The following is a 70614-nucleotide window of genomic DNA, read 5'->3' on the forward strand; positions in this document are numbered from 1 at the left end:
TGTTCTGTTTCTTCTTGAAATGAGGTGATGTGCAAACTTTCCCATCTCCCCAGACTCTGGCGGGACACCAATTCCACTCTCCTATGCACCCCAGCCCCATCGTGGGGGTGGGCCTGGCAGTCAGGCCGTGCCACACAATCTCACCCAGATGGACAATTTTTCCAAATGGGGCCACTTGGATTCTCTCTCGACGAAATGGAACTAGCACCATGAGACAGAGCCAGTCTTGCTGAGAGAAGGCCATGTTTGCCTGAGAACCATAAAGGTTTCCTGGGTGCTGAAAGACTGGCCTGGTGCCAAAAGACCAGTTAGTGGCTAGCAGATGGGCAGGAGGAAGGGGGCGGGCAATTCTGGCAGAAGGACAGCTACGTGGTGAAGGGTTGGATTGGACTTTCAGCGGTGAACTTAATGCAGTACAAACAGGTGTCAGTTCTCACTGACGCACACCTGAAACTTATATAATGTTATAATGCAATGCTATTTCAATTTGAAAAAAGAAACAAGATAATAAAAAAATAAAATCTATAAACTGCATCTGTCCAGAAAATTTAAATAAGAATTATTACATAATTTTTTAAAAAAAGCACAGGGCTGCTGGTTCAAACATTATTAACAATTTCAAGCTGGTGAGAGCCGAGCTGTTTACCACCTGTGGGCCCCAAGGATGCCAGGCCTGTGCCTCAGCTCCACTGGGTCCTTGTTTCCTCAAGACCTACCCTTTGATTCCTGTTCACCTTTTTCCTTGCACTCAACTGAGATGGTTTCTGTTCCTTGCAATGCATGGATCTTAATCGCTTTCTAGATCCAAGCACGGATGTCAAGGCCAATAGGGACCTCTGTGGTCACCTGTCAGTATCACCCACAGGGGTCCCTTTGCCTCCAAGTCTGCAGTAGCAGACGTAACCTTAATTCCAAAGGATGCTTGATCATCCTTTGAAACTGCCAGAAGCTGCCGTGGTGGGATCCAGCACTGCCAATGAGAAAATAAGGAAGAAAAAAAGACATAGTGAGGACAAGAGATGCCTCCTGAGGTTCCCTCACTAGAGAGCTTTGCACTGGGGCATCACCCTGGGCACCGGCACCTGCAGGGTCATTGGCCCAGGTGGGAGGGACAGGTCCACCCTGTCACGGCCTGCTAGCACCAGGTGAGAACCCAGTTTCCATGACCTTCAGGACAGTACTGTTCTGTGCAACTTCCCCCCAGTGCAGAAGACCGCCCTCTGGGGCTGAAACACCCTTGGGCTCACAAGCACCATGAACGGCAAAAATGCTGGCCACTACAAATAGCATCGGACACTTACAACCTCACAGGAGAAACCATATACTCCAGAGGCAGAAAGGAGGCCTCGATTCTTTTTTTTTTTTTTTTTTTTTTTTAATGGCAAACACATAGGGATCCAGCAATTTTTACTTTTACAAAATGCTTATAAAAGAGGGGGAGACGATAGGCGGGGATGTTTGCTGCTGCATTATTTGTAATATCCAAAGATTGGAAACTACCCACACATCCACTGACAGGGGGTAATCACTGGATGATGGCTTGAAAACACACCACCTTTAATAGCAGTATCTGTAGGCAACGGGACGGAGGAAGTAGGTGGAGAAGAAACAGCAAACATTTATTTTGTATATTTTGATGCTTTCCGATTATTTTTACAATGCGCCTGTATTATTTTCCTTCAAATGTTTCCAATGTGTGTGTAAAGGATGTGTCCCCAGCTCTGAAGAGTGGGTGCCTCTCGGTGTAGGAGAAGGGTTGGGGCTTGGGAAGGAGGAGAAAGGGTTTTATCGTGTTATACTCATTATTTTATTAATTTTTTTTTTTTTTTTGGTTACAAGCATTTCATTTTTGCAATAAAAAGAAAATGAAACCATGAAATTAAGAAGAAAAACAGTCAGGAGTTTGGGGAAGTTCCCCCAGGAGACTTCAAGCACTGCAGGGGCCTGGAGCCCAGAGTGGTCGCTGGGGTCTGGGGTTCCCTGGAGGTAGGGGTGGGCCCGGCTCAGGGCCTGGTCTTCCAGGCGCACTGTTGGGGCTGCAGAAGCGGCCCTTCCTGCATAGGAGACCCCCCAACCCCGCAACACACACACTCAATTGTGAATCCTAAATCCCACCACCAACTAGGGAAAACAGGGCGTCTTCTTTCATTTGACTGAGGGACACAAAAGATGTTGCCACACAGCTCTGAAACAGAAAAATGGATTTAGACTAAGTTCTGCTCAATGAATCCAAGAGTCTAAGAGTTTCCCGCACCCAGCCCTCTCTGCTGGTGGGTTCTAGTCACTCTGCAGGCCCTGCAAGCTGCTCCCCTCGTGGTTGTGACGTGCAGTGGCCCTCACCCCTGAGTTCCCATTAGGCGCCTCTCTGATAAGAATCCATGGTCCTCCATAGCTGAAAAGGTTGCCCGCGGGTTTTGTTCTGGAATCTACATGGCTTTAAAGGAAGGCAACTAGCAGCTCAAGGCAAAAAAGACTGCTGAAAGGGGGGTGTGGTGAGGCAGTAGTCAAGGATCTGCTTTCTTAGCAAATGGCTAGCAAATCTTCAGGTTTCCTGGAAGTGCCCCAAGACCCAACAGGGGGAGCAGCCCATTGCGCAGAAGCAGCAGCCGGACTCCACAGGGAGCCGTCCACGCCTGGTGTTATCACTGACTTGTGGTTTTTCCTCACCTAATGCCACCTCAGGGAAGTCGCCCTGTGGACACACAGACTCACAGGCACACAGACGAGGACAGGACTTGCGGGCCTCTCAACTACTGACAGCAGGAGGCTAAGGCAGCTGGAACCCCCAGAACCTTCACTCCCAAGGCGGGGGCAGTGGAGGGGGGGGAGCACCATCACTTCTTCCTCTGCTTGTGAGGGGTCCTGTTGGACTCCTGTTTGGGGGAGAAATGACCAAAATGAGGTGAGGCCGAGTGGGTGGGAAATCCCCATGCTGAGTAGGCCTTGGGGAGCCCTCAGTGAAGGGCTTAGGGCCAAGAGAACTTTCCCTACCCTAGTTGGCTCTGCAGGCAACACCCTTTCTGATATTTAGACCTACTTTAAGAAATGGTTCAAGTGATTTTTTTTTTTTTTAGTATTCTTTCTCGGGAACACCCTCTCATCCTTTTCTTCTCTTCCTTTGGGGGAGACAGTGTTTCCTGGTCCCCCAGCATGGAGGCCTCTCCAGGGGTGGTGACGGAGACCCAGCTCAGGGCAGCCTCTCCCTGTATCCTCCTCCACACCCAGCTTCTCATTCGTTAATCTGGCACCTCCGAATCTGGGCTTTCTCGCCTATAAATGAGACTGCCTGTCAGCAACTTCAAATATTTATAAAGATGTGACTGCTCAACGGATGGTCTTCTTTAAGGCCTTCCCGGATAGTTGTTATTTAACCTCTACTGCTCCAGAGGAGACACTGTAAAGGAACAGAGAAAGAGGCCGGAGAGTCTGAACAACTCCCTCAGGCCCCTGTAAGCCCAACTTCACAGTCTTGTGGGGACCCATTGAAACAGGGCAAGTCAGTGGCTTTGCGCTATGAAATACAGGGCGGGGGGTTGGGGGGGCAGGACACCCTTCCCGTCACCCGTAGCAACAGCTGTGGTGACCAAGTTCTAGTTGTTCCATCAGGACAAGAGAGGAGTTTTGCGGCCCCATGACCACGTCATCCTTGGTGGCCCTGTCCATCCACGGGTCTCTCCAAAGACCAGCGGTCTTTCCATGCACGCCACAAATCAGGCTACGTAAGGACCTGGCATGTGAACAATGGCTCCATTGAGAGAGAGGTTTTGGCAGGTGCAGAGCCTCGGCTAGATTCATACCTTGTAGCGAAGTTTCCCAGGAAAACTTCCACAAGCGAGCTCTCCCCCAGGCCCAAGGGTGCCTGCAGGACACCTGGGCTATTTTGCCCTCTTTGGCCAGATTCCGGCTACTGTGAGCCTGTGTCCAGCCTAGGCCTGGTCGCAGCCAGCCTTTATTTCAAATGAGCTACAGGATATTCCTAAATTAAGCCCATCTCCACAGGCTGGCTTCTTTTGTCTCTTTTGAGTCTGAAAAGATAATGGTGCAATGGCTTAGTTCATGAGGAAGGAACTCACATCTTTCAAAGAGCAGCTGATGACACTTGGGAGGCAGACACCTGACCGGGTGCTTCACCAGAAGTGAAATGGCACAGACTCTTATTAAGCACCAACTGTGTTCGCATCTAATGAGGCAAGATTCTGGCCCAGGGAGGGCTTCTGAGCCAGTGGGGAGATCAAATGGGCCCAGGCCCGATATAGGCCCCAAATACCATGCGGGCAGAAAGTCTTTGCTTGGTTCTCCATGTTTTCTTGGGCACTTAGCAGTCTCCAGAAGGTCCCCTTACAAGGATGGGCTGTCAGCCACTCTGGACACACAACCACTGTCACATGCCTCTGCCACAGGCAACTGTCTGGTCAAAGATCATGACCCTCCTGGTGAGGAGGAGAGAAGTAGCCTCTAGCCAGATAATGCTTGGCTGAAGAGACGCTTTAAAGGAGCATCACTTTACAGTATAGAAGGCCATCCCAGGCCCAGAGCTTCTGGAGGACTAGCCAAGACCCCAGCAACTGTCTCTGTGAGTCAGTTTCTCTCTGTGGGTCAGCTTCTCCTTTGGTGTCAGCTTCTCCTTCTATGGGTCAGCTTCTCCCTCTGTGTCAGTTTCTCTTTCTTTGATCAGCTTCTCCCTCTGTGTATCAGCTTCTTCCTCTGGTCTGCTGCCTCTTCTGTGGGTCAGCTTCTCCCTCTCTGTGCTGCTTCTTCTGTGCGTCAGCGTCTTCCTGTATATGTCAGCTTCTTCCTCTGTGGGTCAGCTTCTCCTTCTCCCCAATCCTGCCTCACTCTCCTGGGACCCTCCAGCAAAGCACTTCTCCATCCAGATTCCCTGTCCAGGGAGGCCAATCTAAACCTGTGCACTGCTCTAGCGGTTGTGTAAATCAATGTCTTCGTACTCAGAGAAAGGAGCAGTGAATTCAGCTCCCAAAGAGGGTGGCATTTGAGGCCCTAAATTACCTTAAATTCATACTCTGCTCCTCTGTACTCTTCGCGACAGCCCTGCCAGGTAGGACCCACCTGTCTGCCATTCGACAGTTGAGGAAACCAAGGCTGAGCGGAAAAGGGACCTCAAGAAGATCTACACAGTGACCAAAGGGCCAGGACTTAACTCTGGTCTCTAACTTCAAATACAAGGCTCTTGCCACCTGCCCAGCCTCCCCACTTGGCCCTCGTGTGCATGTGGCATTTTGAGGTTTCCAGAGTCCAGTCAAACACTGACTTTCCAGGATTTAAATGGACATGGCCTCCCTATTTGACTAATTGGCATGGGTAGGGTTGGAAAGTGTTGGACCAGAACCAAGCACATAGGGCCAGAGGACAGGGACTTGATGAAGGGCAAGAAGGTGGCAGGAAGCGAGGCCTGGATGCCCATGCCACCTCTGGGGTAGCCACCACCACGTTGGCAGGCCCCTAGGAGCTCCCCTCTGGTTCATTTGCCCAATCCATTGATCCACCTACATATGGAGAGATTATACATGGGTTGGCTTTTTTTGCCTTTGGAGAAAATAAGAAGAAAAGAGCTTCCAAGCCCCAGAAGTCAAAGGTCCTTCTAATTTGTTCACCTCTTGTCCCTAGTGCCTAACTGCACAGGGTCTGGAGCTCATGGTCTATTTGTACCCCGCTAATTCAGCACCCTGCAGTGTCTGACCACTTCACAGATATTTACTCACGAAGTCCTCACACCCCCTGGCTAGACAGGTGCTGTCCTTATCGTCTCTGTGCAAGTAAGGAGACAGCATGGAGAGATGGGCAGTAAGCAGGGATGTGAGGAATGAATGAATGAAAGAAGGAAGGAAGGAAGGATCAGAGTCCTACCATGCTTCAGGCTTGAGAAATAAAAACAGAACTACAATCTCCTGAGGAGCAAAGTGTGTGGTTCTCTCCTTGAACCCTCTTTGAATTCTCCCCCTTTGAATTGATATGTTCTGCTGCTGAACACGTCTGTCTTGCAGGCAGAGACGAGCAACCCCAGTTATGGACAAGGGGCTGGAGACTGGCAGGGGGTCAGGCACTTGGACTGCTAATTGGTGGAGCCAGGACTTTACCCAGGCATAGCTGACCCCAAAGCCTCCCTCCACACCCCCTTAGTAGTTTTCCTGCTTACTTGTGGGTTGTCAAAGTCGAGGGCCATACCTGTCAAAACACAGCTGAGAAAATAAAACCCAAATGACCCGCAGATGCCCCATCCTCTTATTTTAGACACGATTCTAGCAAGGGACCAGCCTCTTTTCTCCAACCCAGCAGGAGAACAGGAATGAAGTCAGAGGATTAGCTTAGTAGCGAGAGGACTGATTAAAGCAACTGAGCGAGTCTTTGAACCTGGGCCACAGAGTTAGGTGCAAAGGACCCCAGCCACAGTGGCGGCATAGGCGCTGACTTGAGTCACCAAGGCAAGGCTATGTTGTGCAAGAGGCCTCAAGGTGGGGGGCAAATAACTCAGGATTCTAAGCTGGGAAGGTGGGCTGGGGGGCACCCCTTCCAGACAGAGCTCTCTAAGCTCCCTGAGCCTTTGCTGCCTCCTCAGTCTTGTGGAAGTAATGACCCTCGCCCCCCACAGAGTGCCAGGAAGATTCAGCAAACTCCCAAGGTGAAGGCGGAAGTACTTGGTCAACAGTAGCCAAGGGGAGTCACTGTGGTTGACACATCCTGCTGGAGAGAACAGGGAAATAGGCAACACAGTTTTGGAGATTTTCCAAGAACATGGGGGAAATTTAAATTTAAGTTTTTTAATTTAAAAACTGAAGTGTTTCAAAGGGTGAGTTTCATTATCTGGAAACTTATTTCTTGCAGGTCCCTTCGGGAAGCTGATTCATCGGGAGGCACAAGCAACTGAGCCAGCCGCTTGCCCTCCCAGTTCAGCTTCTGCTTCGAGTTCACCCATGATCTCAACCCTCGTTTCCAGTGGTGTTGAGGACACAGAGCCGGGCAGTGGAACAGTCTCCAAAGCCAGAAGTCTCTAGTTCAGAAAGAGGCCAGACGCTCTTTGGGGACAAGTTGCTAAGAAACAGGACTCCTGCCTTAGGCCCAGTCCTTGAGGAAGGAGGGGTGGCCATTTAGGCTTCAAGCCAGATACTCTGGGCGGGGGTGGGGCAGGCTACCAAGTGGCAACTTGCTGGATCTCTCAGTAGAAAAGGCAGCCCTGGCATCGGAGTCACCATCATTATCGTTTCATTCTCATCTGCTGAGCCCCTACCGCGAAGCAGGCACCGTGTGAGGGAGGGGCACTCTGACACCAGCCGGGCCCTGCCCTCCAGGGGCTTGTAACACCCCAAAGGCGCTTTTCTGCCAAAGCCCCTGACATCCTCATCTCACTTCACCCCTCAACAGCCCATTCCTCACCCTCCACACTGCAGATGTGAACCTGAGCTCCAGACAAGCTGTGGGTTCCCGAAAGGCCACGGCTGGCAGGTGAGGCCCTGGACTCAGCGGCCATGCCCCTGCCGGTGAGCCTGCGCTGACCAAGTGCGTTGCAGGAATGGCAGGCGGGGGGGAGGGGGGGGTTTGGGAGTGGGGCGGGCTGTGGGACCAGCTGGTCTGGGGTTCTAAAACCCCCTGCACCTAGGAGCCCCAAGGGTCAGCCGGTGCTGCCGTTGCAGAGACAGTCATGACGATTAAAAGGACCGACCTTGCAAGGTGCAAGGTACCCGCTCGGGCTTGTTCCAACTGCACCAACAGCGCGTGAGCTGGGGGGAGAGATGTTTGGAGAAGCCTTCAGGGCAGGGGTCACTCTGAAGATGGGCCTTGAAGGGTCAGTAGGTTTGGATCAACTTCAAGGAAGGGCGCATGGTGGGGCAGGTGTGGCCGAAGTTCCAGAGAGCCCTGAGGGTGCGTTTGAGGAAAAAGCCGTCTGGAGGCCGGGAGAGAGCTGGGGAGTGAACAGTGTGGCTGGAAAGGAAGGCCACAGTTCAGCCGGCAGGGCCGAGACCGCTGACCATTTACTGAGAATCCCCCGTGTGTGCGCGCCCGAGGCCACATGTGATAGGTTTCGTCATCTAAAGACCCCTCTTCAAAGAAGGAGGGGAGCCGAAGGCAGGTGGGCATGGCGATTGACTGGCACTGCCTTCCCTTCCTCCCTGGGGCTGGGCATCATGCTGCATGGGGAGCAAAAGGCCCATACAGCTGAGTATGAAGCAGAACCACCATTTCGCTGCATGCCCATGTGGGGACACACACACACACACACACACACACTCTCACACACACACACACACACACACACACACTTGCAAAGGGGGTGAGAAGCCGATTTGATTTTCCAAAAGATTGCATAATTCTTAGGTGATATGAAAATAGCTGATGAAGAATCCACTTTAATCTCTTTTGGGTGGGCGTTGAAGGACTGAAGAGCATTGCTTAGATATTTCTGACAAATCGGTTACAAGAAATAGGCCGCCAGCACAGAGCTGCAAAACCATCAGCTCCTAAATCCACCACCTCCTGCACCCTCCTGGGCTTCAGATGCCGCCTTGGATGTCCAGGGAGGAGGAGGGGGCCACCCAGGCCCTGACCAGCAGTGTCCACAGGTCAGGAGCTTCCTTTCTGAGATGGGCAGAAAACCAGCGCTGAAACACCCCTCCTTCCCAGCTCTGAAAGAACTTCCCGTTGGTGCCAATCATTTCGCACAGAACCACATCCAGCCTGGACCTGCTCTTCCACCCTTGGCTCAAGCTGTATTGAAGATAATCTCGTTTATAATTCTTTGTGGGTGCACGACGAGTCTTCTTAAACAAACTGTGCTTGTCTTGAAGGGGGCTCCGAGTTGTGCTCCGACTGTAATCTGGGTCCACGTATCCTGGATAGACAAGACAGCAAATAGTTTGCAACCATGCAATAACCCTGATGGAATCCCGATTCTTCCTTCTGAAGATATGGTTCTTGAATGTGCACTAATGTTACTGATCTGCATATTCCAAGAGTCTAGAACAGTGCCTGGCAGACTCCTTTCAGGGCTCTTCTCATTCCACTGGGGGGGGGGGGAGGGTCTTCATCCTTAAGTTGGGGCCTGACTGGGAAGTGGGCATCGGGCTGAGGAAAGGGAGGAGGGGTGTGAGGGGGGGGCGTGGGATCTTCCAGGTAGAGGGGATAGAGGAGTGACGGCTGGAGGGTCACGAGGGTGTGTGTGCACATGCCTGGTTCTGTGGCAAGATGGTGATGGAGGAGCTTCTTGGACAGAATCAGGGGGAGAAAAGGAGACAAAAGTAGCCAAGTTTGCAGATCCACAGACAGGAAGCTGAGAGTGTTTCCATAGGATGACTTCTGGTTTTCCTCTGAAGCTGGAGTGAGGTTATCTTCTGAGTGGGAAGAGGATGGACAGGGGACAAGGCTTGAAACAGCTGCTGAGGAGAGAGGAGAAACAGAGCTGAGGGAGGTGGCTGGCTGTGTAGGGTGGAGGGTGGCTTGAAGCTGGAGACCACAAGCTTCTCTAAGTCAGTGTCAATGGCCGGTCAAGAGGGCCTGGCATGGGTGGCCGGTTTCATCATCATGCGGGAGGGATGGGGACAGCAGCTCAAGGGATGGCTGAGGTCGTGGGTCATGGGCTGGACAGGAAAGGGGAGAAGCAGTTTGACAGGCAGGGAGAAAGCGGAGGCCAATGGACTGGCTGTTCAGAAAATACAGGAGAAAATTGGCCGAAGTGACTGGAGCTGCTGGGAGTGGGAGAGGCTGGTCAGGAGGGCTGCAGGGCAGAGGATGTTGATAAGGAGGCTGCTGGTGTGGCCCCAGCAGGGGAGGCTGACGGGAAATGACACAGTGGAACTGGGGACCGATACGGAGACAACTGGTCCCAAACTCTGAGAGAGGCCCTAAGAGGTACCCTTCAGATCCCAAGGCATGCGGGCAGTCGCCCAGCAGCTTCACCAGCACCAGCAACACCGAGAGGGTCGGGGCCTGACCAAAGTCACGGCTGAGGCAGGCAGGACCGCTCCCAACCCCAGCCCCCTGCCAGGTGGGCCTGCTCCTGGGAGCGGCCTTCCCCAGGAGGTGAGCAAGGAGGCAGGTGAGGTGAGGAAGAGGAGCAGAGGCGGGCGAGGCCAGAATAGAGTTTCTGGGTGCCCTCCCTGGAGACTCCTCCAAGCGCCCCCCTCCTCTGGGCGGTTCCGGTCTGACAGGAAGCACGTGGCCCCCCACCGGCGCGGTTGCCCGGGAGACCCGGGCTGTTTACCAGAGGAAAAGAGCCGGCAGAGGGCAGCGGATGGAGCGAGCCGCAAGGTGAGCAGGTGGAGAGCTGCCACCACCCCCGCGGACTGGAAGGGGCCTGGAGAGGCCAGACCCCAGCCCGCAGGCAGCAAGGCGGGGCTCCCTAGACCCTGTCCCAGGGGAGAAGCCAGGGAAACAGGACTGGGGCCTCCTGGGAGATGTGGCTACTCCCCAGGGGCAAAGGCCACCTGCCCAGAGGTCCTCGTTGCGGAAATAACTGGGGCTCTGCGCAAGGCAAGGGGCTAGGAAGCCGCAGGGCCCTGTCCTCCTGGCTGGGCTGGACAGACCGGGCCACAGACCCAGAGGGCCAAAAGGATGCCCGGCCCCACAGAAAGACCTGGACCGGGCTGAGCCTCCCCAGACCTGTGCTCCTTCATCCAGGTCAACTCACTTTCTCACTTGCTTGTCTCTCCCCCAAATGCCTCCTGCTGCTGCTTGAGCTCATTGCCTGCTAGAGCGGCCCCCAGGAAACTTGGAAATGTTTGAGCTGTCCCCCTCCATCGACCCCGCCCCACTGCGCCCCCTGCTGTTAGATCAGTCTCAATTTTTTTTTTTTTTTTTTTTTTTTTTTGTGGACCCTTGGCTGGGGAACGAACCGGCGCTGCAGAGGCTGTGGGCACATTCTTAATTCTTTCCCCACACCTTTGGTCACGGTGGCTAGCGGCCCAGCTTCTCCACCCACCCCGGGCCAGCTCAGTGCCTGCTGACCGCTAGTCCCCGGAGAGGTGGGGGGTGCTGGGAATAGGACCAAAGTTTTCTCATTCTCAGGGCAACTACCATCTCCTGTTGCCTCTTGCGAGGGTTTTCATCCTGAAAGCTTCACGAGGAGGTGTGGGGGTTTGCACTAATCGATACACATTTTTAAAAGACCAGTTCAAGTCTATGCATCGTTGGTATATACAGCAGATGGCATGTGGGTGGGTATATTTTATTGCATTTGCTGTAGGTTTAGATTTGGGTTCTAAGCAAATAGGGAGGTCTGACCCTGTGGTCAGACCTGCACCCCTGGGGGGCAGAAATATGGCTTCAGTGCCTATCAGACTTTCCTTTTGCTGAGTGATTTGGCAATTAACCTTAAGGAACGGCCACCTGCCCTCTTGGCGACTTCCTGGAAACAGTTCTCAGTGTTTGTTTCCTGACTCCTAGCAGGCCTCCAGGGTGCAGCTAATGTTTAGGTAAACAGGCCACTTGCCTATTCAGCTGGCAGCTTGCTGGAGTCCTGTGCTTATACCTGGTTAAGTCACTTTGAGGTTGAGAGCTGCCAGGCCTGGAGGTGGTGCCCTCAGATGAGCAGGGATAGCAGTGGGTGCTGCAGAGCCTCCCTGTGTTGGGCTCGGAGGCAGGGGTGGGAGGAAGCAGACAGAGTTCAGGACCCATGGTGTGAATAGAAATGCACTGTTGGCCCAGGTCCCTCAACACCTGTTCGCCACCACCAGCACTACCACCACGCGAGCCTGCTGGGAGAGATGGTGATGGCCCCTGTGACAGATGGTCCTGCCACGCGGGGGGAGGCAGTGGGTTATGAAAGCAGGTTGGATGGAACGGCTTTACCTGAAGGAGGTGTTAGTCTCTAAATAACCATGAGTGGGCTCCAGGCATTAGTCATAATTGAGGTTTTTCTCCGCGATAGCTCGAAGTCATGTTATCTTATGACCAGGGTGTCTTGAACAGGACACCCCCTGAACACGGGTAATTATATAGCACCGAAAGGTATAGAAAGTGCATGCACATACCCAAGTTTGACTGTTAAAAATAATCCAGCAGAGAGCCTGTGAGAACACATGACTCTCCTCATCAAAATTGTTAAGGAAGAGGTTTCTAAGTTACCAAACTTACTGACAGTTAAACCTTCCTGAGGCATGTGTGGGAGTTAGAAGCCAAGTCTGTGATAAATTCTGTAGAAGCTGTGGCAAATTAATAGCCACTCCGCCAGAGGGGAGGTGGCAAAGGGGGGAGTGCGGGGCCAGCTTGTCTTTGGCAGGACGGTGGGGCAATGGTGACCTCGTGCCATCCCGAGTTGAAGTGCAGAGCTGCCTAAGTGCCAGGGAAGGACTTGAGAACTCAACGAAAATGAAAGAGGGGAGAGAAAACACATTCTTCACAGCGCATGGGAAAAAAGATGAAATTAACAAGGCAATGGGCGGGGTGGGGGATGCCAAGGAGAAGGCTCCTGGGCTCCCAGCAGCCAGATTGGGTGTGAAAGAGTAGTGAGAAGTGGAGACAGAGTGTAGAGACTCCGTCTGTGAGTACTTGGAGCAAAAGCGGAGGCCTTTAAGCTGGGAAAGAGAGGGTGACTTCATTCGAGACTGTGCATCAAGAGACCTCAGATCACAGGGGAGATTGCATTTCATTTGGTTGTGGTTTTTGTGGTGGGGGGAGAGGATACTCCCTTTAAAGCAGATAATGGTAGGAATATGCACGGAATGGGGATGGAAGCTAAGGGTTTGAGTGGTATCATCCAGGGGTGTGCAAGGAAGGTGGCTTGGAATAAGTGAATTTGAAGTGCCTATGGGATCAAAGTTGGAAGGGGTTTATTAGGAAGCTTTTGTTTCAGCTGGTTAAGGCGATTTCCCAGGCAGCGATAGCTCGAGTCAGCCTCCCAGCATTTCTGTGCAGTGAGCAAGGCAGACATGTGTCCCCGGATTCACCCTTTGGGCAGAGTTGACGGGGTGTGCAACCACCAAGGATACCCCGGGGAGAAGCTCTAAGCACCAGCTACAACTTTTAGAGGTGAGATAGTAGAAAGCATTAAACAAATAGAAAACCCAAAACAGAAGCTTAGAACACTTTGCCATCTACTGCGCGTTTATGATGCACCGGGCCTCGTGCTATGGCCTCCCCTACATCACTCCATGTCGTTAGCCTCCTGTAGCAAATCAAGAGAATGCTGTTGAGAGGCGCGAGAGTAATGTCTTCAAGGTGACATAACTAAAGCTATAGGTAGATGAGGAAAGTCGTGTGCAGAATGATTGTCCTCGGCCATGTGGCCTGAAGTAGAACCCAGGTCTTAGGATAGCAGGTCCTGTGTCCTTTGCACCTAAGCATGCTGCTGCTTGGGGCTGTGAGGCCTTGCAAAAGTACCAGAGGGCTGGGCGAGACCTGGTCAGCCCAGGGGTGGGAACCAGCAGTCACTGTGGTGGTCAGGATTCCGAGGGCCGCAGGGAGCCCAGGAAGGTGTCGTGTCCTGGGAATGATGTAACTGCAGATGGGAGGAGGTGGTGGCACCCAGGTTCAGTGAAAGGGGGGCCATTGGGAGGGCAGTGAGTGAGGAGACGAGCTCTGAGCCTGCCCAGAGAAATGCCAAGGCCTCCCACCAGGCTTTAGAACATTGCTTCTGTGTGATTTCATGAGTACCCCCAGGAGAGCCAAATGGAGAGCCCCTGAAAGTATTTACAAGGGCTCTGGGAAGACAGGAATGTAAAAGGCTAGCAGAGACAGAATGGGGTCAGTGCAGGGAGAGACGCCCAGCCCGTCCTCAGTAGCAGGATTGCTGTAAAGCAATCATGTGCCCAGAGACACCCCCCAAGTAGACACCCAGAGCCCCCCCTTTGGAGCTGGTCTAGGACTGGGTTCCTTAAGTGAGAGCCCACCGAGCCAAGAGCTACCCCCCACCATTTTTGTATGGCTTGTGAGCTAAGAATAGTTTTTATGTTTTTAAAATGGTTGAAGAAAATCAAAAGAGGAATCATATTTTGAACCACATGGAAATTATAGGAGATTGAAATTCCGGTGCCCGTAGATGAAGATTTATCAAGACACAGCCACACCTGTTGTTTACATTCTGTCTCTGGCGGCTTTTGAACCCCAAGGGCAGCACTGAGTGTGACAAGCTGTCGAGCCTGCCAAGCCAAAAATATTTTACTGTCTGGCCCTTTACAGAAGAGCATGGTTGAGCCCTGATCTTGAACCAGAGACCACCTCTGCCCGCTCAGGCCGAGGCAGAAGCATCTGTCCCACTCAGCTCTGAGTGAAGCTGAGCCCACTGTCCTGCCTTGGTAGCTTTGCAGGGTACTGTCACCTTCTTGAGTAAAGAAGCTGCTGGCACCCAGCTGCTGGCAAGTCTCCCTTCTCTGCCTGCACATCTGCATATAGCACAGGCCATGCTCCAGCGAGGGCCCCGCCTGGGAGCCAGGCTGGCCCTGGAGTGTGCCAAGCTCCACCCTGCCCCTTGCTGTCCCTGGTCCTTCCCTCATCTGCAGACTAAGTGTGGGCAACCCAGACCTGCTGCACTGCTTCTTTGTCAATAAAGTTTTATCAGAACACACTACGGTCATTGGATCAAGGAGCATCCATGGCTGTTGTGCAACCAGGGCAGAGGTGAGTGGGTGGAACTCAGGCCATGTGGCTCAGAAAGCTGGAAAGTGTCCACAGCAAAGCGTCCGCACTCTGGAGTGTCACGTGGCTTATTCCTTCTCCTCATTCTGGTCTCTCCCCCAATAAGAATAAGAATTCACCCACCACCCTCGTCACTCTCTGGTACAACACTTTGTTTATTTTACTCATAGTAATTACTACTTTATAAAAACTATTTACTTGTAGGTTTAATGCCTGTCTTTCCCTACTGTATTAAATTGCAAGAACGTCAGTTCACTGATATATTCCAAGTGCCTGGAATGAATGAATGAGTGAATGAATGAATGCATTGCAGCTGGCGCTCCTCTCCAGAAGCAGAAATCCAGAGAAAATTCTGCCCCGCCCCCTACTATGGTGGGTTGGTGCTTGTTCTGGCGCCTGGGGAGGGAATGACTTGGACCCAGAAGCCCTGGCAGGAAGCTAACCCATGGCCTCCTCTCTTCCCCTGCTCCCTTAGCTGTGTCAAGACGCAATGGCCACAGACGGCCCGGTGAACATAACCCCCTCTGAGCGCCCTGTTGGCAACAGCCCTGTGGACGGCTTCGTTTGGCAGCCAGACTCGCTTAACATGCACGTCATCAGGCCCAAGTCCGCCAAGGGACGAACCCGGCCGAGTCTGCACCAGCCCCAGGGTTTCCACCACACGCCTTCCTCTCCACCCTCAGCCCTTCCCTGCGAGTTGCCAAGCAGCCAGAAATCCGGAGCCTGTGCACCCAGATCTCCACATCAGGGCGCTCCGGATGAGATCCCTGAGCTGCTTCAGCTGGCGCCAGTGGGGGCCTCCTCCTCCCTCAATAAATACCCAGTCCTTCCGTCCATCAACAGGAAGACGCTGGAGGAGGGGGCTGTGGACACAGTCGCTAAAAAGGCTGGCTCCCTGCAGCTGAGCAGCGTCCAGGCCCTTTACCGAGAGGACACCTGCACCATGAAGACCAGTGAAGAAGACTCCAGGCCACAAGCTTGTTCCCTGGAGAGGAAACTCATCGTCCGAACCAAGAGACAGAGCTCGTCCAGGCCCGGAGACCTGGAGGAACCATCCGACCGAGAGCCCAGGCTGCTGCTTGCTGTCCGATCACCGTCAGGCCGCAGGTTTGTCCGCCATTTCCGGCCAACTGACGACTTGCAGACCGTGGTTGCCGTGGCCGAATACAAGAACAAGACCACCTACCAGCACTGCAGCATTGAAACCATGGAGGTGCCCAGAAGATGCTTCTCTGACCTCTCCAAGTCTCTGCAGGAGTGCAGAATCCCCCACAAGTCTGTGCTGGGCATCTCGCAGCAAGATGGGGAGGGCTGGCCCTGAGTCTGCAGCCACCTGCTGAGGTTCCCGGTCTCTGAGCGAGGAGCCTGCTTGGTTGCCAAGGCCTCCCAGGCCGCTCGGCTTCACGTGCCATGTGAACCTGGTGCCACCATCATTCCCCGGACTCTATCTTCAGAGTCTCGCCTCCGAAGCAATGACATTTGCACATGCCCCGAGTGAGCTCCGAAGAGTCGCTTCCAGCTGTTAAATTCTCTCCACCTGTGGAGAGAGCTGGCACGTTACCAAGGCTGTCCCTGAAACAGCTGTGACGAGGGCGCCCTTGCAAGAGCTGGGTCCTTCTGGAGGGACGGCTTGTCTTCACAATGGACTCACACGCCTGAAGCCAGCGGCTTGCCTTTCTGTATTCGATACAGGATTAGACACTTCCCAGAGGAGGTTCTAGTCTGGTAAATAACCAGGGTTCAGGAAATGTCAAGCTGGCATTTGCATTTCTTGCAAGTATCTTTAGGAAACAGGCGTTGCCCTGCTTGGAAGCAGCCCCTGTGCTGGGCTTGGGGGGCTAGTTTCTTGGGGACAACTGTTTTTATGAGGCGGCTTCGAAGGAAAGCACAGGCCTTTGCTAAAACAAATCCCCCGATACAGCGGCATTTCTAAAACAGTCTGAGAGCTGGAAAGCAAATCTCTTCACCACCATGGATTAGTCTGTAGCTACTTTTAAATAGAGACTGAGCAGATTTCCAACTTTCAGTAGCTGCTTTCTATGAGAAAAGCCAATGTTCTCTGATTTCCTTTGCTAAAAAATGGTCCGAGCCCACGAGCCTGCAGCAATCTGTCCTGAAGCCCCACCTTGGCTCTCTGGGTGTGGACGTGTCTCATCCCCCAGTTTCAGTGTCTTGCCTACTTCAAACACACGCCCTGTCCCCTGCTTTGGAGTCCTCTGGACGTGGTGTCACTCTGCTGCGCCCCTGCCCAGGGGCCACGTGCCCAAGTGTCTGGCTCCCTCAGCCCATCACTGTGCTGAAGACCACGGTGGTCTTTTTCCAGTTCTGAAATGGTGACGTAGACAATTTGCCAAAGCTCTCTTGTGCTGCAAGCTCAGCAGGACGCCCACGTCTCATCTGGAGCCCGTGTGAGGCCAAAGCACCATTCAGAGAAGGGAACACTGTGCCCCCGAGCTCAGCCCCCATGGAGCTGAGTACTGAGGTGCAGTACCCGGAAGGGACAGAGTTCGAGACTGAGTATCAATGTTGCTGTCTCAGCAACAAGCGCTTCTTGTGCAGACAAGGAATGTTGCTGGCAAGGTTACTTCCAGCAAATCGATATTCAGCCCAGGAGATCAGCCCCACCGTGGGCTCCGCCTAAGAGGCACTGCCTTGTCCTGTGCACCCCCTTCCTCACCCCCCACTATCTCAGGTCACTCCAGGATGTGCTACTTCCCAGTGTTTTCCAAAATTTCATAACACCATCCTGACTGCGGTGTGCCTGGGGCCTGCCCAGCCGGTGCCTCTCCCAGTTAGCGGCAGGCAGAGGGACCAGGCCGGAGCTCCTAGCACAGGAACGCCGCCTCTCACCCAGACTCAGCACAGAACTCTGCCTCCGATCTGGGATCTGGGAGGCCGGGAAAGAGCCTCCCACAAAGGCACACCTACTCTATGGTAAGAATAAAGTCCCGCCCACCTGGGACTCAGCAATCTCCCCAGGCAGGCGATCTGCAGAAAGCATCTTGCAGTGGGGCTTGCTAGAAGGAGTTGCAACCTTCTGCACTTAGGGCTTTGCTGCTGCTACGTAGCTTAGAATTTGGGGTGGGGAAAAATGGAAGACGTGAAGCATAGACACATTTTAGGGTATGCAAATAAAGCTAGATTGGAACCATCTTAATAAACGTTTTTTGGACAAATGATGATACAATAAAAACTGATTTGTGTGAAACTGAGTCCGTGGAGAAGTGCATCTTGTATCCTGGCTGAGACGTGGGCTCCCACACTCTCAGGCCAGGGGCGTTCACTAACCTGATCTCCAGTCTACCGCCTGCCTGTCCTTCCCATAAATTGTGCCTTCAGCCTATACCAAGCCCGCAGCTTGTCTGCACAGGGAGCGATTGTCGCTCCTAAGAATCTTGCCGCCCACTCTCCTTTGAGGTCGGCAAGAGCAGACTGTCTCAGAATGTCAGTCCTGGGGGGCATGGCCAGTGGGCATCCTGCCCCGGGGGGGGTACTACTCTTGGTCTCATTGAACCAACAAGGGCCTACCCGGTGCCACAGGCAGAGAAATTGGCAAGAACATAAGGGGAGTTCTCACTGCAGACCAGACCGAGGCTGGTGGCTGTGAGGGACAGGAGGGTGAGGATAGCGTCTAGATCCTGGGGAGGGGGTGATTTCTTCTCCCTGACCTGTGCAAATGCAAGGAATCTTTCTCCACCCTTCCTAGTAGTGTTGGCCCAAGGGACCCTGATCTTTGGGGACATGCACTTTGCACGGGACAGAGCTTCATGACAAGTTATTCCAGTATGCCCCTCCCCCGTGAAGTCCAATAGGTAAATTAGTCCCGACAGCATAAGGAACAGCAGGAGAAATAAGTGACTCATCATTTAGAATTCAAAAAATTTTCACCAACAGATGACAGGTGGTTTTAACACAACAGTCCTTGCCCTGAAAGTACCTGGGGACCCGGCCAACAGCCGGCAAGCCGGGGTCATCCTGCGCAAGCATGACAACGGTGGGGCCTCAGCACCCCAGGGCTCACCCACAACAAGTTGCCCACCCAGAGGAACTATGACAGGCTAAAAGCCCAAAGATGGGTCACCCTGCCCGAGATCACTGCGTGGGCGCTCCAGGAACTACATTTTCCTTTCAGTCGACTCTCATCAGCCCTAATGGGTTTCTAACATCAAGTTAAGTTACCCTGCCCTAAGAGGCAAAAGATTTCTTTCTATATTTTTTATTTATTTTTTAATTTTTTTAATTTTTTAAAGATTTATTTATTTATACAAGCACTGGGTACAGTCAGAAGCACGGGAGGGTGAGAGAATTCACCAGAGCCAGAGCGGGGAACAGAACAGGCAGACCGATGAAATACACTGCTGAGGGGAGCAGCTGGCGCGGCAGGAGAGGTCTGCGCGCCATGTGGGACCCTCGCTGGTGGCCGGGAATCGAACCGGCGCTGCAGAGGCTGCAGAGGCTTCGCAGCCCAGTGCTCAACTGCTGCGCCACCAGGGGAGGCCCCTTTCTATATTTTTAAATTAAGATCTTCACAACAAGTTGAGATAAAAGGGCAAGCAGTTTCCCGTAGTCTGGGGTGTATCTTAGGCCATCATATATTTCTTTGCAGAATTGCAAAGAAAACTGATGACTTTTGCCTACTTTTGGAAATCAGTGTGAGAATGAAACAGGAACATCTGTTTTTCTCAGCTCCCTAAGGCAACGCTCCACAATAAAGCGAAGAGTTCTCGAACCCGTTCACCCTCACCCCCAAAGCAGAACAATCCAAACCCATCCACCCGATGAGAGAAGATCAGAGGTTGCCTTGGAGGAGTCTTCCCGAGTGGAGCTGACTTGGGGTGCTTCAGCCACACACGAGCTAGTAACTTGCATTATAAAAATAAAATGGGCTCTCTTGCTTCTCTTTGTCTAATCTGGTGATGTGATATTTTCCTTTTCTGATGAGACTGTTTGCACCAGCCCTTTCTATTTATCTTTTTTTTTTTTTTAAGATTTATTTATTTATACAAGCACTGGGCACAGTCAGAAGCGCAGGAGGGTGAGAGAATTCACCAGAGCCAGAGTGGGGAGCAGAGCAGGCAGACCGATGAAATACACTGCTGAGGGTAGCAGCGGGCGAGACAGGAGAGGTCTGTTGCGCCATTTGGGACCTTCGCCGGCGGCCAGGGATCAAACAGGCGCTGCAGAGGCTGCAGAGGCTTTGCAGCCCAGTGCTCAGCCGCTGCACCACCAGGGGAGGCCCTGCACCAAACCTTTCTGACCCTCAAATGGGTAAGGAGGCAGCTGCCCCTTGCACATTCATGTGGAAGAGCAAATCACTGGGGGTATTTTTGGAGCCATTTCAACCCTGAGCCAAGAGCTTGAACAACTGATGTGACAACTGCCATTGAGTGGGCCCCACTGGGGTGTCCTGCACCAGGGGTGAGATGGACGGAAGGGACCAGCCACTGGAGGTCGACAGTAACTTTGGGGAGTGGCTGGCTTGGGTCGGGGTGGTGGCCACAGATGTGGTGAGAGGTGGTCGGAATGGACATATAATCCGACTTCTTAGGAAAAAAGGAAATGTGGGCCAGAATGACAACCTGGGGCTTACTTGAGTGGATGGAGCTTGACCATCAGGCAAGGAGGACTAGATCCTCAGGAGACAAACGCAAAAGACACATGTAGCAGGGGCCTCCCCGGTGGCCTAGGAGATAAGTCTCAGCACTGTCAACCTGTCAACTGCTAAGGCCTGAGTTCAATCCCCGGCCAGGGAGCTACCCACATGGCACAGCAGACCCCTCCTGTCTCTCTGCTGCTCCCCTCAGCAGTATATTTCAATGGATCTGCCTGTTCTGTTCCCCACTCTGTCTCTGGTGAATCCTCTCACCACCCGCATCTCTGGTCTTCATCCCAGTTCTTCTACACAAAAATAAATAAATAAAAAATAAAAGACACACGGCAGAAGGGAAACGCTGCCCAGCAACCGTGTTTGGAGGCAGGAAAGGCCCATGCCGGGCAGCCCAGCTCTTCACTGCTTTCATGAAGAAGAGCTGCAGCTAAAGAGTCTGGGTTAGACAGCATCAGTTGTCAGCCAGCTCTCGGGGTCTGATTATTGACCGAGGTTCCTTGGGTAGGGAATCCTTGTCCCAGTGAGAGAGCACACTGCTTATCTACCTCTCCCTCCGCCGACCTCCCTCTCTGGCCTCCCTTCGTTCCAGCCACTCAGACCCAGTGGCAGAGCAGTGAGGCGCTTCTTGGGAGGACAAACAAAACCGTCATCCTGGGGTATGGCTGGCCAAGCTCCTGGTTTCCTGATTCTCATGCTCACAGGTTCTTTACAGAGAGAAGTGCTCAAGGCCTAGGGCCCTTGGGTGATCCGCTGAGCACTGCACCTCTCTGACATCTGCCCTGGCAGGTGAGGACAGGATTGCTGGTCCAGGCTGGTCAGCGAGGGCCACCCGCAGACAGCCCAGGTCTGCTCCTGCCCGGCCATCATTAGCAGGAATGACCAGCCGCCTGTGGACAAACCCTAAGGGGATGATGGTGACCCCCTCCTACGGGTCGGGCTCCACCCCCCGCTGCCTCCACCCCATCCCCATGCCCAAGCCCTGCTGCATGTCAGCCCAGCCCAGACTTAAACATACCAAGTCTCAAAGACTTTGGATCCACACTCCACAGAGGGCTTGTTAGTTTCCCCCCACGTAGGCCTGGGCCCCAGCAACCCCTTTTCCTTTTTAACAGAGTTCTTTGCCAGCCTTCATCGCATTCAAATCTTCTGTAACAAACTGATTTAATAAACGTGTATTAAGCAGCCATAGGCCAGGCACAGATTTGGTCTATTAGCGAACCAAGCAGACCCCAAGTCCCAGCCCTTAGGGAGGGTCTGTGCTAATTCTGGCAGACAAAAAAGAGGCAACTGAGGTGATAATATGATAGAGAATAATGGATACAGAAGAGCATGGCGAGGGCAGAAGGTTCTGGGGAGCATGGGGGTGAGGGGTGGTAGAGGGTGAGGCTTTACAAGGATGGTCAAGGCAGACCCTGCTGATAAAGTGACACCCAAGGGCAAAGGGTGGAGTCAGCTGTGTGGGCATGTGGGGGGATGGGTCCCTGGCAGGGAGAAGCACATCTAGGCCATTAGAGGCCAGTGGCCAGTGTGATGGAGCAAGAAGGGAGGGGAGGAGCTGTCAGAGATGGGGGCGGGGGTACAGAGCACAGGGGGTACACGCTGGGTAAATGGGGGGCTGCTGCAGGGATGAGTGGAGGACAAATGTGTTCAAACCAGCACTGGCAGAAGCTATTCCTTCTATAATGCAAATGAGAAGCAGCAGGGAACAGGGTAGTGGCCACAGATGCCAGGAGAGATACCCCCTGCCAGGTGCTTAAGCCACTGGTGTTTTTTTTTTGTTTTGTTTTTTTAAAGAACTGATACTTCACTTTTATTGCAAAAATCATATCAAAGTAAATGCTACCCCATAATATGCATCATCATAAAAAATTACTTTTCCAGGCAGAAGAGGCTCCCTCTAACCGAATCCATTACTCTCCACCCTCAAAATAAAACACGTTTTAAAAAAATGGAAAACTTGGAAAATGTAGAGAACATAGAAATAAAAATCACCCATAACGCTTTCTTTCAGTCGGCAATAACCGCTGTTAATATGTTGGCATATGTTATTTTATTCTTAAAGATTAAATTTATTTTGTACATTACTTTCTTGCCAATAGGCACACACGCATATTTTTAACATTTATAATCCTAGCAAAAACAGTTTTATATTCTTTTTCCAAATTTCTACAGTCTTCATAATTATTTTAAGACTGAGTCATATTTCAATATGTTGATATACTGGAACTTATTAAACTATTTCCCTTTTATGGAACATTTACACATTTCCAGCTTTTTGCTATAGAAATCAATGCTGAAGTCTTGATTACGTAGTTCTTTGCATCTTTTGAATTATTTCCTAGGCCAAGTTTCCAGGAATAGTCTAGGTAGGTCAAATTATATTAAAAATTTTATGGATTTTGCTTTGCTTTTCAAAGAGTTAAACAGCAAGTCCACCCAATTTCACTACCGTATCTTCAGCTTTGAGGTTACCACTTTTTATCATTTCCCTTTTGTTGGCTGGAAATGGAAACTAATTTTTAAAAAAAATTTGCGTATCTGGCTACTATTAAATATTAACTAGTTTCCATGACTTTCAACATACATCTAATATTAAAATCTCAAGATTCAATGAATTTGTCATAATCGGGGACTCTTTCAAGTCAAGGAACAAAGGACTATGTTCTTAATAGTCATATTTGTTGATATATGTATTATACTTGATATAAACATTACACTTTTTAAAATATTTAGGGTTGAACTGAATTGTATGCATATGAATCGTATTTAATACATATGAATCTTATTTAAATACATATCTTTTTAAAGATTTATTTGTTGTTTATTTATGCATATAAGAGCTGGGGTACAGGCCAGAGGTGCAGGGGGGTGAGAGGATTCACCAGAGACAGAGAGGGGAGCAGAACAGGCAGATGTACTGAAATACACTGCTGAGGGGAGCAGCGGGCGAGGCAGGAGAGGTCTGCTGCACCATGTGGGTAGCTCCCTGGCTAGGGATCCAACTTGCTGCAGTGGCTGCAGACAGCTTCATGGTGCTGTGCTTAACACCTCGCGCCACCATGGTGGTCCCTGTCTTTTCTGAGCCAACAAGCTGAACAGATGTGTGCACCAGACATGGGCACAAGGCAGGTCTGAAAATGTTTTTGGACTTCATTTCTGCTCACAGCATCCCCTACCAGGCGGGCAGCCAAGGCATCTGTACCAACCTGAATATTCCCTCTGCCCCATCCGGGAAGTGCGCGGTGTGAGCCAGACACCAGCCGAGCTCATCATCAGACACATGCACAGCCCTCCGGAGCTGCCCCTTTGTGTTCAGGAGAGGAGTGGGTAGATCCGTGTGTGGTGCAGGTGTAGACTAGGGCTATTGGCAACTGGGGGAAATACAGACCATCACCAATACACCCCTGCCTCCGCAAGCTAGAAAGCCTCCCAAATGGCTTTCTTTTGGCAAAAATCAAATGGTGAATTTTAAAAGGGGCCCTCAGCATCCAAAAGACTCTGGAGTTTTGTAAAATGATCTGTCCCAAATCTTCTGGGGTTGGAGCAGGGAGACACCTTTTAGGACCTACCCCCAACAAATCCCTCTCCCTGTCCCCAATGCTAAGGGTCAGCCAAGCTAAGAACTGCTGAACTGGGCAAGGTTATTTCAAAGCCAACAAGCTGAACAGATGTGTGCACCAGACATGGGCATAAAGAGGAACAAGGCAGGTCTGAAAATGCTCTTGGACTTCATTGCTGCTCACAGCATCCCTTCCAACAGCTGTGCACTGAGTCTCAATCTCAGTCTCAACAGACCGCAAGGTAGGTTTACCTTGCGTCCCTCTCACACCTTGCAGGGGCTTCTTGGTCCACCAGGAGCTGTCCCCACTTCCAGCGGCAGCCCCGGCCTCTTTGGCGCCCTCAGCCAGAAGCCGCCTCTCCCTCCCGGCTTCCTCAGCGCTTCCCCCAAGTTCCCACAGGAGAAACACTCTAGGTGGGGCCCAGGAGCCCAGGGTCCGGAATCAGAAGCCCCTTGTAGCCCACCTGCCTCTGCTCTGCCAGTGGCTCTTGTGAAGCTTCACATGAAGCGCTGCTTATTGAGAATGTTTTGATACCTGTAAAAATCTGTAAAAATGCTCCTTTATTATTATTTTCACACGCGCAGAAACCGAGACTGCAAGTCAGATGAATATTCGGGTTCTCCAGGGGCCTCGCCTAGGGTCCCTGGCAGAGGCCACGGCTCCAAATGGAGGTGCCATGACCCAGGCTCAGAACTGAGCTGTGGCAGGCTTGCACCCTGAGGACCCTGGGTGAACACATTTTAGGGGTTCCTCTATCACCTCTGCCCTTGTCTGCATCCCAGAAGAGAAATGGAGCCCTGGGGCCCAGGCGGCTTACCCACTCCATGACCCCACCAGAGGCCAGGCTTTCCTGTGCCTGACTGCAGGGAGAAGTTGCTAGAAGCAAGCACCACTGCCACGCTATGAGCAGGAATAGGCTCTTTCCTGTGAACCTGTCTGACTTGGGGTTCCAGTACAGCAGGTGCAGGCGAGCCCTCTAGCCTGCTCCCAGCCGGGCTCCCCACCAGATCCCCTGTGGCTGGGATGCTAGGTACCTCCTCAGAACCTCCTGCACTGGAGCACGCGTCTCCCCGTGTTTGATGCATTGTCGCTGCCTGAACTGAGGCGGTGACAGCAGAGGGCTATGCGAGGGGGCGTGTGGAAGATGCCATGTGGGTCAGATCACAACATCAGGGAAAGAAAGTTGAGTTCAAAATTCATCCAGAACGATCTGCCTGCTGCATCAGCTTGCCCACCCTCCCTGCCCCTCCTCCGCCACCCTTCAGTCTCTCGAGCATTCGCCTTCCTTTACTTCCTTCATTTTTTATTTTTTATTTATTTTTTTTTTTGGTAACCTAGAATGATCTCATTTATGGGTCTATCAGACATAGTCCCAATCCCAGTCTCAGGTCCACAGCGCTGGGACCTTCCTGTCTGTATCCCGGCACCCTCTGCCTGGCTGGTGAGTGTGTGGGGAGTAATGGATACAGGCTCACGCCCCAAGAACACACGCCCGCACACTGCTGTTGGCCTCCTGAAAATGGCGACCTCCAGGTCCATTAGCTAAGAGGAAGTGGGATCCCCACTTTCTGGAAGGAGCTTCTCTAAGCTGGTGCTGTGGTCACTGGTAATGTGGTCACTCCTCAAACTACTAGAGGAAAACCACAGCCACGTGAAGCTGCCAAAGCTGCCAGGGCTGCAGGCTCTTCTGGAGGCAGTGAGCGCGGGAGGGCAGGCTGTGCCAGGCCACCGGACTCAGTCCCGCCCTCCTCTCTCCCACCAGGTCCCATCAGGCCAGTTCTGAGCCTCCCGTGCCTCATTTCTCAGTGCTGCGGTGAAGGGGGGTGGGTGGGTGCTGGTGTATTTAGCTCCCAGGGCTGTGAAAGAGAACAGCCTGCTCGCTGTGACACACTTAGAGCTGAATGCGGCACATGGTTGCCACACTTGTCAGCAACTCTGCAAGGAGAATGGACGGAGATGATCCTGCATGTGCTGAAGTGTGAGTCGGAGGGGGCCCCTGAGCCTGGCATCTGCACCTGAGGGCTGGGTGCTCGCTCCTTGCCAGCCTGCAAGCCCAGGGTGGATGCTCGGCTTCTCCTCTCTCCCAGGACCCTTTGTGGGTGCCCCCACTCCCCAAGACTTCCTTCACTCCACAGCGCCACCTGGTGAGCCTCCTAGGAGAGCAGAGGCCAGCTCTCTCTGGGGGGTGGGGGGGGGGAGGGAACAGGGGGATGTCAGTATCCAACCTGTGTAAGAAAACCCACAAGGCAACCCTCAAATCCCTCCTCTCCCACCCCCAGTTAAGAGCCCTGCTAGAGTTGAGAGAAAATCTCAGTTCTAAGTCCTGAAGCTTCCCTGTTTTATGATCACAGACATAATGAGCCGCGTCCAAGGCATTTATCTCCTAATCATCAATGACACATTTCTGCATCTACGGCAATTTCTGGTGAGAAGGTTCACACTCTGACCCCCAAGGAGGCAGAAAGGGGGAGCATGAGGGGGAAGAATGTTTTGCAAGGCCAGGCACCTGGTTCAGGGACACCAAGTCCCCACAGACCTGGTGGCCTGGGGCAGGGCCAGCTCTTGAACAAAAGGAGACATTGACCTTGGCCAGCTAGGAGGTTCCTCCCTGCGGGGGGATGGGGAGAGGGCTGCCTGACAGCTGTCTTGAGGGATGATGACACAGGAGAGAGGGCAGGAGGGAATGGCCTTCCGGGGCTGGGAAGAGTATGTGCAGAAGTTCAGCATCAGGATGAACGATGGGCAGAAATGTCCTTGTGCACGCATGCTGGAATGGCCGGCACACCCTTCCCGGGAGTCGGGACGGGATTGTAAGCAGCCCTATGCTGTAGGCCGTGCTGAGTGCACACTTGATCCTGCAGGCAAAAGGGGGGCCTGCAGAGATTTAAAACAGGGAGTATCATGACCCAGATCAGAAGCTGGTTCTAGAAAGACCTCTTGGCAACTGAATGAAGGGGAGGGAGTGAAGGAGGGCCAGATTGGAGGCAGGGAGATGTGTTTGGAGGCCGTAGCTAAGGATCTTGCAGCATAAAAGATGGCCTCCTTCCAAGCCACAGGGTCATTAATAAGGTTCTTTATAAAGGACAGCCTGGAACTTTTGTATCTACGACCAAGCCAGTGGGTCTGTGTGGCTGCGTTAGCACAAGCCATGTTGTCCGCTTGCACGCAGCCGGTGGGGGTGGAGGGTGAGGAGGGCTGGGGCTGCGGCAGAAGGAGACCCTGACTGGCACGCAGGCTTGCTCCAGCTCTGTCCCTCCAGCCATCCTGCCCTCTGCTCCCTCTCTCCTTTCACAAACAGGGACACATCTCCTCCCCCCAATACTTACGAAGAGCACAGGCAACAGCACCCTGAACACTTGCAGGCGCCAGGCCCGGAGACAAGCTTCCTGGGGATTCACCTTTCACCACCACCCCCACCCCACCCCCGCCCCCAGCCAGCCTGGGGGTGGGTGCCAGGGAAAGCAACCACCATGATGACAGAGGGACCTTACAGAGAAGGGAGAAACAGCTCAGAATCGCCTGAACTCTGAAATCCCACACTGGCTGCTCTTTGATGCCACAGAGAGAAACCTCTCCCGCCCCCCACCTTGCTTGCCCCTCCACACCCCACACAAGGCAGGGGTTTCTTTGGAAGCCTTCTGTAAAGGGTCTCTGTTAATCAGAATGTCTGCTGAAATCTTATCACATGTGAAAAACAAGTTCTTCATTAATTGACAGGTGGCCTTTCTTTGGAGTCCTTTCTAATTTAATGAGGTGGCCTGTGACTTTTACAGCATGTTCCAAGCTACGCTTCTCAATTCCTGGTTTAAAAAAAGGCATTAAACACCCACCAGTGCACAGAGCATCTCTTCACCCCTAACATGCACCCCTATAAAAGCCCTCGAGACGGCCTTGGAAGTAAATAGTTTCACGTCAAGCACGTACTGCGTGGGGCAATATCAGGGTGGGGGGTGTGAGCTGCAGCTGGATTGACGTGTTGGAGATGAGTCAAAGTCAGATCCTGCTGGTGTTCATTTAGGAAGACAACTCAGCTGGCAAAGTTAACGAAGGCCAGAAGGATGTTAAATAACCACTTTAGCAAACTTTCTCCCGGACCCATGTTAAGACACACCACACAGCTAGTGTTTTCGTGGGTGGTGGTTTCTGCTGCTAAGTTGAGGATGACAGTTCTTTGTTCTGTTGCAAATGGGCCAGCAGATTGTCCTACCATGCTCGGGCCTCCTGTCCCAAAGCTCCCCTTCTTGGTCGAGAAGAAGAGGGTGCTGGGTGGATTGACTCCCACAGGCAGCAGAGGTCAAGGTGTGTCAACAAGGAAACCCACAAAGTTATTTCAGCGTGGGGCTCAGACAGGGGAGCCCCTGAAGTCCTGGCAAGCACAGCTTCTCTGGGAAGCCATGGACGTCCAGGAGACGTGGTTTCTCTCTGGTTTTGTTGAAGCAGAGTCAGGAAGCGTCTCCAAAAATGCCCTTCAGGGATCTGTGGCCTCTGAGGGAAAGTGATATCCCAGGGCCAGGCCACTCTGGTGTTGGCAGGAGCTGCCCCTGAATCGCCAGTAACCACAAGCATATTCTAGAATTAGGTTAACAAAAGACACCAGAGGAGCTTTCATGACAACTGCCCACCTGACCCTCAGAAGAACCCCCACAACAGTCTTGTCACCTCAGAGCTCAGTTCCATCCCTTCCCCACAAGCAAGAAGTTAACACCTGCCCCAACCACCCAATTTCCACAACTGTTTCAAGGAACCAAAGGGGAGAAAGTAAGTGTGGAAGCCAGTACCTGAGCCACCTCGGGAGGTTAAAGGTCACAGTGGCTCTCACCAGCTGAGCCCTTTATACAAGTGCACCAGAGGGCCCAGGGGACTCCATTTTGTTACCAATGGGATCTGAACCTCAAAGTCTCCTGTTTCTGCTGGGCCAAATCCCTGCCAGAGGGTCCTGAGGCAGGAATAACTGGCCTTAATGTCAGGATCCCCCATCTAAAAATGGTGTTTACAGAGATACTAAAAAGTGTCTCCTGAGCTGGAAAGTGGCCCAGCTCCTCAGAGTGGGGGAGGGCATGGACCCTGTCCAGGCGCAGCCCTTCCTTATAAGGCAGGCTCTGGGGCTATTGCTATCTTGCTTTCTCACTCTCTCACTTTCTTGCTCTGTCACTCTCTCTCTCTCTCACCAGAAGGCCAAGGTTACAAGGCCCTGAGCCACTTTCTTATAGAGGGGAAGTGGACACCAAGACCAGCTGTCGCAGAAAGCAAGGGGAGTTGCAGGACAACCAGTTGGTCACCTGCCCAAATATAGAGAGAAAACATTTACCTAGATTCTGCTTCCAGAAGGGGTTTAGTTTTGCACTTGTGAAGCCATTTCCTGGCTGAGAGCTGACCTACATCCCTCCCTGCCCACGGGGTAATTGTTTGCCTGGGAGGTCTATTCTTTTGCCATGATCCTTTCTCCACTTTCAGCCTGTTAATTGGTTTCCAGTGGTTCTGTTGCACCAGCTGAACAGCACCCCTCCCTGTGATCCATCCATGCTTCCTTGAGCAAACTCAGGGGAACAGATGCCCCCAAAGGCATCATAGGGACCCTCAAAGGGGCGTTCCACCCACGAGACCCTTCTTGGAAGAAGGGGCAACTTCCTGCTCTTGGAAAATGTTCATGACCACATGGATATGCAGAAGGGAGGTGTGGGGGCTGGGGGGCAGGCAGGTGAGCCACACGGAAAATCACAGCCTCTTTTTCCTTAAGACCAAAGAATAATCAAAGAGGGAAAGAATCGTAAGGGCGGAGAGGGGAGGCAGCAGGATGCCCACTCAAGGAGAGGCTGGTGGCTTCCACTCTCCTGGCTGAAACACCAAAGATTCTATGGCCCAAGGAGGGTCACAGGTGGGTGCCTGCAGGTGAGTGTCTCCTCCCAGGTCCACAGTCAGTTTTTGTCATTCTGCACACGAGGAGCTGGGATCAGAGAGGGAGAAGTGACTTAGCTGGTTGGTGGAAACATCTAGACCGGCTCCCAAACCAGAGGTCTTTCTCCTCGTTAGACAAAATGTCCCGATGCCTTCCCCTCTAAAGCTGTGTGTGTGGGAGGTGGCGGGAGGGAGGCTGGGGTAAGGGGAGGTTCTGCTTTATTCACTGCTGTATCCGGAGAGCTTTAGAAGGTGCCAGAAAGAAATCAATCAGTATCTTTGGAATAAACAAAGCCCTACTTAGCTAACTACTCACTGAGGGCACAATGGATTTGGGGGTATTCAGGTTGTTTTAGGGTTCTAGCCTGTTAGGCACATTATATAGGGGCTCCTTTGCATGCTGATGGTGCAGGTTCAAGCATACAGGGAGGGCTGCCCATGGATGGCGTCCATGGGGGGTAGAAGGGGAGAGCGCACCTGACATCGTAAACTGTTCAAAGGTCTTTTTGTTAAAGGAATCAGAGAGGAGACAGACGAGAGGGGGCAGCCAGCGTGCAGCCTCAAGATCAAGGCCAGGAGAGGAAAGAAAGGGTGGCTCCGTTCAGGAACGGGGAGTAATGAGCTCGGGTCCTGCCAAATCAAGGGAAAAAGGCGCTTCAGAGATCTCCTCCGACAGATTACAGAGGTTTGGGGCTGTGCCTGCTTTAGGATACGCTGCCGCCTGTCGCTGGGCTGCACCAGGCCTCTGGTGGCAAACGGGCCCCAATTATAACTGTCCCTGAGGATGTCTGATCTGCGTCGTGAAGATGTTCTCACGGCCCTTCTCGGGCTGTGTCGGCTGAAGCAGGCCTGTCTGTTCTGTCTCCACGGATTCCTGGACGCTGTGACAAAGCCCAGTGGCAACCAAGGGCTTTGGGGGAGACTGGAAAGCAAGACCGGGACTGTGGAGGGACAGAGCAGGTAGAAGCAGAGCCTCCCTGCAGAGTTTCCCGGGGGTGGAAGGGCTTCCAGGCCTTCAGGTCTGGCCCAGTGGACTGTCCTGTCATCCAGAGAACTCAGAATGTTCCCAGGGGTAAGCCCAGCCCTGGGATGTGCGTGACTCAGCCAGCGTGCTGGGCACGGAAGGTTTTGTCACCTCTTGGCCAGTTCAGGACATTCCAGTGCCCAAAAGTCCCCGAGTCAGATTCCCTGAGTTAGGAAAAGCAAATGGCATTAAAAGTTCCCCTTCGTCTAATCAGCATTAAAGAAATGGAAAGAAAAGTGCCCGGCAAAGGGCACACCACGCGTACTCACACGTGTCGCTCAGGTCTCCGCCCCGTCCTCGGTGAAAGGCGAGGTGAGTTCTTCCTGCTGGAATGATGGCCCAGCTATGGGGGGGGGGGGGGTTGCGGGCTCGCGGGAGAGAACAGCCACGAGGTCCTGGCGCTGTTTTAGGATACCCGCGAGAAACCAGACCAGGATTTTGCCCTGAGTGTAGCCATATGTTTCAGGCCAGCATTTAGGATTTCATGTCGAGGGAAGGAAGCCAGGCACTGGCGTGCACCTTTCCCTCCACCTCCCAGCTGACACTGAAGAACACAGTGTGGATGTCATGCGCTGCTGCATCCATGCCCTTTAGCTGCAGACTGGCTGCGAACCCACAGGTTGTGCAAGTCTGCCTGGCTGGCAGCGTTCACCGAGGACCAGGTGGTCTCTAGAGGGCAGTCACCAGGGTGGGGCTCCCCCACCCCAGCCCTCTTCTGGAATCTGGGAAGCCTGTACCTGGGGAGCAGGAACCTCAAGTTGCAGAGTGTCAAGAGGTGGGAGGAGGTAGGACTGAGATCAGAGATGCAAATACCCCTTAGCTCGAAAACAAGCAGGCAGGAGTGGGATGGGGGGCTGGGCTGGCAGCCCCAAGCTCATTCTCTTCTCTACCCCGGGGACCCAGGGACTGGTGGCCGCCCCAATCTGCTGTAGTACATGGTCTTGTGCTGGGTTTCATGGCAGATTTGATGGGGTGAGGGGAGGCAGGTGGACACTGAGTTTGCTGTGGCCGTGCCCCCATCACTGATGCCTCATCTTCATTCACCGCCCTGGCCTATGCTCACTTCACCTTGCAGACGCCTGAATTGCCACTCAACTGACATGACAAGCTCTTTTAACTTCTGCTTTCTTCACCGCGGTGCAGTGCAAAGCATGCTGAACTACAGCTGGATGACAACGTTGCCACTCTCCGGCTGCCCGAAGCTTCCTTCTGCGGGTCTCAAGATCCTTTGATAGCCAATGAGAAGGGATGATTCTTTGGCCGGCTTCCATGGCTCCCCATCCAACAGAGAAACCCAAAGAAGGGCTTTTTTCTTTCATCCACTAGATGGCACTGTGCCTCCGACTGCAGCCAGCCTGGGCGGAGGGTCCCTCCCTGCCCCTTCAGCAGTTGCATTTGGCCTGGCACAGCCCAGGAGGCTGGGGCTCTTGCAGCTCCAGGCTGAGCTGGTGCAACCGGACTTTGCAGGTTGAATCCGGGCAGAACAGGAAATGGCCCTGAGCTTACACTTCAAAAAGCAATTGGGCTTTAAAAAAGTAAAGCTCGGGTTGAGGTCGGAAAGGTTTGGCAGTCTCCTGGACGCTGAACCCCACAGCATGGCCTGGGTTGCTAACACGTGCACCCTATTTTTACCCAGAAGAGACACCAGAGGACTCTGACATGGGCTCAGTGCCGGACTTCCATTTGCAGCTGCGCTTTCTAGAATATCAGCCTCGCACATCAAAGGCTCTGAAGCATCAGAGGAAGCTTAGGGCGCGTTCCTCTGCTGCAGAATCAGTGAAAATCCAGTTGCCCTGGGATCTGGCACCCTTCCTCGTGTCTGCTCAAGACCAAGATGACAAGGCTGACATCTCTTTCCTTTTAGCTATAATCTTGATATATGTTTTTAAAGAAAAATTCAAATAGTTGAAGTCAACAAATGTTCCAGAATAACCATGTCTGAGAAATCTTTTTTTTTTTTTTGAAAAGTTGAAACAATAGAGTACTGGATAAAAATACAATCTAGTCTCTTGTGGGGGGGGGTGGTAGGGAACTGTAAAATGTATCTAAAGCTATGCTTGAGAGAGAGAGAGAGAGAGAGAGAGTGTGTGTGTGTGTGTGTGTGTGTATACGGAACAAAAAGAAAGAGTCATTTGGTCTGTGGCATTTGTGTGATTGTGGGTGCATTTTGTTTCTTAAATTTCAAGTTTTCTTAATTTTGTTCTGATGTTTGAGAAATGTCAATTGCAAATTCCTAATGACTGTGATCCACTGACTTCTAAAGCACTTCCTGTATTTCCCTAAAAAATGTGTTTCTGTTTTAAAACCCCTTTCAAGTCCTCTGCCCAAAGGTCAGAATTTCCATCAAGTGTAACTGTGCTTGAGTTATTTTTAAAGATTCTCCTCTGAACCTCACCACAAATGCTTTTCCAACTGATTTTTTTAATGTTATGTTTGGGATATAACAAAAACTGTTCTGTTTTTTTTTTTCCTTCTCTCTTTAAATTGAAGGTGATACAATGTTGAGAAAAAACATTTCATAAAAAATGAATTCATCATTTCCTGAAAATAACTACCATCACCATGCATATTCCCATTTGCATGCTGGCCACATGCATAAGTATTTCTATAAAGTTGGAATCATAGAATCCATGCTATTCTGCAGAATGTTACTTTTTAAAGACCTGCAAAATGCATCCACTCTCTGTCTGACATAGTTTCCAAAGATGCTTCAGGATGCTATTCAGTTGGAGCTCAAATGATACTAGGGAATGACCTGACCTAACAAGACTGGTTCAGTCTTAGAAATGAATGGCCAGGCCTAGGGGTTCTGACCAGAGAGAAAGGGCTGGGAGGCAACCACAAAAGTGGGTCCCGGTCCTTAGCCCCATCCTCAGCGCTAATCCTTCTTCCTCTGCACACCATGGGGTATTCTGGTTGGCACTTTTGAAGTTTTACTTTCATGGTTTCTTGTTTACCTGTTTGTAGTGGAGCTCGGGCCCAGACTCTGTCTTTCTCTCCTGGCCCACTGCTAAGCACAAGGATTCAACTGGAGAGCTGAACAAGTGAGAGCTTTGCATCTTCTTTTATCAGAGACAATGGCCTTAGGGAGGAAGAAGTCCCAGATCCTGCTCTCCACTTCCCACCTGGCCAGGAGGAAGGACACCACCACCAAGTCACACAGGAGCATGTGCGCCATTAATTTCCTGGCCCTTCCACAAATTCCTTGATATGCCTAATGGTCTAATCCCATCTCGCGAAACCAAAATGGTTGCTTTTCTCAGGGCAGGCCCTCTTGCTCACTCACCCACACAGCTGCCTGTCTCCTGCTGCTGAACCAGTCCGAGAAAGAATAGCAGCCACTCGATGAAAGAGACAGGAGAGTCACTTCTGGCGACAAAAAGAGGCTCAGAAATCACCTTCCAGCACAGTATTTTTGCTGTAAATACCTCCAGCACAAGTCAAGAGCTTGCTAATGCTTAATTAAAACAAATAGAAAATAAACCACTGTGTGTCCTTAAATTTTGTTTAGAGCAGCAGATACCAGTAATGAGACGCGGCAGGCCGGTAATTAAAATGCAGATTTTGGCTTTCATGTCATTACAGGGTAAGAATGGGCACGACTTGCTAAAATACTTCCATACCATGGTAATTACTTGATACTTCTCAGCAAGGTTATATTAAAGCATTCCATGTAACCAGATGCCAGGACAAAAGAGATACCTTTTAATAAAGCTCTATCATATACTCATCTATTTATACCCTGCTTTGACTCAGAAAGGATTTGAGGTAGCCAACAACAATAATAATAAAAATAGCTGCCATTTGTGAGTAACTATTACATGTCAGACACTGCGTTCCAGGTGTTGTACTTACATCATCTATAATTTTACAGAAATCCCTCCAGGAGAGAGGATCACAAAGGCGGTAGGCACAGAGATTAAGAACTCGGGCCCTGGAGTCAGACTCTTTGGCTTTAAATCACTAACTAGCTGTGAGACTTTGGCAAAGTGCCAGATCTCACTGTGACTCAGTTGATTGTCTGATTCATGGCGAAAAACCAGTAACTAGTTTATAAGGCTGATGAGTAAGTGGGATCAGCATGGAAAGCTCTGTAAGATGCCTGGCCCACAGGGAGGGCTCAGTTCATGTCAGCAAGGGGCCAGCACCCTTCAGCGACCCCCAGCAGTCCACATGTCTCCTCAACATCCGGTGCCCTAGACTCATCTGAGAGCCAGTGTGGACCCCTTTAAGTCTCTCATCTCCTGCTCTGTGACCCTAGAAGCCACATGTTGAAACGACGACACTACAGCTGGAAGGTACTTTTGCCTCAGCATCACCAGCTGGGAGAAGTTGTTCGAGATCTTGCATCAGCAAAACAACAATTCGCGCTGTGCTGAGTCACTGGTGTCTCTGGATTTACTTGTTAATGCAGCATATCCTGTCCTGACTAGCACAGCCACTATCATGGTATCCTGTGTACCTTCTTTTTTATACCCTGAAGAAAATAAGGGTCAATTCACCAAGAGAGAAACTCCATTCAAACTCAGGTGGCTACTGAACTCCAAAATACATCTTCACATTAACATTTGCCTTTCCAGGAATCCCTGCAAACCCTGGGATGTTATGAAAAAGTTCCTCCCTGAGGAAGCACTGATAAACATGACAGAGATGGTCACTTCAGGGAATATGTGTATTTGCCGCCTCCGAGTCTGGACTGTGCCCACCTTTAAAAGTTACATCAGAAAACTGGGAGGGAGAGAAGCTGAGAATTGTCTTATCACCCTCTGAGGGGTAGACCCTGAACCCTACATTGGAAAGTTATCACAGAAGGACTGGTATCTGCAGACATTGGTGGCGTGGGAATCCAGGACACAGAGTGTCCCAAAGGAGGCCCTTGGGGAGCCTGACCTTGACAAGGGCACAAGGAGAGCAGCAGACGCAGGGACCCTCAGGGGATTCAGCAAGCAGGGGTCAGGGCCACTTTTTCTGCCCATAGCCTTTCTACCCCTTCCATCCCAAAGTAATCTGCACTAATTCAGCATCCCACCTTTCTCTTTTATTTATTTATTTATTAAAGATTGATTTATTTATGCATACAAGAGCTGGGGTACAGGCCAGAGATGCGGGGGGTGAGAGGATTCACCAGAGACAGAGTGGGGAACAGAACAGGCAGTGTACTTGACAGAAGTTCACTGGGAGCACTGGGAGAGGAGTAGCGGGCAAGACAGGAGAGGTCTGCTACACCATGTGGGTATCTCCCTGGCCGGCCGGGGATCGAACTCGTGCTGCAGAGGCTGCGGATGGCTTCATAGTGCGGTGCTTAACCCCTTGTACCACCAGGGAGGCCCCCACCTTTCTCTTTTAAAGAAATAGAATAATACGAAAGCGTAAAAACGCCTCTAGAACATCCTTCATGCTAAACATCAAGGCATGGGGATCAATCACCTCAGTGTCCCCTCTGTGAAGACTGCACTGTGCACGGCTGCCAAGGCCCCTGCCCATCTGACCAGCGATGCTTCTATCACTGCAGCTCCTGCCGCCCAGCACACAGGGACCATCAGGAAATAAGCTCAGGGGCCATAAAACACCTCCAAAGCCTCCTGTGACGTGTTACGTAAGTGCGAGGCATGCATGTACAACAGCTGCCACTTGCACCACCTCCCTGAACCTACGAGATTTTGTCTTTACTTTTGTAAAATAACACTTTTATCTAAATTGAAGTCCTTAATGTATACTGTGAACAATTAGAAAATACAGGAAAGTACAAGGAGTAAAATATAAATCATTTACCGTCCCACTCCCTGGTAACAACTTGGGTGCCGTCCCCGGTGCGGCACATACACTTCCTTTCCATCTTCATCTGGTTATCTGTGCATCAAGAAAAGAATCGTCTACATTTTGCTCTGTTGGGAAATGTCTACCTCTGTCCTGCCAGGACTACCTCAAGAGGTCGGAGTCAGCTGGACAGTGATTCTTGTCCACTGTGACGAAAGCTTGGGTGAGAAGCAAAAGGACAGCCACTGTCTGGAGGCTGAGCTCCTGTCATGTTTGTAAGCTGCAGGAAGAATGGGTCTGAAATAAAGGCCTGACTGTACCCCATTCCTATAGGGGTACTTTCAGGATGGCAGATGCCAATGACCCATGGTCCTTTCGTCCTCCAAGCACAGATGGCTCTGGCTGAACCAGCTCTGAGAGGCCAGCGGTGGCTTTGAAGGTAGGAGTAGTTTTCTCTTTTATCCATGAACTGAGCTTGTTAGAAACAAAACTCCTTTATTTAACTGAAAATGTTAGAAATTAGCTAGATGTCTCCTTTTTCTTTGCTAGGAAAAAATACTCATGTTCACTCTGTGTCTGTAACTTACCTGTACAAACAGAGGCCACAAGCTTTGAGGGTGGGGACCAGACCCTCACTTTGATGTTGGCTCATGTTCTCAGCTGGGCCCCAAACAACCTCATGACTAAATTTCTCTTTTATTAAACTTTCAGCTGGTTCCTTCAAGGTCATTATTTCAGCCATTATATCTTTTTTTTTAAAGGTAAGATCAGGCTTGACACAAAATTTTATGTCCTACTTTATAACCTTATATTACAGGCATTTCTCCCCGAGTTTTCCATAAAAAACTGTTCAGCACTGCAACTTTTAAAGGCTAGATAAACACCACCTTCCCCTGTGTCCTGATCTCCTTCCCCACGTCTTCATCACTGGACGCTCTGCCATTTTCCACGTTTTCCAACCATGTGTAACACTGAGATGAATTTCTGCAGCTTTCTTGCTGTCCTAGTTATTTCTATCATATCTATTCTCATGGGCAACGGGTTTGTACTAAGACACTTTCCAGCAAATACTCAATACCACAAAAGAGTAAAGAGGACCCAGGGATTGCATTTGTGGTTACAAGTGGCTGCTCAAGTGGCAGAAGGCCTCCAGGGAGGGCCTTTGAACAGCAAAGTGGAGGCTTCGGGATAAAGAAACAGAGACACTGCCCTCCACCTTGCTCTTGAGGGAGGATCAAGACACCACCTTGTGTTTTTGTGCTATTGTTATAGGGCAGCCCCGATATTGAACGGGTTGCCTGGCTGTGGGCGTGCTTGAAAGGGACTTATGAATATTCCACTGCAGGCACACACAAAAGGTTAATAAAAGGTTTATTGACAAGGGAAAAGGAAATAAGGAAAATGTACAACTCAGGGAGAAAATAGGGAAATAAAGTCTTTAATGCGTCCTACCCGATCCGCCGACCTGGAAACCCAAAGGCACTCTCCGAGCTGGCCGGATGCTGCGAGCTGGCGGGGAGCCAAAATGGGGGACCCCTCCAAAGCCCACGTGTCTGGTTTTATACCAAGCTGGCTGCTTAACCCCACCCTCAGGTCCCAGCCACCCTCCCTTGGGTGGTGGTGGGATTTGGAGTTCCCAGTGTCTTTGGCTTTGGCCTGGGGCGGGGGTGGAGTCCACAAAGCCTGTATGGGATTAGCTTTAGGACAGCCTTTTCCCCCTAACACTATGACATCAAAATCAGACATTAGTTTACAAAGTATAGCATTTCTATTTCAGGGACAGAATCTGGCCACCCACCTCTTCCCTTTAATTCAACAGGCTCTCTGAAGAGCACATGTTGCCGGCAGATCGTAGCTGACAGACACAAAGGGTTTGGAAAGCATAACCTTTCTGTGTCCTCCATCTGAAAGCCGGAGCTCGGGGAGGCTCAGCTCTTGCCTAAACAGTTGCCAAGGAGACCCCAGTAGCTACAGAATGGAGAATCAATTAATCCAAGTGCCCTTATTGGTTAAACATGTTTTCATTTTATTTGGATGGATTAATTCATATTTTTCGAACACAAAACAGACAAAATACATAAAATGCTCTGGGTTTCATTTCTTCTTAGGCGTTGAGCCACCAGGACCAACTTAGCACGCAAGAATCTATTTTTATTTTTATTTTTTAAAGTATTTATTGATATATACATATTTTACAACACTGTTCAGAGGCTTTCGCCTCTCAGGTGTAGTCCCCAGAGAATTCCCACCACCAGTTCACCTGTGCACCATCACCATAGTCCCTTGTGCTCTTCCCTCCCCTGTTTTTTGTTTTTTTTTTTTTTTTAAAGATTTATTTATTTACTTATACATGCACTGGGTACAGTCAGAAGCACGGGAGGGTGAGAGGATTCACCAGAGCCAGAGGGGGCAACAGAACAGGCAGACTGACGAAATACACTGCTGAGGGGAGCAGCGGGAGCGGTAGGAGAGGTCCGCGTGCCATGTAGGACCCTTGCTGGTGGCCGGGGATTGAACTGGCGCTGCAGAGGCTGCGGGCAGCTTCGCAGCCCAGCACTCAACCACTCAATCAAAATAGGCACCCCCTCCCCTGTTTTGATCCCTCTCCTCACCGCCCCCTGCAGAATGTCTCTGATTTATAGTTGCCTGCTAATTTTGTTTATGTATTTTATGTATTTATTATTACTGTTATTTTTTTCCCTGATCCCTTATTTGGTTCCCTCATATTTCTCCTAAAAGTGAAACCATTGATAATTTTCTTTTCCCTTCTGGCTTATTTCACCAAATGTAATTCCTTCCAGCTCCATCCACCCATGTTGCTGTGAATGGCATGTGTTTATCTTTTTTGAATGCTGAGTAGTATTCCATGGTGTATATGTACCACATCTTGATCCAGTCATCTGTTTTTGAGCATGTGGGTTGTTTCCACATCTTACCTATTGTAAATAGTGCTGCAATAAACATAGGGGTACAGGTACCAAATTGAATTAATGTCTTTGGGCTCTTTGGGTAGAGAGAATCTATTTTTGAAAGAGCCCGTCCGTCCCATCAACAGGCAGCACGAGACTGAGGCCAGCAGGAGCACCCTCAGAAGCAGAGCACGGACTGGCTGCTTCATAGATTCAGTGCCCAGCAGACCAGCCATGACGGTTTGGGAGCTGCCACCAGGATGGAAACAAGTGAAACTGATTTCACCCGAAAATGGATTAGGTTTATTAATGACAACTGTTAATGAGCTGACCCCAAAGGCCAAGCCTTCCTTCGGGACAGAGGGCATGCTGGCAGAGCTGAGGTTCGAACTCAGATCAAGCTGAGTCCTCACTCCTCTCACTGCTTTCTCCACTTCTCAGCAAGTTGGGGGGCTGATGATTCTTGGCTGAAAGTGAGAGGGAGCTGAGGGAAGGGGCTATCTGGGGCGAGACACATAGCAGACACGGCCATGAGAAATGGGAACTAGAAGAGAATCCCAAGTCCTCAGACCCTCCGAGGGTCACTTCAAAATTGAGCACCCCCATCTCGTGGTGAAGTGTTGGTGGCTGTTCTGCTCAAGGAGGGGTACAGACCGCCCCCCTTTCATGTAGTTTTCCAAAAAAGAACTCTCCAAGGGAGAGAAACCAGTTTTACTTCCATTTCCCCCACCCCCCACCCCCAGGAATTTCCTAACCCTTCACATAGAGAAGGCCAAATCCTGTAAGAGGAGATTTAAAACAAACAAAGCGTTTCCACCAGAAAATGTGAGAAGAAGCCCTTTTTGGAAGGTAAGTATTAAAAGTGACGGGGAATCTGTGAAGGAGCCAGAACATGACAGGTGGCGAAGACAAGTAGGAGAGACAGTCACACTTGCACTTAGAAAAGTGACTCCCCAGAGAGTCACTTTACACCACAGGCTTGGTGGGTGACACTGCCATGGCACCATTTAAACCAGCGAGAGCCTCCTCCGGCAGAGCCTCCTCCAGCTCCGCAGACAGGAGTTTTTTTCCTCCAACATTTACATATTTATTCAGGGCTGTGAATTCTTCTTTTGGGAAAGCTGGACTGGAAATCAGCAGTGTGGATTCCAGAACCAGTTCTGCCAGTACTGAGCTGGAATTTATCTCCCCTTTACCCACAAGGAGGAAGGGCCAGCCCGGGGCCCTTCCAAGTTGAGTCTAACGTAAGTCTAATTTGATTGGGCAAGCTTTTATTGAACATCCATGCTGTGCCAGGCATCCTGGCATGGACTGATGTGGTGCCTGCCTTAGAGAAGTCCAGCCTGGGAGGGGAGCTGGGGGTGGGGTGAAATAACCCGTGGTCCCTGAGCTGGGTGCATCCAGCAGCAGCCTGAGGGGGGGGCCTGGTCGGTTCTAAACTGGGGGCCTGGGAAGGTGCATAGAGAAAGTGGACTGAGTTTTGGGGATTAGGTGGCATTGATTGAGAGAGGGAAAAGAGGAGATGTTTGGTAACTGACTCCCTGATAATTTCTAACCTGGAGCAAAGCAGAGATCAGATTTCTGGAGGTTCCTGGGTGCCAAGGAGCCCAACCTTTGGCTGGTTCCAGGATGGGGTGGTGGTTAGAAGTCAAACAACTTAGAAATTGATTCTGCTAGGTGATCTACTAGTAGCAGATGATTCTAGTTGATTCTACTAGGAGTAGCCTTAAACTATCCCTAGTGGGTATTTCCAGGGCAGAGCTGGGAATCTTGGGGTGAAGGTGGGAGTTTGGGGTAAGAGCTTCCTCAAGACAAGAAGACTCAAGCCCAGCCTCCATCTTGCAAGATTCATCTATGGAAGATTTTCCTTTGGGGTGAAGGTAGAGGGGAGTCTGTTGCTTAAGCGTTTTGAAAACCACCATCCTCAGGCTGGAAGCTGCCATCCATTCATAGCTATCTCCTCGCTGGACACCTTGAACACGAAAACCATCACAAACCTGGTCTCTCTGAGATTCTCCTCTTGTCTCTGGCAGCTCCTTCTTAATTGCCTTGGCTGATTCCCAGTCCCCCCTCTCGGGAGACTGCTGAATGTCAGATCCCCGCTCCGCACTGCAGTGTGCTCCCCCTTTTATGGAGACACAACCTGTGTCAGTTCCACGCCTTCCTCAGAAAGTCTGCTCTGGGTCTGAGCTTCCTCTGGGAGGAGGGAATTCCATGGCTCTCCAGTCTACCTGATGCTGAGGACTCCCCACATCCCCACCTTGTCCAAGCTCCAGCTCCCAAGCCCTCCTGCCCTCCTGGACACAACCTGACACCTCCAACTCTTGTCTCCCAATTGCCCCATCCCACCCTCTCTCCACTCTCCCCACCACTCTTTCTCTCAGTGATTGACCCCCAATAATCCCCTGACTCAGCCACACCATTAGGAATCACTTCACTACTCCTTCCTCACACCCAACACCCAATCTACCACAATTCTTGCTCATTCTGTCTTCTGCATGTCTCTCAAATCCACCCACCTCTGCCCACCCCCACAGCCACCATGGACTTGCCCTCGGGCAGCTGTGAAGCCTCCTGGATGATCCCCCCACTTCCAGTCTGGAAGCTTCTGCTCAGTTGTCCACACAGTGGCTGGGGTATTTCAAGAACAGTGTGATGGTAAGACTCCCCTGCTCTCATAGGCCTCCCTGGTGCACTAGTAGGTGCTCAAACTGATTAAAAAATGTAAATTTGTTAAGGCAAGGAACACAAGTACTCCTAGACTCTCCTTGCGTGAGGCCCAGCCCCCAGGTCCCGCCTCCCTCCCCTCAGGATCGCCTTGCACTTATCTCTGTTTCCGGTCCCCAGACCTTTCTGCTCTATTTGCAGGTCACAAGAACCCTCACTGGTTGCTGAAGAAGATGCAACCTCCAAAGCAGGCTTGTTTTCCCCTGGGTAATGCTTGACGTCACATTCACTCACTATTATTATTTTTACAAAAATAATCATCAAAATGCTAAGAACACAAGGGGCTATGGAGATGGTTCGTGGGTGAATTGATGGTGGGAATTTTATGGGAATACACCAGAAAAGAGAAAGCGTACGAGCATATGTTGCACAAAAACAAAGAGTGATGTACATATATATGTATAAATAAAAAAGAATAATCATGGAAATTCTAGAGTTCTTGGGCCTCCCTGGTGGCCCAAGGGGTTAAGATGCAGCACTAAGAAGCTATCTGCAGCCACCACAACACGAGTTCAATCCCTGGCCAGCCAGGGAGCTACCCACATGGCGCAGCAGACCTCTCCTGTCTTGCCTGCAGCTCCCCTTAGTGTGCTTCAGGAGATCTGCCTGTTCTGCTCCCCACTCTGTCTCTCATGATTCCTCTTACCCTCCCCCACAACTCTGGCCTGTACCCGGGTTCTTGTATGTATAAATAAATAAATCTTTAAAAAAAATTCTAGAGTTTTTGTCTGGAGTCCAGCATCCAAGATAACACAAAACAAGGGAAAAAATTATTTAAACTATGTCTGGTGTCAATTCTCACTGCAAATTTTTCAGGTTGATCCATCTATGGACTATGAGGGATGTGCTGTTAAATGACGGAGCAGAATATCTTGGGACATCAGTGGTCGGGAGTGGGGGTGGGTAGGCAGAGTGAAGGGTTTAGAAAGCATCAGGCATGGAGAAAAGAGGAGCCGGGTTTCCCGAGTCCAAGGCCTCCCTCCTCGCTGTCGGGGCGCCTCTCGCTGGCACAGGCGGTGAGACTAGAGCAAGGCGTCGGTGACAGAGGTTGATTGGTTCAGCCAAGCCTGTTTCAAAGCAATTAAAAGGAGAATGTCATCTTGTGAAGAGGCTGCAGACAAAAGGCCAGGGAGGCTTTTTCCTTTTTTTTTTTTTTAATTGATCTGGGCTGTCAGCTATTTCATTAGCCACCTGATTAGGTTCTAATTAGCACCCTAATTAAGTGCTTTTATATCAGAACTAGAGGAATGGGTGAACTGGGAAGTGAAGGTAGGAACAAGCTGCACAGGACCTCTTGCAAGAAATTAAAATGGGGGCCTCCCCGGTGGCGCAGCGGTTGAGCGCTGGGTTGCGAAGCTGCCCATGGCCTCTGTGGCGCCGGTTTGATCCCCGGCTGCTCCCCGACCACCGGGTGAGGGTCCCACATGGCGCGCAGACCTCTCCTGCCGCCCGCTGCTCCCCTCAGCAGTGTACTTCGGTCCTTCTGCCTGCTCTGCTCCCCGCTCTGGCTCTGGTGAATTCTCTCACCCTCCCGCGCTTCTGACTGTACCCAGTGCTTGTATAAGCAAAACAAACAAACAAATAAATAAAAGCATGCCTCTATTAAAAAAAAAAAAAGAAATTAAAATGGGCTCCTTAATCTGAGGCACTAGCACAGGCTGTATCCTTGCAAGTGGTTTTCCATATGGAGGGAGTCCTGGAAATATGTTGTTTCTGAAGCAAATGGTTCTGTTAGTGCATGACCAAGGGGCACCCAGGAACCCCAAACTATTAAGGGTTGCTCTCTCTAAAGGGATCCAGCCATCCATGTACACAAAGACGAAGGAAGCAGGTTGTTGGTGTGATAGATTTTGGTAGAATTAGTACGCATGGAGAGAGAGAGAAGAAAGGATATTCCTCGTAAAGTTTCCCACTGAAACACCCCAAAGTACCCATCATCTTGTGGGCAAATGCCCAGCCAAACAGGGCCAGTCTGGAGTGGGGCCACTGAGACCTGAGGGCTTGGCACAAAACTAAGCCACCTTCTGGAGGGGAACCACAAGAAAGCAATCAGACAAGACCCAGAGAGCTGGGACAGAAGGAGAGAGAAAATGCAACAAGATAACAGCTGCCATTGTTTCTGCCAAGGACTGGGAGCTGGTGTCCCACAAGTCTCTGGCAAGGTTGTCTACATGTCTCTCCTCCACGTGTCTCCTCCCAGCCCAGGGCGCAAGTAAAGACAGAGAAGCAAGAGCCCCTGGGCCTGCTGGCCCCCCTCAGAGGTCCTGTTCATGGCACACTGGAACTTGTAGCCCAAGGCAGCCTGTAGGTGGGGGCAGGGAGAATGGTGCCAGCTCATGGCACTGCTCCCCTCTCTGCAGTGGAGATGCATTCTGGAACAGTTCAACCCTTGCTCAGAAAGCCCAGGTCGCAAAGCACAAGAGAGTAGCATGGGAAAGTCACTGGAAAATATTTCACAGGAAAGCAAAATGGATGCTTTATGCTCTCTGTCTAACTTTGTATGCCCTCTAGAAGGACTTTCTTTGACCTTAGGAAACCCTCTGACACTAGGCAACCAAGAAGAAGCTTGGAAAGACCTCTCACACATAAGGTTCATGGAAACCCAGCATCATTCCTTGCAGCACCACTGTGAGGCTAAGCCACAGTCCATTTTTAAAAGCACATCGTTCCTGAGACATCATCATGAGGCAGTGGTTATCTGTCAATTTCAGCTGCCAATACCAAGAGTTCTGATCATGCTTAGCTGAACAGACTGTGGGACAGCAGCCAAGTCAGAGACCCATGAGCATCCAATATAAAGGCTTGGGGATTTTCTGTCTCATAAGCCCAAGTACCAAATTTCAATGGCTGAGATGATTATTATTTTTTTTTAATCAAGCACAGAGAAGAGGAAACAGACTTCTTTCTTTCCTAAACTCTCTTCTTCAAAATAATTTCTCTTTTTTCCTGCCTTTGCAACAATCATAAAAGGTCAACATGATTAAGAAATCATTTGGTATGACTCCTCCTATCAGCACGAATTTTCCACAATGTGTGATGAAAGGATTTCACTGTCTGGCCAATACAAGGCCTTATTTTAGCACCCTGATATTATAACCCCACTTGCCTCGGAAATGTTCTATGATCAGGAAATAGATTGAGAGCAGGTGCCACCCACTTGGCTACCATGGATGGAACTCTCAACAGTTCAGAACTGGAGATTTCCAAAAGACTTTCTGAATTAAGGGGAGTACGTGGATTGTGTGAGGGGTATGACTGTTGGATTGGAGGGTTAGGGGGCATGATAAAACTTTCATCATTAAATTTTCATTGATTTATGTTTTGAACAAATCAAGGTCACTAGTAAGAATATCTGTAATCATGACCTTGTAGCACTGTTCCATATGTTACAAAGGTGACATCAGAGAGCCCTGTTCTACACCAATCAGCCCTCCCAGAAGGGTGGGATGCACAGACACAAGCTTTGGGTCAGACCATCCAGAGTGTGGTCTAGGTAGAGTTTCCTTTTTTTTAAGATTGATTTATTTATTTATGCATACAAGAACTGGGGTGCAGGCCAGAGATGCAGGTGGTGAGGAGATTCACCAGACAGAGAGGGGAGCAGAACAGGCAGATCTACTGAAATACTCTGCTGAGGGGAGCAGCAGGCGAGAAGGGAGAGGTCTTCTGCGCCATGTGGGTCAGCTCCCTGGCTGGGGATTGAACTGGTGCTGTGGTGGCTGTGGATAGCTTTATAGTGCTGCCTTTTAACCCCTTGGGCCACCAGGGAGGCCCCCTAGGTAGAGTTTCTATCTGTTGTGAGTCCCTGTTGCTTCTCTGTAAAATGGGTGTAACAGACTCTACCCTTACAGAGATTTTTGTGAGAAAATTAAATGAGAAAGTATTTCTCAAGTGGTAACGACTTGTAAAGATTAGAGCCCTTCTCACCTCACCTTTTTCTGCAGGATCTTTACTTCCCCAGGTTTTGCTGCTTCTTCTCCTAGAACCATATTTTTAAACTCTAACCTTTGAAGGCAGTAAATAATTTTCACTGATTCAGCGTCTGAAACACAAGCCATCGGTAGAATATCTTGTCTGTAATTTGCTTGGGTTTTATGTTTTCCTAGAAGTGTGTAATTCATGTGTAAATAATTGAGGTTTAACATCCTTACCAAAACAGTCTAAAAATGAAGGCCCGAGAATAATGGCTCATTGTCCTCATTATTCCAGGACGTCACAGAATCCCTTCACCCTGCCTCTCCTCATGGAACCTCAAATGGCAGCTACCTTTGTCTCCGCCTCCTCCGTCTTCTCTGCATTATCAGCCTTCACAATAGCACATTACAAGACAGGCGGACGCCCTTACTCAAGGGCGTAAGATGCAAACAAAATCACTAACACAATTCGAAATCTTTGACAGACTGACTTTTGGAACCGAAATGGGAACTGCTTAGGTTACTCCCGCAAATGACAGGTCTTCCATTCTCCTTAAATATGGCACTACTTGGAAAATACACACAGCCCATTCAAGCACTATTTGCTGCCCTAGGGCACTGGCAGACCACTTCTGGGCCGAGTGGAGAGACTGGAGAAGAAAGAAGAAAAAGAAAGGGAGAAGAAATAGGAGGACAGGACCTGAAAAAAAAAGCAAAAACAAAAACGCCACTACAGTTAAGGATGGACGGAGAAGCCAGCAAAACAAAAGAGAGAGAAAACACTGAGAAAAGAAGGTGAACCAGGAGAGTTTGAGTTCAAAGAAAGAGAAAATGAAACAAGGTTCTCAGAAGCCTCTGCCACTGCTGTTGCCCGACACCTACAGCCATTGCTGCGTGCCAGGCTGTCTTCTGAGAACAAGGCCTGGGTGATCGCATAGCCACAGTGGATCGTGTAACGCAATAATGAGGCTGAGTTTCTGGTTACCTATAAGTAGTGGAGTGTAAGATTCTAATAAGGCCACACTGCTTGAGAATCATTTCCTATCCTGTTGTTGGGGGAACAGTATGTCCCCCAACTAATGTTTTATGGACTCCATCCCCACCTCCATGCCAAAGCAATCCCAGGCACCTAGGACTACAACTCCCATCATGCCATGGATCTGTCATAACCCTTGACTTCTTGAAAGGGGGATTGCTGGGAGCTAAGGATGGAGTCAAGCAGCCATGCTTGATAGAAAGGCAGGACATGTGGACTGGAGGGGACTTGGTTTTGCCTTCCACATGCACGTGGGGTCCCAGCTCAGGCAGCATTACTGGTAGGACATATTAATCTCTCTCTCACTCTCAGGGCTCCCCTTTTTTCCTTTCCCTTGTAAATATGCCTTTTATTAACCTTTCATATATGCCTGCCCTTGGATCTTGTTCTGAGGTTCTTTGAGTGCACAGGGGAGGACTCACATCCAGGGCACCCCAATCCCTTTGGGGTAGCTCTGTAATGCTGTTAGCAGGATGCAGGTGCAGGCACCAAATGCCAGCGCGCTCGAACATGGGGCTGCCTGCTGAATCTGCTTTCACCACTGAAGTTTAGACTCTCTGGGAAACAGATCCTGAGACAGAAGAACTGCACACGAGTGGATGGGAGGGTGTGCTAGCCCAGTGGGAGAGGGAGGACCGCAGGAGTGGGCAGAAGGAGACAGCACTGCCAAGCAGCACAGCCAAAGCCTCAGCCAATCCCACTGGGGGCCCGAGTGGTCCTTCATGCTTGTGAACGTTGAGGCCAGTGGTCAGGTGCTGAGCGGGAGCTTCAGCTCAGCGATGCCAGTCACCAACACCTCCAGCTAAGAAGGAATGAACGCTTCTAGCCTGAGGGGTTGGGGACACCTGAGCAGTTCAGCTCAGAACCTAAAAGGACGGGATGGGATGGATTCCGGGCACCATGTTTGATGGGACCTGGTCAGGTGCCGGTTTTGCCTCCTGGTGTAGCCATTTGCTGGGTGTATGGTCTTGCAACTCGCTTCTTTGCATCTTCATCTGTAAACTAAAGATGATAAAGCCTATTTCATGGGCTTATTGAAATGTGCACAAGATGGTCTATCTGAGTTTGTGTTACTAAATAAATGTTTCCTCCTTGGTTTGGCAGAAATGTAATACTCCATAGAGAAGGAACAAGTAAGGAAAGCAAAGCTAAAAAAGGGACGCTGGAAATTCACAGAGGACAGACTCACAATGGTCTATCAGGGGAGAAGCACCAGGTTTGCGCTCATGATCTTATCCTCTTAGTGTTCATAGCATTAAAAACAGCTTCTTTCTCTCTGTCTGTGTCCCTCCTGCACAGTCAGGCCAAATACAGAAGAGAGGGAGACCCTGGCAACCCTCAGAGTCAACACAACCCTCGTTCCCAGCACAGGAAAGCAGCTCAGACAAACTCAGTCAGAAAGGACAAAATGGCAGCTGCAGCAATGGCAGGTGCCATCATGGTCTCTGGCTGGAGTGGCCACAAGCAAAAAGCCCAAAGTCGTCTCTGAAAAAAACAAACAAGCAAAAGCAAAAACAAAAACAAAAACCAACGGAAACATCCCTAGCCTATGACACAATTTGTTGGAGAATATGAGCGAGGTCGCGTGGTCTAGGCCTTCCTAATATAAAGGTCCAGGCATTCCACCTAGCTCAAATCCAAACTGATCTCTACCTAAGACCTTAAGACTATTTCCATTCTGGGGAGGGAGGAACTGGAAGATGAAGGGGGGTTTGAGGTGGCATATATGTGCCCAACCGGGGAGGAGGAGGAGGGAAAAGAGAAAACCATAATTAAGCAGCAGTCAGCACGCTGCCCGATACCCATGTTTCTGCTCATTTTTCTTGGAAACCACCCCTTGAGAGGTGGTGTCGTCTTTATTTCTCCAAGTAGAAACCCAAGGCACATGAAGGTAAGTGTCTCCCAGATTTACTGTCCTAAGGAATGGGATAATTGGGATTTGAGCACAGGCCTATCCTCTTTCTACCACACTGGTGCAGATCTCCAGGCAATGACCTTGGCCTGCCGAGGACAGCCTGAGGGTCTGACTTCTCCCTGCCAGCTCCACGCCCTATGCCAGGCCAGCTCCAGAGGCCTCAGCTCAAGAGCAAACCTGCCCACCCGAGGCTCTTCTCCTGACCCACTCCAGGCTTCCTGGTCATCTCCTCCCCAGAGGATCTTGGCAGCCCAAAATGCTGGATGGCTGTGCACGTGCAAGCGCTGTTTTTCCCTGATCGCCTGTCACCAAGCCTATTGAAGTTTGACACAATCCTCTCCATTTTTTCCAGGAGAAAGACCTTGGTTCTCTCTTGTCATGTTTATGAGATGTCTGACCTTGGGTAAATTGGGTGACCTCACAGAGCTTCCATATGTAAAACTCCCCACAAGCTTGCTCTGCAGGAGGTGGAGAGGCAGGAGCTTGTGAGGTGCTATCAAATGCGGGGCCCAATGAAAAGGGTGTTCCTTTCTCCATTCCTGATGGAACCCACTCAGGGAAGGCTAGAATAAATGCGCTTTGTTCTAGCATGTTCTTTAGTGCCTAATACTCACTAATCTCCTTTTAAACAGAGACCAGCCTCTGGGTGGAACACCATGTAGCTGGAACTTGAAAACATTGTTGTTTTCCTTGTACCTAGCTGTCTGGCCATCTTCTATTTATGGTAAATGACGTTGGCTTTCTATTTCCAGTACTAACAACAGCTTTTCCTTTAAAGTACATTTATTTAAATAATAATGTGAGTTAATTTTAAAGAAGATGAAGTAAAATAATGGTAGAGATGGTGGACACACATAGTAAAAATTGTGACGGGGTTTTGAAGAGCCGGGTAAGGAGACGAGAGAGTGGGTGCCAATCGCCCCGCACACCTGCCATAGGGGGGTTCGCAGTAGATATTAGCCATCATGTTAGCATTTTTAAATTGTTAGCCTTGGAGTTTAATTGCAGGTTCACTGCCAAAGCGCCCAGGAGCTCCAATTTCCTTTCCACTGTGCTCTGGCATAACATAGCGGCCTTTCTAATAAAGGAGAGGAAGAAAAAGCAAAGGAAATAGATGAAGAAGATTTGAATTCGCAGCTCAGTCCCTTCACCCATGAGGTCTATAGGCTGAGATAAGTCAAGTAACCTGACCAAGTTCCAACTCTCCATGGTAGTAGCTACCCTTATTAAGCATTTGCTACACACACCAAAGCACTGTGTTCATGACAACCATCTTGTTTAAATCTCACCACAATGCAATGGAGGGGGAGATTATTATCTTCATTATACTGATGGGGAAAACGAGCTCAGAGAGGTTGCTGGAGGTGCTGCAGGTCTCATAGTGGGTGAACCAGCCTTCAAACCCAGGTCTTTCTGAATCCGGGCCTCCCTCCCAGGGTTGATATGAGGGTTAAAGGAACATCATATGGAAGACGTGCCTTCTGCATCGTGGATATTTGATCAATAGCTGCCCCTCAATACGTGCATCAAAGGAGCGTCCTTTCATCGCCCTGGTTTGAGAGATGGACCGCAGGCAGGAGAAGGGACCAGCGGCTGCCTGGGGAGTTGAGTCAGTGAGCATCCGGCTTTTAGCATTTGCCAGAGGATGAGGACTCACACACCCTGGTGCTTTGCTGGAAGAAAGACAGCTAATGACGCCGAGCAAGGGGTGGGTGTGCAGCCGCACATCTGCTCCTGCCAACCACGTTTTCACTATAAATGTTCGCAGCTGACAAAAAGAACACCATGGCGAAGAATTACCCACATCCAACCCGGAACAGCAACCGGCTTGCAAAGCATAGGCTGCAGAGTGCCAGGAAGCCAGGGGAGGCAGGGAGGCACAGTGGAGGCCGGGAGGCTGCAGTGAGACTGACACCCCCAAAAGGGCAACACAAGCCATGAAGAGAGAGCATTGAGGGGGTGCCATTCAAGGAGGCGCCTCAGGGAGGCCTTCCAAAGCACGCCTGAAGGAGAACGGTCCTGCTTTAAATGGAAAGTGAGGGTCGACCGCTGGCCCGCAGGTCAGGGCCTTGCACTGTCTGACCAGTTACATCAGCGTTGAGGGGAAATGCTTACTTTTTCCAAAAATCGTCATTAAAAAGAATGCCTTAGAATTTTCATATGCTGCTGAGGGCTTTCAATTGTCCTGAAAACCGAGCTCTGAAAGAGAGGATGAACATGGCTGGTTGGCCAGCATGCCCAGCTCAAATGGACAGGACATGGACACAGGTGTGGACAGCCAGGAGGGCTGGGCAGTCAGCGAGTGCCTCTACTACCTGACCAGGGAGGGCAGGTAGAGGCATCCCCCTGGGACAGAGAGGAGAAGGAAGCAGATGCCTGCAGGTGCTGCAGGGAGAGACAGGAGGAAGAGGACTCCCAGAAGATTCCTGAAATGGCTCCATTAATTGTGAAGGGCATGAACTGATAAATGTCGATTGTACTGGCGTCTGTGTGTGTGTGTGTGTGTTATGCAAATGAAGCCAAAGGGGACAGATAATGCTTCAGGGTCACCACCTGTCATTGTCTAGTCCTTTGCATTTTGAAAAGGGTTAGGAGCGGCTGACTTAGTCCTTAAAATACCTGAGTGGGAGTCAACGGTTTTGAACACCATTATCTCAGATCTGACTCATTGTGGGCAACATTAATTTCCTATTTACAGAAGCCACTTTCCAGCACACGATAGATCCTATTTATTCAATTTGCCACCCACCTATCTGTCAGATGTTACTGATGTCCAGAGGCTTTGCAAATATGAAGCTTCCTCACACATTTGGAAAAGCTATTTTCTTTTGATTATGGTCTTAAATGGTAGCATTCAATGGTCTCAATCACAGTAAATCAATACCCAGATCGCAAATTATTTAAAAAAAAAAAAAAGACTTAAAAGTGCTGGAGGGGGAAAAACCTGTAACAAAGCAGGTGAGAATTTCACCACAAGACTGTCCCCCAACAGCCAGTCCCCCCTCAGCCAGGGCCTCAACAAACTGATTCCTCACCCTTGTTCACAAATATCTTTAATGCTCTTGTGGGTCTATGAGCTTTTCAGAAAGCTGAGAAATTGCTCGATGATCAGCTCTCAGAGGACACTAGAGGACAGACAGAAAATGGTGTAGAAGCTTCATTTCTTCCATGTATGAGACTGTGCTGTCAAGCTCATTCTCCTGTCTCCTCCAGGAAGGAATGGCATTTTTCCAGTGTGTCCAATACTTACTGAAGGGCCTCCCTGGTGGCCTAGCCGCTAAGTCTCAGCACTATCACTGCTACAGCCTGAGTTCAGTCCCCAGCCAGGAAGCTGACCCACATGGCGCAGCAGACCTGTCTCCCTGCTGCTCCCTCAACGGTGTATTTCAGTAGATCCGCCTGTTCTGCTCCCTACTCTGTCTCTGGTGACTCTTCTCACCCCTTGCACCTCTGGCCTACACCCCAGTCCTTCTATGCAAAAATAAAATTAAAATCAAAAAAAGTAATTACTAAAAAATTCAACATAGTTACATTGGACCTTGTATTAGTGTGTCTCTTGGTGCCAAATGAGGCCTTTTTTTTTTTTTTTTTTTTTTTTTGACAAGTCCACACTGAGAGGATATAAGATAAACTGAAGTTAAGGACATTCCATTTCTTTAAAGACATTTACAGTGGCCTACTAAGCCCCCGCTTTTTTTCCCTTCCTTTATTATTGTTTTGACCCAACAGAAGTCAAAACAGAATCAGGTCTTTTCAAATCCATTTTTTTTAAATAACAAAAACATCAGCATTAAATCACTATAATAAACCCATATAGAACAACGATATTGCTTTCCCTCCCCAAACGTGCTGCTATAGCACTTACTAAAATATGACACAAAAGTGTCCTCTTAGTGGACTGAATGTGACCAATTAAAGACAATGAGATAGGGATTTGACCCCTTAGATACCTTCCTCCAACATAATTCCTTTTTTCCCATTCTGGTTTATCTCCATGGACAATTCAGTAGCTCCATGGGCACTGTGGGTAAGCAGAGTCTCGCAGGAGATGACCTAACTGTTGCAAAGAGTTGAGAGGCAGAGTTCTCAGGCCCCTGCAGGAAACAGAAGACTGAACAACCTCAGCAGTGGACTCTGCTCCAGTCTACTCTTTGCATGCTGAGCTGTCCCTCCTTCCTGCTAGGGACATTTGTTAGTTCAAGTGTACCCTGCTTCCAGCAATAATCCTGCTTTTATTCGAAACTTCGCTGCTCCCCTGCTCTCCTTCAATGTGGGCTGGTTGGGGCTGACCCTCTGTGAGCTAGGGAAGGAGACTGGCCCCCTGTACTCCTCTGGAAACAAAGCTGGTCCTGCGAAGTGCAATGACTAGGCTGTTCCAGACACCTAGACTCAATTTTGGGACAGCTGCTGGAGTCACTGGGAAAGCCGATGGTCTCATTTCCCCTCGACCTCAAAAGACACTGGCCCTGGAGTTGCTGCAACCATCCTATGGCCATGAGGGGAGAGTCTGACAGAGGAGGGAGCCTGCCCAAAGGATGCAGGGCAGAGAGACTCAGGAAGAAACCAGCTACATCACTTGTTCATTGACTTTGAACCCTGCTCAGCAACTCACAATTTATAATCAAAGTTAACCAACAACATAAAGTGAGCCATGATTAAATGTCAAGAGCAGCGGGGTGTGAATGCCATAGTTTAAAGAAAGGGAAGATTAATATGATACAGATGGCTGGGGAGGTGTGGCAGACCAGCCACACCCTGAAATATGGATAAGAGAGCTTAAGAGTCAGGAATGCACTTTTATGGGACAGGTAGCAAATCCCAAAGCCACAACACTAACATGACAAACAAAGTTAAGCCTTTGAAATTCTCCTTTTAATGTGCCTCACATAGGTCCTTTGAGAATATGTTCCCAGAATCAGGGGCGTGATGGCTAGTGGCTCAGGAGTAGATATAGCATTTGAATTCTTTTGCATGACAATTCAGGGCCTGGGAAAGCAAGTAACGTTGACTCTAAACAGCCATGCCTGAAGACATGACGCCAATCACAGGAAAAATAAAATGACTAACGGCTCTAACAAAATGGAGGATGTCTGTGAAATCCCCATTTAGCCCTAATTAATGCTGCTTGTATCAGATCCCACTCTACATTCTTTTCCCTCAATACTGTAAGCTTCTTGAGAACAGGGACCATTATCAGTCATGTTCTCATGCCTTGAGGGCTTGGCACAATGCCTAGTCCAAGTTAGTTAATGTAAAATATGTTTTAATCTACTAGAAAACAAATATTATACTCTATTCCACAATAAAACAGACTCTTGTGAATGAAAAGAAGCAGTCAGAATGCGAATGTTGTTTTCTTTTTTCTTAGTGGGTTTTTATCAACCTAAGAGGAAAGGAAGTGGAGCCAAATGTTCCATTTCAACATCAACAATTCAACCTCCCAAATTAATAAAGAGATTGAAGTATATTCCGAACCTGCCAGAGAACTGTATTTAGAGAAGTTACAAATTACCAACTCACTTTAATCCCTTTGAAAGAGTAGTAAATACATACTGCATAGCAAGGGCAATTGCATAGCCATCTATTTGTGAGCCAACCCTATTCTCAATTCTTCCAGTGACTAATTGGATCCATTTGCAAGGAATCTGGCCAGGGAGAGCGGGTGACCTCAGGCCAGGAAACAGCAGAGCTTGACCTCTTCCTTAATGAAACGAACTACAAACACAAATGCGAGTTCCTAACAGCTAAATTTTGTAACACTCTTAAAAGCATGCCAAGTGCTTTCACTTTTCTCATCTCATTTGATTTCCCCACAATAACCTTGTGAATGACAAGCACTTAGCACAACGAACAGTAAAAGCATCATCATTGTTCCCTGATCAACAAAGGCCTGGCAGGAACTGTTCCTCCCATGTCACAGATGAGGAAGCCAGGCTCAGAGAGGCAAAAGTTAGCTTTGTAAGTTCTCTCAGTGCTCCCAGAGGGCAAGACTCAGTTTGCCCTCTGTAAAATCTGGAGGCCCTGGGATGATTTTCTCAAGGTCTGGTCCATTCCATGAGGCTTGTGAAGTTCTAGCCCTCTCCCCGAGGCCTCCGGCCAGCCCCGCCCCTGGGCCCTTCCGGGTTTGGCATTCCCCAGGCTGGCCCCTCTGCCTCCCCCTCGCCCCATTTCTACCTTCCCTGCCCCCTATTCCTCCCCACCCCATGAACTCTCTTAGGCGCGCCTCCCCTCGCCCTCCCCAAGGGCAGTGCCTCCGTCGTCGGGAAGGGCAGACTGTCGCTGGGACGGGACTCCAGGGTGGTGCGGACCCGGGTGAGGACCAACCAGACCACCGCGCATGCGCAAGAGACTCCGCCATTCCCTGTCCGGGCGGGAACCCGAGCCCTGGGCTTGTGTTCCGGGCTGAACTCCCCAGTTGCCCTCTCCCTAAGGGTAGTGAAAAAGCGCACTTTCCGTGACAGGTGGAACCTGAATTCACTGTTCCAAACTGTTTCAAAGGGAAGCCACACTCTTGGAAAAAGGGTAACTCCTAGAAAGACAGGTTAAGTGATAAAGTGTCTGAGTTCCGGTCTCATCCCCACCGCCTCCTACCTAAGTGATCTCATCTGTAAAAGGGAGTTTGAAATGTGTTCATCTAAGTAAATCACCCACGCTAGGACAGTGTCTGGCACAAAAAGTGTAAAGTTTTTATTCTTCTAAATATTTTACTGCACAGATTATCAATATTGCCCCTGGAAATCCTTTCTTATATGGCTAACATATGATTGAGTTTTGCCCTTCCCTCTCCTCCTAATTACCAGAAAGTCTTCACTTCAGTATTTCACCATTTCCATGCCCCCAACCCAATCTACGGACCACAGGGTGTTTTTCCAAAGGAAGGGTGTCTTAGGCCATCCTTTGATTATATACGAACACCTATAGTTCTGGTGTATTCAGACACCAACGTTCAGTTGTCACTCAACATTTAGCTAGTGAGGTCTCTCCCAATATCCTGCCTTCAGACAGATTTTTCAATGAACCAAAAAGCTTTAACTTCACTTCCGAGTCTGTGGTCTTCTTTTCCACAGTGCGGTGGTATATTACAAAGCTCCTTCCATCCCAGTGTGCATTCCCCATTGCAGTGTGTGTTTCCTGCACTTCCCATGAAGAGATGGAGTCTATTCCTCTACCTCCTTTAATCTGAAATGGCCTTGTGATGCTGTCTTACTGTGGCATTCTGGGCCTAGACTGCAGAGGCCTGCAACTTCCACTGTCTTTCTTTCTGGCTGCTGGGGTGACCATCCTGATTTCCCCAAACCTGAGGAGTTTCCCTGGGATACAGGGCTTTCACTGCTAAGACCAGGATGTCTCCAGCAAAGCTGTATAACTTCTCTGAGAGTGGCATTATCTTTAAGAATGAAAGACATGAAGTAGAGAGTGATCCAGTCAGACATCCAGTGTCACCAGCATTTGGCTCATCCAGTCCCAGTCTAGTTGCCAGATGCGTGATCTGGATGAGGACAAAATAGATGGAACTCAGGGGTCAGAGGAAAAGATTCAGGGACTGACTGGAGATGAAGGCAGAAGTCCATTCCTTCAAAGCCTTGTGGGCACAGTAAAGTTAAAACACACCCACCTTGCATTCAGCTCTTCAAAAACTGTCTAGTCCCACCCTCCTTCTCCTAAAGACACCCCATGAGACAACTATGCTGCACAGACAGTGATAAACTAGAAGACAGATTGCCTAAGTCCCTTTTGGTGAATAATTAAATTTCACCAGTGCTTTCTTATCTGTAGATTTTCTTATCTGTAAAAGGAAATAATAATCCATATAGTATTATGTGCATTTTCAGCATGGAATAGTATAAGTGGGATAATATGGGAAAGGCCTTTACAAAATGAAAAATATTTTATAAGTGTAAGTGCTGTGATATTGAGATGCTGGTATGCCCATGCCCCATGTTTTTGTTCATATACCATGTTTGGCTCCATCTATCCCATGGATTCTCCCCATCCCTTATAAGAAAACTTTGTTCCACCTTTTTACTGAACTAGCAAATAACTAACATAATATCCAACTTGTAGGTCATACTTTTTTTAGGGTTCTTCAGAATTAACCATTTCAGTATCTGATCATGCATTCATTCAACAAATATTTCTTGCACATTTACATCTATGTCAAGCACAGTCTCGCGTACAGAAGATACAGTCACGAACAAGACAAAGTCCCTGCCCTCTGGTGGAAAGGATGAATATCAAAGCAAATAATCCTGTAAATGTGACACCACATGTGGCCAATGTCTGTGGAAGAAAGAGCTCAGTGTGAAAATAAAGTAATGGGTGAAGAAGGGAATCTCCCATTTCAAACAGTAGTATTAGAAATGAACTAATATGTAAGGAAGAAAAATTGTAGTCTTCCAAAGTTTAGTAGACATTGGGGAGCTATTCTTTCAGCACCTCTTCATTAACTGAACTTCTTTCACCCACAATGTATACTGGGCATTTATTGTGATGTGTATTGCTCTGGCAGAGTTAGAGGAGTCATCCTGGTTGCCTTCTCTAAGGGAATGATAGCTGGAAACATCACAAAAATACCCATTACTACAGTACATTAATTGAACCCAACACCATGCAGACTGGCGAAGCATACTGGTACCTGTTGCCTCCTTAACACTCTTCCACTGCACCTGGTCACCTTTAACTCCCCACATGGCTGCCTTGGACCTCCATATCCTTGAAGTCTGATTTCTTTAAAGTTCTCAGGTGTTCTTGTCCTTCCTGCCTCAGGACCTTTGCTTATCCTTCAGTCTGGAATTCTCAAACCTTCTCCTTCAACCACACTTAACTTTCATTAGATCCATTTTTTAGGGAATCCCGCCAGTCCTGCTCAGAATAAGTCACTGTAACAGTTAACCTTAAATGATAATTCTGTATAACAATCTCAGCAGCTCACTAATTTCACAATAAGCATGGATTTTTGATGGGCCCTAAGAATGAGGCGTGTAGGTGCTATGACAACAGTGTGGAGAAATAAACCCGTATGAGACCCGGTGTGTAGGCAGAGTAATGGGACCCAAAAGATGCTCAAGTCCTGATTCCTAGAACCTGTGAATCTGCTGCTTTACATGGCAAAAAAAAATAGTCTTTGCAGATGTGATTAAGTTAAGTATGATGAGATGGGGAGATTATTCTAGATTGCCTGGATGGACCCAGTGAAATCACAAGACTCCTTAGACGTGAAGGGGAGAGGCGAGTTGGAGTCACAAGAAAGATGTTCCTGTCCATTGTTAGTTTTGAAGGTAGAAGAAGGGGCCATGAGTTAAGGGATGGGGTGACTTGTAGGTGCTGGAAAAAGCTAACAAAGGGCTTCACCCTCCAGCCTCCAGAAGAAAAGCGCCTGCGGACACCTCAATGGTAGCCCAGGATGACCTGCTATGGACTTCTGACTTTCAGAACTGAAAGATAAGGTGTGTTGTTTTAAACCACCAAGTTTGTGGCCATTTGTCATAGCAGCCAGGAAACAGGGGGCAGCTTAATATCTTCCTGGAAGAAAGAGAAGAGGGGCCAGAGCAAGGGAGGGGAGAAGGGGAGAATTGAAATAAGGGGACCGAACCAGCTGAGGCGAGGGTCCCCAGGGCACGACACAACCTACCAGCCTCTGATGCTGTTGGTGGGAGGGAAGCTGCCAGCGAGGCGCTATTTACAAAAGGTGGGGGCGGGGGAGACGCCAGCCACTGCGCTGTTATCGCTCTACTTGATTTCAACTCACCTTTAGCCTTCATTTTAAAACACTCAAAATCAAACACAACGCTGGCCCCAGAGCTCTGGCAAACATACGGAATGGAGATCCCCACAGACACAATGGAAATATTTTAAATGTAGATTAGGATTTTAATATGAGCCTCGCTCCCACACAGCAGCCCTCCCGGCCTTGCTGGACTGTGAGGGAGACGGTTTGGTTTCCTGGGATTGCCCCAGCCGTCTCTGCAGAGGGCCAGCTCTCCCTCGGCACCCGGCCCTGCCTGACCGGGTAAAGACAGGGCTGAGGCAGGCCAAAGGTCACTCCTGGGGAGGCTGGCGAAGGAAGGAATAGTCTAGGTACAGACAGCTGCTGTGTGATACCACGTCCTGGAAAGGGTTCACCCCAAAAGCCTGGTCTAATCTAATTTTCTCTGCAAGACAAACTAATGCCCCCGCCCCCCAATTCTCTCTCTGTGCATCAGTAAAAATGAAAAGCTCTCTGGAAGAAACCCCTCATTGCTTGTGATTGACCCATCTTTCCGCCATCATCAAGCTCCACCCCAAATGAGGACTTAAGCGGTGGTTGCTCTGTCTCATTCTGTCTGATCTCAGATTTCAGATCTCCTGGGAGAGGCAACCCCCCCGCTTCCTCCCCCCACCCCACCCCTGGGACCTGGCCCCGTCATCCTGTCACACACTGTGCTCGTCTTGCCTGTGCTTGTCACTGTTGAGATACTTCTGCTTGTAGACTTGTCTGTGGCCTCTCTCTCTTGTTCAGAACGTCAGCCTGTGAGAGCAGGGACCTCATCCCTCCTGAAGGCTGTGGTGTCCCCAGTGCCTCCAACATGCCTTATTTCCACCCTAAAATCACATTCTCATTTCTCAGTCACCAAGTCATGGCTAAGTTGTGTCCCTCTTGGGAAAAAAAAAAGAACAAAACCTCCCGTGTTGAAGTTCTAATCCCCAGTACTTCAGAATATGGCAGTCTTTGGAGACGGAGCATTCAAGAGGTAATTAAATTTAATGAGGCTGCCAGGGTGGGTCGCAATCCAGTGTGACGGGTGTCCTCACAAGAGGAGGAAGTTTGGACATGGCGTGGGGGAGATGACACCCAGACACAAGGAGAAGACAGCTGTCTCCAAGCAAGGAGCCCTGGACCAGATCCCTCCCCTGTGGTCCTCAGGAAGGCTCACCCACACACTGCTCGCCAACGTCCAGTCCCCAGGACCTTAAGAAAACAAATTGTTGTGGTGTAAGCTGCTCCATTGGGGGTGCTTTGTTAGGCAGCCCAAGGAAACCAGTCTCCAGACCAGCAGAGAATCAGAAATTTGCAAGAAAACATGGGATGGAATGTCCATGGCAAGGGCCTCTTTATCAGTGAAGGTGTTAACAGGAAACAGGCAATGCACTCAAACTTGGTAATTTAGGGTGAGTTCCTCCTTTTCCTTATTCCGAGATCAGCAAAGCCAAGTTCTGCAGCTGGGCTGAGGGTGCTCTCCATCTTCCTGTGTGCATCACACTCTGATGAAGTCCTTTCTTGCCCTCTAAACAGCTGGCCAAGGATGAGTCACCACCACAGGAGAGCTTAGCTCAGGGATGGAGGGGGAGGGGCTTACCAAGCAGGAAAAAACAACCCTTGGAAGGACAGAGAGAAAGAACAGATGATGGCACATGAGGGAATGGCAAGTGGCCTGCGGCCGCCGAAGCAGGCAGAGGGCAGTACTCCCAAGAGCTGAGGTTGAAAGATAGATGGTGACCAGATTTTGAAAGGTCAGACTCTATCTGCCGAACTCCTATTCATCCTTCAACACCCATCCCAAAGAAGGAAAAATAGAACTAGTTACATGTGATCCTGAAGCATTCAGAGTAGAGTAAACCCCAAATCTGGAGCTAATAAAGAGTGTCAGGTATCTTTTGAAGTCAGGTATTTACTCCGTGGCTATGACAAACTGTTACCGCATCATCATTTATCCCAAGTGTCATCTTCCTTATGACACCTACCCCAGCTGCTGCAAGCAATCTACTTTTTCTTTGCTTACTTTTCAGTGCTCCCACTGTTCTTCTAACAATATGTGGGGCTGTGAAAGGTGGTTTTGCACCTGGCTCCTCTACCAGGCAGTCTGTCCCATGGTGGATGGGGCCATATGTTATGCATCTTTCTATTCTGCATACCTGGCACAGAGCCTATGGGACAGATAATGCCAGTGGCCTGCTCTCCCATATTCTATTAGAATAGAATCCCAGTTGGGCAGCATGCTGAATTAAAATTATTCACCTGCCCAGGCTCCCTTAAAGTTCAGGTGCCACGTCACTTGGCTGGACCAGCGAGATGCAAGTTGAATTCTATAGGGTGGGCTTCTAGAAAAGCCACTGTTTTCCTGATAAGGGTCCGATCAGCTGGCTCTTCGACCTTGGTCCCTCATTTTCACCCACCCTCACTCCATCTTCACGTCTGGAATCTTGGGCTCCGTAGCTCGAGGTGGTGCGGCCATCCTGGGACCACGAGGGTGAAAGGTCATACCCGGATAGCAGAGCAGGCATCTGGGAGGGTGGACAGCCCTCAAGCATGTCCTTGCGCAGTCATGAGGGGCTGAGACTTCCTTCTTCTGGGCTGTTTATAACACATTAAAACCAAACCCCGGGCCTCCCCGGTGGCGCAGCGGTTGAGCACTGGGTTGCGAAGATGCTCGCGGCCTCTGCAGCGCCGGTTCAATCCCCGGCTGCTCTCCGGCCACTGGTGGAGGGTCCCACATGGCACGCAGACCTCTCCTGCCGCCCGCTGCTCCCCTCAGCAGTGTACTTCGGTCCTTCTGCCTGCTCTGCTCCCCACTCTGGCTCTGGTGAATTCTCTCACCCTCCCACGCTTCTGACTGTACCCAGTGCATGTATAAACAAAACAAACAAATAAACAAACAAATAAATAAATAAAAACATGCCTCTATTAAAAAAAATTAAAAAAAAAAACAACCCCAATTTAGTTAATCTACTGTACTGGCTGCTGCTATATGCAGCTAAGTGCAACCTCAAATACTATAGTCTGGGGCAGGGCCAATGCTTCATGAATTTTGATGACCCAACAGTTGATGTAACTTTTGGGGAAAACTGTCAGACTGCAGCGTGGGTATAAGCATTGACTTTGGTATCAGCTGGACCATTCATTTCTCTTATAACAAATTCTGAGGAGCTGGTCTGATGGGGTGGATATTATGCTTCAAATTGGGGATAAGGGAGGGATTGAGTGAAAACAACCACCCCCAAGGAGCTTACAGTCTAGTAGGAGAGTGTGTTTCATCAAATAGTACTGAGGACTGCTTAATTCCAAAGAGAGAGGAGTTACACAGAATGCCAGAACATAATAAAGAGATCTGTTCTGGTCTGTTTTGGTGTGTCTTGAAGGCTTCCTGGAGGAGGTGGCACTTAAACTAACTTAAACTAACAGGTGACTTGGAATCAAATTCCTGTTCTGTTATGTACTAATTGACATTTCCCGGGCAAATCATTTAACCTCTTTTGGCCTACATTTCCACACCTGAAAAGTAGGATTCATTATATTGTGTAGAAAACACAGAAAAAATACATCATGACTTTTCCGACAGCCCAATATTTCCTGTGTGTATTTGTGTGCTTTAAATCACTCATGGTGCTTGACCCACAGAAAGCACTTCTAAGACAGTTGCTCTTCTGATTTTCAGTCCAAACCCTCTGGCTGCTCCTGCCTGGGTGGGTGTGCAGGGCCCCAGTGCTCACGGTGAGTCAGATGCTGTGGATCTCCACCGGTTCAAGCCTGTGAGGACTCAGCTCAGGAAATCACGTGCTGGAGGATGAGAACCAAAGCTCTGGCAGGGAAGGCAAAGGATAATTAAGTCCCCAGGGCTGACCGAGCAAGGTCTCCCTCTCCAATCTCCTAGAGAAACCCAGCCTCTTCTTTGGGGTCCCCCAGTTACTGCAGGTTTACCTGATCCTGACTAAGGCAGCAAGTTGGGGGCAGGCTGGAAAATTGAGGCCACGGGAGAGTCAGAGTCCTGGGCTATAAGGGTATAAGGGGCCCCAGAGGTTTGGGGGGTAGGGGACGATGGCCCTCCAGCTTGACTGTCACTCCCCATTTCTCCCACCAGGAGAGCTGGGGTGGGGCACACAACAGAAAAAAATCAGGCAGATCCACTGCCCTTGAGTCTCAATTCCCTCATCTGTAAAACAGGTAATAGGATGAAATCAGTGGTTCTCCAACTCTGCTACACATTAGACTCACTTGAGGGAGATTTTAAAAAATCCTGAGACCCAACTGCACCCCAAACCAACTCAATTAGAACCTCTGGTGAGACCCAGGCATCAGCAATTTTTAACCAGCATTGGGTTGAAACCCAGGGGCCTAGATGGACTCTAAGACTCCCTCCAGCTATGGGGCGCGCCCCTACTTCCTACCTGAGTGACCTCAGGGAAGTGACTTAAACATCCCTGTGCCTCCATTTCCATGCCAGTAAAGACAGGGCGATGACAGGGGTCCCCCATCGAAGGGTAATGAGGACTAAAAGGATATTATTTATATAAAGTGCTGATGAGTGTAAAGGGGGTGAAAGGCTCCAGAGTGGGAGCTGGGGTCACTGTGGCCACTCTGAGTCTTGATTTTCTTGGGATCACGAAAGAGGAAGGAGAGAACGAGAAGGGAGGAGGAAGTAACGGGGGGGCTCTGTCAACCCTTGCCTTGTCCCATCTCCCCTCCATGCCCAAGGACAGCAAATTAAACTCTCAGGCCTTGAAGAACCCAGGAGGCAGGGGAATGGCATTGGAGAGTGCCCAGTGGCAGAGGAAAGGACAGGTGGATTCAGATAACCAATCAAGCACCAGCATCTTCCGATGAACGCTGGGACTACTGGGAAGGATCTCGGACGTTCCCCAATCCTAACTTCTCGTTTAATCAATGAAAGCTCTGAGGCACCGAGAGGTTAAGTAAATTCGCCCAAGGTCACACACTTTGAGCCAAGCCAGATCTCAAATCCTGGGTGGTTGTTTTTTTTTTTTTTTTTTTTTTTAACTCCAGTCTAGAAGTCATTAAAAAGAAAATAATAACACACCACAGCTTCCTCTCAGAGGACAGACTCCATCAGCATTAATCAGTCTTTTCACTTTGGCAGGGCTGCCTTATCTCTCCCTTCTAAGCAGACACAGTGCCTGCAGCCCAAAGAGCAATCGTGATAATTAATAATAATATTTTGCACTTGGAATTTTCCCCTGGCAGCAGCTGCTCTGAAAGCATCTACTCATCCAGCCACAGTATCAGCCAATCAATCAGTCCCCAGGAGCTTGTGGCGCATCTGCCCGCAGCCCTTCAGCCGGTTCTGGTGCTCAGAGGGGTCCAGCAGCACAGGAAATGAGGCCAAGAGCTTGGGGAGGCAAAGTGACCCCCCAGGAGATACAAGGCCCCTGCAACATCAGCTTCCCCAGCCTGGTAAAGGGGTCAGACACCATCATCGGAGCGTCCATTTGACTTACCACTGTTTCCGACATCCAGAACCACGCCTGAAGCTCTCTGGCCAAAGTAACCAACACACACGCAGGTGTAATGCCAGATCACACCTACTACACAGGGAGGGGTAGGTGAGTTAAAGGATGGGAAGGACTAGGCCAGTCACATGGGAAGCCCCCCATAAATGCTAGCCATTGTTAGTGAGGTTGTCGGCATCAGCAAGGGCCCCATCCCGCAAATACAAGGGAGCTCAAGGCAGTTACCAAAGAGGGGAGTATGAGAAACTTGGAAGGATGAGAAAGCTCCCAGTGGGTTAGAAATAGCAGAATAGAAATAGCAGAAATCAGCTGCCATTCCTGACCTTGAGGGACTCAGGAGGGGGCTAACTGCTGGTGAGGAACATGGAAGGGGGCTCTCCATGGGGGCTGTAACCTCAGAGGAAAGAAATCACTTTGAGACCCACTATAGCCAGGCCTGGGGACAATAGAGGCCACCATCTCCTTTTCTTCCTGCCTTACGATCTCTTCTTGGCACCTCCAATTGGAAGTCAGAGTGGCCAAAGGGGAAGTGGCCACAGGGTGGCCAAAGTGGGAAGTCTCTGGGGACACAGAGCAGGTCAGACATTAGCAGGCAATGAATCTGGCAAGGGGCCGTGGAGGTGTGGAAACAAGCTCACTAGCCAGAGTTCAGCACAACTGGTAATTCAATATGGCGCCCGTACTTTGGCATGATGAAAATTTCATGGCCCTTGACATGGTGCAATGATATTTCTCAGATATTATCCACTAATCAGCTCTTTTTTTGAATGTTTTGATTTTTCTGGAGCACGAGAAACTGTTTGGTGTTCTAGACTATTGTTTCAAGACTCTTGCAATGACCTTGAGCCAAAAGCCTAAAGTTTTGAAAACACAGATCCTTTGAAGTGGAAAATAGGAATGGAACTTGTAAACATTTTCTCCCACACCTAAGCAGTCAAGGAAAGTCCTGAAAAAAACTCTCCTCACCTGTACCTGGTGTTCTCACAGCTCTGATTGCTTTTCTCTGAAAAAGGGTCTCCATGCTAAGCTTCCTGAACAACATGGCGGTCTCCTCCCCTTGGTCTCTGGGGTGGGACAATCTGGGCTTCGTTTCTGGCTGTCCATAGTCAGGTGTGTGTCACTTGCCCTCATCTGAAAATGGGGATAATTGTTCCTACCTCATAGGAGTGAGGTGAGGACTAAAAGAGATAATATACATAAAGCCAGATGTGTGTCTGGCCCATAGTAGGAGCCCACAAAGATCAGCTAGTTCCTTTAGGTCAGAGGTCATGAGTGTTCAACACTGGAGCTTAGTATCAAGTTTAAACCTAGTAATAATCCTTGTATGAGAGGATTAATAAAGTAAGATTCCTTTTTTTCCCATTGAGGAACTTGGGATTCACAGAAGTGATTTGAGGTACTCAAGAGCACGGAGCTTTCAAGGGGATCTGACTCCAAAGTTACATCTTCTACATCAGTAGTTCTTAAATTTTATCAAGCACCACAGTTACCTGGAGTTAACACATTGCCCACATTCTGCTTGAGCAGGTATGGAATGGGGCCCAAGAATTTTGTTTCTAACAAGTGATGTGGGTAGTACTGGCCCAGGGAGCTCCTGAGAGTGTTCATCTTCACTGGGGACCTTCCTCTGATGTCTTATATTTTTTATTTTTGTGTAGAACTGGGGTATAGGCCAGAGGCATGGGGGGTGTAGGGGCTGAGAGGATTCACCAGAGGCAGAGTGGGGAGCAGAGTAGACAGATTTACTAAAATACACTGCTGAGGGGAGCAGCAAGTGAAGACAGGAGAGGTCTGCTGCGCGATGTGGGTCAGCTCCCTGGCCAGGGATTGAACACAGACCTTAGTGGTGATAGCGCTGAGACTTAACCTCTAGGCCACCAGGGAAGCCCTGGCGTGTTCAATCCCCCTTCATCTGCACCATCCAGTTCCAACCCGAACCTACAAGCCTAAGTCATTTTCCAGGTGTGATTCTAGAAGGTCTGGCCAGAGTGGCAGCTCCCAGTGGGTGAGACCCTTGTACCCTGTTCCCACCACTTCCCTGGGGAGGCCTGGGTTATGCTCTCCCACGCCTGTCTGTGCATGCGCAAACATCTACACACATAGGGTTTTTGCCCCATCTTTCAAACAAAAATAAATTCATACTCCCTCCCTCCACCCCTTCCTTCCTCAATCTTTACCCGTCTGGAAGAAAATGTCTTTCGTCCCCATGCCCGACGAGTCCTTTGGAAGCAATGCTCTCTGGACACTGATGACCAACCTTCACCCCCTCATGCTTCCGTCACGAGTGACCTAGCTCGTGGGAGCGCTGGGAAAAGGAACCTGGCAACAGGAGTACCGTGCTGTCCCCCCTCTCTCCCAGGAGGGAACTGCCCACGGGAGCCAGGTTCTGCTTGATTCTTCCAGGCCCTGCCATGGTCCAAGCTGCCTACACCCGGGTAGGCGAGGCTGACTATTCTGGGTGCAGCATAAGGCAGCCCACTTCCCTGAGGGAAGAGCCACACTCTCCAATAACAGATTTATCTTTAGTAGAGGTGAGGTTTGGGGGCACCATCTGCCTTTTTCTTGATCTTATTTCTCACTTGGTTCAGCACGTGGGCGGGGAAACGAGGGTATTATTTATTAGCTCCTGTGGACATGCAACACTTACAATCTATGGCAGACCTAAAACTGCTGATGCTGTTCGGAGGCTTTGGTTTGCAAACAACATGCAGTCTTACTAAAAGTAGCTTGAACAATAAGGGGGCCGTTTTCTCAGATGGTAAAAGTTCTGTCTGCAGATTTCTTTGCCAACCTTCTGATCTTGGCCTCATTCCCTTCCTCGAAATGGGTCACCTTTCCCATCACTGCACACTGAGCTGGTGGAAGGGACAGGAGGAATCCACCTGCATCCAGTGTTTGTTGTGCTCTGCCCTGCCCAAGGGCCCATGAGCAATAACCTAAACACTGCGACCCTCAGTCTCGTCCTGTGCAACACGAGGATAATGAGATCTTCCTGCTAAGAGCGCCTTGGGGATGAAACGAAAGCATCCAGAGGCCGAGCACCGCCTGACACAGAGCAGCTCTAGCCAATTTCCAGCCCCTTCCCAACAGGACCTTCCTAGGCAAAAGAGAAACTGAAACCAGCAACAGAAATGCTTAAATCAGGGGGCCTCCCTGGTGGCACAAGGGTTAAAGACAGTGTTATCAAGCTATCGCCAGCCACTGCAGCACGAGTTCGAGTCCCTGGCCGGCCAGGGAGCAACCTACATGGCGCAGCAGACCTCTCCTGCCTCACTTGCTGCTCCCCTCAGCAGTGTATTGCAGCCAATCTGCCTGTTCTGTTCTCTACTCTGTCTCTGGTGAATTCTCTCACACACACACACCCCCCACCGCACCTCTGGCCTACACCCCAGCTCTTGTATGCATAAATAAGTAAATCTTTAAAAAATAAAGAAAAAAGAAACACTTAAACCAGGCTTGGGGACACTTAGGTATATACCCTGGGTTTCGTGCACATGGCTCCTGGTGGCAGGAAGCTGTCCTCGTTCGCACATGCCCATTTCCCTTTGTGACAAGGAATCTTCTCGGGGCTCAAAGTGCATTTTTCTGGGCACAAGAGAGCACTTTTCTCCTTTGAGGACCATCTGCTGACACACGCATGACTGTACCCTGTATTGGTTTGCCTTAACCAGGTGTCACGCACTGAGTGGTTTGAACAGCAGATGGATTGTCTCACAGTTCTGGAGGCTACCAGTCCAACATCAGGGTGTCAGCAGGGCCCCCGACTCTGCAAGCATTGGAGAGGACCACTCCCGGCTTTGGCTAAGGAGCCATAACTCGGGTCCACGTAAGGTTCTCCCCGTGCATGTGTCTGTGTGTCCAAATCTCCCCTTTTTATAAGTACAACAGTCATATGGGATGAAGGATCATTCCAGGTCCAGTGCAGCCTCATCTTAACCAGTTACATCTGCAACAGCCCTATTCCAAACAAGATCACATTCTGGGGTGCTGGGGTTAGGACTTCAACATACGAGTTTGGAGGGAACAGAATCCAACCCATTACTAACTTCATGTTTCAGCTATAGTGTCTCCAATGCATCCCCCTCTTTTCTTGCTCCATATTCTTGCTCATGACTTCTCTTGACCTGAGAAGGCCCTTTTTCCTTCCATGCTTAAGAAATCCAACCCAGTCTTTAAGACCCTACTCAAACCACCTCCTCCAGGCAGCCTTCCTTCAACCCTCTGGTCAGAAATAGCCTCTCTTTCCTCTGTCCTCAGACATTCACTTTAGCTCTCATGATGGTGCTTTGCAAAGCGCCCCCCCACACTTGACTTAGCTGTGTGACAGACAATATGTGTTCAGTTCCCAGATCAGCCTCTCTCCATTGGGATGAGATAGAACCTCCCTGCTCCAGGGTGGGCAACCTGTCAGCAGCACCCACATCACCCAGAAGCCTGGTAGAATCGCGGAATCTCAGGTCCCAGGCTGACCTGCTGAATGTGAATCAGCTGGAATTGAACGAGATCATCACCGCCCACACAGACACCAGGGAGGCGATGCTCTGAACTAGTGCTAGCAACTGGCCTCAGTCCCCTCCCCTGTGAAATGTGCATAGTAAAAGTACCTGCCCCAAAGGTTGTTGGAAGAATAATTGAAAAAGCGCGTGTACAGCTCTAAATTAGTGCCCAGAGCTGGGTAGCTACAAGTGAGCCTGGAACAGCTCAAGGTTAGGGGTGTCAGCCTGTGCAGTAGAAAATCCAGGTATAACTTTTGACTCCCCCAAAACCTAGTCATAGTCGTTCCTGGGTACCTGTAAGGGATTAATTTCAGGATCCCCTCCCACCCTTGCAGATACCCAAATCTGTGGTAGCTGCCCAAGTCCCTTATGGCCAGTGCTCTGTATCAGAGGGTTCCACCTCCACACACTCACGCAGCCAACATCCTTAGCTGGTCGAGTCTGTGAATGCAGAACCCACACCTAGAAAAAAATCCCAGCATGAGTGCACCAGAGTAATAGAAACGTGTTATTCAAAGATCAACGACAACAAACAAAGGTAGCTATGGAATACTAGGATAGCTTCTATCCTGGTCATCCTTTTAAAATCACTGGGAATGTCATCTTTTCAAAGAAAGTTCTGATCAAATTGCTCTTCAGCTTAGAGCCCACGGGTGGCGTCCCCTGGCTTGTAGGAGTCACACCTGCAAGGCCCTGTAGGATCTGGCACCTGACACCTCTACCACCACCTGCCCCTGACTCCCGCTGCTCCAGCCACGTTGGTCATTTAACTCCTTGAACGCTCCAGAAAACCCCCCAGCGCTTGGCCTTTAAGCATCTATTTTCTCTGCCTACAAGTTCATCTCCATCTTTCTTCTCACTCCTCCCGGGAAGATCCTTCTAGTCCTCAAGTCCCCACTGAAATGTCATCGCTGCCGGGAGGCCTTCCGTGTCTCGCTTCCACCTGCTACCTCGGAGCCCCCCTTATACGTGCTTCTAACTCCTCTTGTGGGAAGCTGTGATGTTGAAGTCCTCACCCCCAGTACCTCACAATGTGACTGGATCTGGAGGAGGATCTTTAAAAAGGTAACTCAGTGAACATGAGGTCTTTAGCGTGGGCCTCACCCACACGACAGACACACAGAGAAGACCGTGTGAAGACACAGGAGAAGCGGCCATCTGCAATCCAAGAAGAGGCCACAGAAGAACCTAACCCCCTGGACCCTGATCATGAACTCCTAGCGCCCAGAATCCTGAGGAAATACATTCCGGTTGTTGAGACCGCCTGGTCCACGGCAGCTCTAAGACTCCCGTGCCGGGTCCTTTCCTTCACAGCACCAACCGCAGTGTGATGACCCGCAGGTGAGTCCTGCCCGCCGTGCCCACCTCTGTCACTGGGTTGTAACCTGTGCGGGCTGCAGGGACCACGTCATCCTAGTCACTCCATTCTCAGCCCTGCATGGCGCTTGGCACGTAATAGGTGCTCAGAAAATTATTGGCAGGAGAGGATGAACAAAAGAGCCTCATCTCAGGTGACCAAACCGGGGGGTGGGCGGGAGATGACCAAGGGCCGTTCCCTCTGTGACTCTCCTGCCCGTGGATTCCTTCCTCACCCCAACCACCCTCCCAGTGCAAAGCTGTTCAACTGTGAAACCTGCAATTTGATTTACTCCCAAGTGACATCATAGCCATTGCCATGGCAACACCTAGCGATGCCCGTCTGCCAGACAAAGTCTCTGCCATCAAAAAAGGGCAAGTGGACACCCAGGAAGGGATGGCGTCACTGGCAAGGCACCTGCGTCAGTCCTCACAGCTCTGCCTTAGCAGCCAGGGCCCCGCAGCGCTGCCGCTGGTGTGACTGGGTAGGTGCCCTCCGGGGGACAGTGGGGCTGCCTGCAGTGCCGGTGAAGTCTTTACCTTTGCCAGCCAGGCAGAAGCAAAATTATGCAGGTGGACGCCAAGTACAGCACAGGTCCTGCCTCACCTGTTAGT

The 70614-nt window shown here is 50.0% G+C and overlaps 1 protein-coding gene and 1 long non-coding RNA gene across 4 annotated transcripts in view; one reads left to right on the plus strand and one right to left on the minus strand.

The window, feature by feature from the left end:
• The first annotated feature begins 10196 nt into the window (after positions 1–10196).
• On the plus strand, positions 10197–17787 carry UBXN10 (UBX domain protein 10). 3 transcript variants are annotated; one of them, XM_037499116.2, is made up of 2 exons: positions 10197–10257; positions 15056–17787. In XM_037499116.2, the coding sequence occupies exon 2, from the start codon at positions 15071–15073 to the stop codon at positions 15899–15901; it is 831 nt and encodes a 276-aa protein (XP_037355013.1). In that variant the 5' UTR covers positions 10197–10257; positions 15056–15070; the 3' UTR covers positions 15902–17787. The 3 variants fall into 3 exon arrangements, with proteins under 3 accessions (XP_037355013.1, XP_054547484.1, XP_037355014.1); XM_054691509.1 differs by lacking the exon at positions 10197–10257 and adding an exon at positions 10571–10626; XM_037499117.2 differs by lacking the exon at positions 10197–10257 and adding an exon at positions 12905–12975.
• Positions 17788–62161: 44374 nt separating this feature from the next.
• Positions 62162–70614, minus strand: part of LOC119236462 (uncharacterized) — a 9022-nt gene continuing 569 nt past the window's right edge. The window contains exons 1-3 of the long non-coding RNA XR_005123066.2: positions 70540–70614; positions 65114–65278; positions 62162–62481 (exon numbers count right to left, since the gene is read on the minus strand). The exon at positions 70540–70614 is cut by the window's right edge and continues 569 nt beyond it. This is a non-coding gene — a long non-coding RNA (uncharacterized LOC119236462). The remainder of the gene's footprint in view (positions 62482–65113; positions 65279–70539) is intronic.

This window comes from Talpa occidentalis, unplaced genomic scaffold, assembly GCF_014898055.3.
Source record: "Talpa occidentalis isolate TD23 unplaced genomic scaffold, MPIMG_talOcc4v2.1 talOcc4.9, whole genome shotgun sequence".
Lineage (NCBI taxonomy): Eukaryota > Metazoa > Chordata > Mammalia > Eulipotyphla > Talpidae > Talpa > Talpa occidentalis.

Bases quoted from the DNA above. Each gene is read 5' to 3' on its own strand.
- UBXN10 (XM_037499116.2), top strand. From the start codon at position 15,071: ATGGCCACAGACGGCCCGGTGAACATAACCCCCTCTGAGCGCCCTGTT.